The sequence below is a fragment of the Schistocerca nitens genome, chromosome 1 (genome assembly GCF_023898315.1).
Source record: "Schistocerca nitens isolate TAMUIC-IGC-003100 chromosome 1, iqSchNite1.1, whole genome shotgun sequence".
Lineage (NCBI taxonomy): Eukaryota > Metazoa > Arthropoda > Insecta > Orthoptera > Acrididae > Schistocerca > Schistocerca nitens.
In genome coordinates this window covers 1198209107-1198281195 of record NC_064614.1, presented here as the reverse complement: position 1 = coordinate 1198281195, position 72089 = coordinate 1198209107, and positions in this window count along the sequence as shown.

Here is a 72089-nt window from a genome sequence, read left to right as displayed (position 1 = left end):
GTCTACCGAGACACGAGAGAAAATGCGCCTAATAACTCTTAGGAGAGACGCCCTTTATAAGAGTTTAAAAAAATCAAACATACGTATTCCAGTACACTGTAGTAATGTAGTATAGGGTGTCTATGTCCTTCCCAAGAACTCTCATTCTATTTTCGCATACAGTGTGATAATGTGAAAAGTTTCTTACTAGCTGTAAACACTTTTCCGTCTGCCCAGGTCAGCTTCGAGGCAAAGAACCTGTGAAAATCCTGTGTCCTGAAAAGTGAGCTGCCCACATATTTCGGATAGCATCGTGAGTTACTCCACTGTGCTGCTCTTTCGACGCCTGCCCTCTCGATACGGAGGCAGCGCCATAATGGCGGGAAAGCGAGCGTAGAAGCGTCGCAGGACGCCTCGCACGGCGTCGCGTCGCTTAATGGACACTTAGAGACGCCGTGCAGGCGTCGCCGTGTCGCGCCATATGGAAATCAGGTTACACCGCGCGAAAACAATTACCAAGTTTATGAAACTGTAACGTCGTTTGCCTGACGTCGCTCCCCGTGTGGACGCCGAGTTGTTCCGTCAGCATTTCCAACTTCCAGGTGCGGTTTAAATGCCTCTTTGTTCTACACGGTGTCTACATATTCGAAATTATGAAACACCTGCTGAGTTTGACTGAACGACTTTCGTACATTCCTTTAACACGAGTGCAGTGCATGGTGTATTTCTAATTTATCAATTACCGTACTAGTTAACCCCTTATGTTATTTGATTTTCAAACGGCTGTGCAAAACTGAACGTACTCAGACATTTCTCTCTTTACTTGTTCTGATCCTCACTAAACTGACACACAATATTTTTTAGCGCAACGCAAACTGACGTTTAATAATCCCTGAAAAAGGATGGCCCTGACTAACAATAACCTATACGTTTCATGAATCACTTACCTCACAAAAATCTTCGTTACTCGAACTACTGCAATACAGTGAGCGGCAATACTGCCAGCTAAATAAAGGATTCTAACTACTGAAGCAAATGAAAGATTTTAATAGAGAACAAACAATGTATTTACCTTAATAATGTTCAAAAGTCATCATATATATATATATATATATATATATATATATATATATATATATATATGGTGTTTCAAAAATGACCGGTATATTTGAAACGGCAATAAAAACTAAACGAGCAGCGATAGAAATACACCGTTTGTTGCAATATGCTTGGGACAACAGTACATTTTCAGGCGGACAAACTTTCGAAATTACAGTAGTTACAATTTTCAACAACAGATGGCGCTGCAGGTGATGTGAAAGATATAGACGACAACGCAGTCTGTGGGTGCACCATTCTGTACGTCGTCTTGGTGCTGTAAGCGTGTGCTGTTCACAACGTGCAAGTGTGCTGTAGACAACATGGTTTATTCCTTAGAACAGAGGATTTTTCTGGTGTTGGAATTCCACCGCCTAGAACACAGTGTTGTTACAACAAGACGAAGTTTTCAACGGAGGTTTAATGTAACCAAAGGACCAAAAAGCGATACAATAAAGGATCTGTTTGACAAATTTCAACGGACTGGGAACGTGACGGATGAACGTGCTGGGAAGGTAGGGCGACCGCGTACGGCAACCACAGAGGGCAACGCTCAGCTAGCGCAGCAGGTGATCCAACAGCGGCCTCGGGTTTCCGTTCGCCGTGTTGCAGCTGAGGTCCAAATGACGCCAACGTCCACGTATCGTCTCATGCGCCAGAGTTTACACCTCTGTCCATACAAAATTCAAACGCGGCAACCCCTCAGCGCCGCTACCATTGCTGCACGAGAGACATTCGCTAACGATATAGTGCACAGGATTGATGACGGCGATATGCATGTGGACAACATTTGGTTTACTGACGAAGCTTATTTTTACCTGGACGGCTTCGTCAATAAACAGAATTGGCGCATATGGGGAACCGAAAAGCCCCATGTTGCAGTCCCATCGTCCCTGCATCCTCAAAAAGTACTGGTCTGGGCCGCCATTTCTTCCAAAGGAATCATTGGCCCATTTTTCAGATCCGAAACGATTACTGCATCACGCTATCTGGACATTCTTCGTGAATTTGTGGCGGTACAAACCGCCTTAGACGACACTGCGAACACCTCGTGGTTTATGCAAGGTGGTGCCCGGCCACATCGCACGGCCGACGTCTTTAATTTCCTGAATGAATATTTCGATGATCGTGTGATTGCTTTGGGCTATCCGAAACATACAGGAGGCGGCGTGGATTGGCCTCCCTATTCGCCAGACATGAACCCCTGTGCCGGCCGCTGGTGGCCGAGCGGTTCTGGCGCTACAGTCTGGAACCGCGCGACCGCTACGGTCGCAGGTTCGAATGCTGCCTCGGGCATGGATGTGTGTGATGTCCTTAGGTTAGTTAGGTTGAAGTAGTTCTAAGTTCTAGGGGACTAATGACTTCAGCAGTTGAGTCCCATAGTGCTCAGAGCCATTTGAACCATGAACCCCTGTGACTTCTTTCTGTGGGGACACTTGAAAGACCAGGTGTACCGCCAGAATCCAGAAACAATTGAACAGCTGAAGCAGTACATCTCATCTGCATGTGAAGCCATTCCGCCAGACACGTTGTCAAAGTTTTCGGGTAATTTCATTCAGAGACTACGCCATATTATTGCTACGCATGGTGGATTTGTGGAAAATATCGTACTATAGAGTTTCCCAGACCGCAGCGCCATCTGTTGTTGACAATTGTAACTACTGTAATTTCGAAAGTTTGTCTGCCTGTTGTCCCAAGCATATTGCAACAAACGGTGTATTGGTGTATTTCTATCGGTGCTCGTTTAGTTTGTATTGCCGTTTCAAATATACCGGTCATTTTTGAAACACCCTATATATATATCAGTTCATGATATACAATATTACAAATTTACTCTTTATGATGGACACACGTCTGTTCACATACAGGTGCCCAACGCTACAATAGCAAAATATTCCAACAATGCAAACCAGCCACAGATTGCACACTGCACAGTCAGTGATTTTCATTTAGAGCGCTACGTGGCGTTACCAAAATGAAAACCTAAACAGCCTACTTACAGTACGTCTACTTAAATAGTAAGCAACACATCGTACGGTGCGTGGCGGAAGCTACCCTGTACCAGTTATAGTCATTTCCTTTTCTGTTACACTCGCAAACAGAGCGAGGGAAAAACAACCGCCTGCTTCTTCTTTTGAGTCATCAGTTTTCTGGCAGGTTTTATGCGGCCCGCCACGAATTCCTCACCTGTTGCGCCAACCTCTTAACCTCAGAGTAGCACCTGCAACCTTTATCCTCAATTGTTTGTTATTTGCTGGATGTTTTCCGACCTCTATCGTCCTTCACAGTTTTTATCCTCTACAAATCCCTGTACTACTATGGAAGTCATACCGTGATGTCTTAACAGATGTCCTACCATCTTGCCCTGTCTTGTCGGTGTTTTCTATATATTGAAATCTTCTCCGACGAAACGTCGTGAGCCTCATCATTCCTTAATTTAACACTCCACGTAACTTTCGACATTCTTTTGCAGCAAAACATCTCAAATGCTTCTATTCTCTTCTTTTCTACTTTTCCCAGAGTCCCCATTTCACTACCATACAATGCTGTGCCCCAAACGTATAATCTGAGAATTTTCTTTCTTAAATTAAGGCCTGTGTTTCATATTAGTAGACTTCACTTGGCCAGGAAGGCCCTCTTTTGCCAGTGCTAGTCTGCTTTTGATGTTCTCCCTGCTCCGTCCGTTTCAGCAGATCACTTTCACTGAGCGTTAGCAACGTCATCGGTGAATCTTATCATTGATATTCTTTCACCTTGAATTTTAATTCCACTCTTGAACCATTGTTCCGTTTCTGTCATTGGTTCTTCGGTATAAATTGGACAGTAGGGGTGGAAAATTACATGCCTACCCTGTTTAATCTGACCACTGCTATCTTGGTGTCGCATAGATTATATATTACTCGTCTTTACCTACAGCTTAGCCCTGTTTTCTTAGAATTTCGAAAAAGTTGCAAAATTTGATAGTGCCGAACGCTTTTTCCAATCGACAAATACTATGGACGTGTCTCGATTTTTCTTTAATCTCGCTTCCCTTCTCAACCGCAACATCGAAACTGCCGCTCTGGTGGCTTTACCTTTCCTAAAGCCAAATTGATGGTCATCTAACACATCTTTTCCATTCGTCTGTATATTATTCTTGGCAGATCATTACGAGCGCTAATTTCTCTAATCTTATCTTTGTGATCCTCACGCGAAGTGTACTTTGGCGGCATTAGAATCGTTCTGCTGTCAGCTTTAAATGCCACTTTTCTAAATTTTCTCAATAATCTTCCTGGAAAAGAATGTCTTCTTCGGTCAAGGGCCTCTGACTCCAGTTAACGAACTGTGTCCGTAATAATCGCATGTTGATCGAACCTTCCGGTAACAAATCTAGGAGCCAGCCTCTGAATTTCTTCGTTGTCTTCCTTTAGTCCGGCCAGGTATGGATCCCAATTACGCGAGCATGACTAAAAATGGACCGTACTAGTGTTCTGTACGGTGTGTCCTTTAGAGACTAACCAGACTTTCCTAAAATCCTCCCAATAAAGCGATGTCGACCCCTACTACCGACAATACGAGCTCGTTCCACTTCATGCGTTACGGCCAGATATTTAATGAACGTAAATGTATCTAACAATACACTACCAATGACGTATCCGATTAATAATGGACCGGTTTTTCCTACTCATTTGTATTTACTTACTCTTTTTTACATTTAGACCACGCTGTCATCAATCATAGGGAATAGAAATTTTGTCTAAATTTTCTTGTATTCTCCTGCAGTCACCCAACGAGGATGCCTTCCGTACACCACAGTATCACTAGCAAACAGCCGTAGATTGTTTCTCACCTGTTGTTCAGGTCATTTACGTACTAGGTATCCATAATTAAAGGTCCAGTTTCAAAATGCTTTAGAAAGAGAACCACAGTTCAGAATGACCTCTAATATTAACAGAATATTACTGACGCAGGCGGAAACGTCATGGCCAAAAAAGAAAAAAAAAAAGAAAAATTTTACTACCAGGTGCCTTAAGGTAAATGAGGTCGACAACAAATGACAGATGAATAGCAGTACAACGGCTATGGTTAGAGTTGTACAATACACCGTCCGTACTGTTCAATGTGCATGGCTGCATAAGTTCGGTAGTCAATAGTTGTGTCACTGTTATTTAGGTAAGCCCATCCCCCACGGCAAGGTCGTACCACGGCGGATGGGAAAAATTGATTTTTAATCATCCTGAGGCCATAAACCACATAAAAAAGTGAAATGACGTCGGTTTTTAATTTTCCTGAGGCCAAAATCCGCATAAAAAGCCAAATGACATCGATTTATTCCTTCCGTGAGAAAGGTGCAAGAATTCTTCAGTACGCTGTCCACCGTTTTCTACCACAAACTGAAATCGAGAAACAACATGTTTATGCAACATATCGACTGTCTTCGGGGTCACGTTCAGAATGAGTTGCGCAATGCGTATCTTCAATTCAGCTACCTTCCCAAGAAGACAAAGTAAATTGATGTGTCGGCAGCGGGGCCAACACCTTGTAGATCGAAGTGGCTGAAAGTGCACGCTAAACTAACGCAGACGGGCGTGAAGTACTGGAACATGAGACTTATTAATGAATAAGAAGAAAAGTACGTAGCTGGAATAATATACTTAACTTTATTCTCTTGTTGGAATACATCTCTTGAATAGTAGTAAGCTATAAGCACTGATACACATGGCGCCTTGCTAGGTAGTAGCTATGGAATAAGCTGAAGGCTATTCTATCAGTCTCTCGGCAAATGAGAGGAAGACTTGGTAGGTCTGGTCGCAAGCTATGTCGTCCGTACAACTGGGGCGAGGTCATGTCCGTGTCTTGTGACCTGCCATGTGGTGGCGCTAGGATTGCGATTACACAGTGGCGACACGCGGGTCCGACATGTACTACAGGACCGCGGCCGATTTAAGTTACCACCTAGCAAGTGTGGTGTCTAGCGGTGACACCACATAAATATTCCTGAATTCCAATCAAGAACAACTGTCAAGATGAGAAACATAGAAATAGATATCCTTGGTGTAACAAAGCAGCTTAAATCACTTAATAAAGGCAAGGCCTCCGGTTCAGATTGTATATCAGTCAGGTTCCTCTCAGAGTATGCTGATAAAATAGCTCCATATTTAGCAATTATATACAACCACTCGCTCACAGAAAGATACGTACCTAACGACTGGAAAATTGCTCAAGTCACACCAATACCCAAAAGGGAAGTAGGAGTAATCCGCTGAATTACAGGCGATTTGCAGTAGGGTTTTAGAACATATACTGTATTCGAACATTATGAAGTACCTCGAGGAAAATGATTTATTGACATATAGTCAGCACGGATTCAGAAAATATCGCTCTTGTGAAACACAAATAGCTCTTTATACTCATGAAGTAATAAGTGCTATCGACAGGGGATGTCAAATTGATTCCATATTTTTAGATTTCCAGAAGGCTTTCGACATCGTTCCTCACAAGCGTCTTCTAATCAATCTGCGTGCCTACGGAGTATCGCCTCAATTGTACGACTGGATTCGCACAGCTGTGAGGACGGGTCGTGAGTCGTGCTTGGGTATCTCAGTTGGTAGAGCACTTGGCCGCGAAAGGCAAAGGTCCCGAGTTCGAGTCTCGGTCCGGCACACAGTTTTAATCTGCCAGGAAGTTTCAGAGTAACAAGTGCTGAGTGTCATCGCTTTCCGGGCGATAAATTAGCAGAGCTACTGGAGAACGTTATTCTTCTATGAAGTCAACGACTGTGGAGTGTGCACGACGAGCCACCACTCTATGTTCTACGGATCGTATGAGAGTACCTCTCCGCGACGTTTCATGGTCCACGGATTGACCGAGGAGGCCTGGAAACACGACCTGCCTATTCACTGAACCTAAATCTGATGGGTTTCTGGCTGTGGGGACATTTAAATGCATTGATGTATCCCCAACTCACTGACTATGTGCAGACTTTACAGGAGAGAGTGACCAATGCATCTGATGCAGTCCGAAAGGATTCAGGTGTACTCGTCTTTGAAATAGTGCGTGATTCAGTGCATGATTCAGAAATTAGGGTTTATCCATGGTAATCACGTGCAGCATTGGCTGTAGTCTCTCTCTCTACGTAACAGTCAGATGGGAATGAGCGGACAGATGGGTCCACATCTCAACTGGTACTGGTTTCCGGACGTATCATTATAGGAAATTTCTTTTCGTATTGACCAATTGTATCTCCTGTCGAAATATGAGACACTCTTTGTAAGCACTGTATATGTATTACTTCTTCAGAGCAGACGTAAACTCTTTTCCTTAGATTACCTTTCTCGACTTCTCTGAGCAATCAGACCATCACTGAAAATGAAACAAATGAGCCCTCGGTCACACTTTTTTAGTCTTACTGACCAGGTTTCAACACTTCTAAGAGTGCCTTCATCAGAATTTAGATATACAAAATGGTTTATAACATAATTACAAATTTATGGAAGAAAATTTTTTGTATACAAAAAAGTGTAAGTACTGACTAACAATACTAGACGGAGACGGTACTCACATGTCAAGTATAACATAAATAACAAGCCAGAAGGGCTTTAGTCACAAAAATTCAAAAAGAATGTGTGAAGGCGAGGCTCTAAGGGCTGCTCATACCATACCGAGGGCTCATTTGTTTCATTTTCAGGTTATAAACGGTCACTGAACCAGGCAGCCATGTTTAAAACTTTGCGTTCATTACTGAAGTTTATTCCATAAAGACGGATAGTGGAACTACTTCTCTTCTATCTAATGGGAAGATATTTCCAGTAAGAGGGGCTGATTGCCAACTCATTCTGAATACAAACAGGAATTCTCAGTGACCGGAATCTGAAGTCATTAACTTCGATCTAACTGCTTTTCAAAGGAATTCAAATATTAAAATATGTATCGGAGACATTTATTCTGAACGTATGACTAGAATCAGCATTCCCATCTCGTATTCGAAGTTCAGTATAAGTTGTAGTCTCGTTGATACAGAGAGGCTTCCCTTAAACCACTCAACACTTTCTCTCTAGCTTGCGTGCGAATTGTTTCATTTACAGAATGAATCGTATGCAATCTTCAATGGTTATGTGCACTACTCTTGTGTGCCACGTGCTTTGTCTCTGGAAATAATCTACTTTTTACGATGGGAGTACTGGCACCTAATTACGTCAGTATCGAATGGGTACTATGAAACAGTCCTTTTGCCATTAGCTTTAGAGAAATTGCTTATTTGAGGGCATTCAGTTCTGCCTTTGAGTAGGATACCCGCGTCTGCGTTAAAGTTCCCTCGGCAGTTTTGGCACTTTCTGTTTTCTCATTGACTACTGTTTCATCTCACTTATCGGGACAGTAGAGCCAGGGTGACTGCCTGTGAAGATGAGGTGTAGTATCTCTTCGATAGAAAGATCCTCTTTTGGCTCATTCATTATCATCGGAATATTGTCGTGAAGGAAGAGCAACGTTAGTAAGTACAGCCTGCATGAGTCAATGATCCTTCCGAAATCATACAACAAATTTTGTTGCTCGTCTAGATTCACACATTTCTGCATTTAAGACATTTATTCATATCTGTAGAGGAGAGGCAAGAAAAATAACTAATCGTCCTATAACCTAGGATACACAACGTTGCAACTGCACTACAATTAGAACCTCATGTACGAGGACCCAACCATTTCGACTACAAGAGTAAAGAGTCAAAATTCTATCAGCAATATGCTTGCTAGGTCGTAGAACGGTACAGTAGGGTGTTAGCATCCGAAATGCTGATTTAACAGTGGAAGGTAACTTCCAGTAACTCGCGTCATTGCTTCAAACCGAACTGTGTTCGCACGATGGAAATAGTGCATGTTGCGGTAAACTCAGAGTAAAGCGGAATAATATGCGAGTGAGACCATTTGAGAGTTATTTGAATCCAGTCAGTGGTCTAACTGTATACACTATGATTCAGACCACAAGGAAAGTTTGTTCATGCCTCAAGGACAAGAACAGCCTTTCCTGGAAACTTTCTGCTTGCTGTTTACCGAAGCAAGTGGTGCAATGGGCAAACACTGGACTCGTGTTCGGGAGGAAGACGGTTCAGTTTACGTGAAACTGTGGTGTCACCGCCAGACACCACACTTGCTAGGTGGTAGCCTTTAAATCGGCCGCGGTCCGTTAGTATACGTCGGACCCGCGTGTCGCCACTGTCAGTGATAGCAGACCGAGCGCCACCACACGGCAGGTCTAGAGAGACGTCCTGGCACTCGCCCCAGTTGTACAGCCGACGTTGATAGCAATGGTTCACTGACAAATACGCTCTCATTTGCCGAGACGATTGTTAGCATAGCCTTCAGCTACATTTGCTACGACCTAGCAAGGCGCCATATTCAATTGATATTGACATTCTATTAATGTATCATCAAGAGCGATGTTCTACAAATGTGGATTAAAGTTAAGTATTCCAGAAGCTACGTACTTTTCTTTATAGCATTCATTACGTATCCTGTTTCAGACCTCACGCCAGCCTGCGTGAGTTTAAGCGCGTGCCTTTCGGCTTCCTCTCATTGTGTCTAGGCTGTCTTGTCTAGACACAACAGAAACCATCCTGATGTTATGTATATGAAGATAGTAACTGTTCTCGAAAGAAATACCATTGATGACCGCACAGCGTCTCTAGAATAGATAAATAACAGAAACCCTCAGCTGCCGACAGGTGTTATTCATATACCTTGAGGGGGACAGCTGAAAATGTGTGCCGCAACCGGGACTCGAACCCGGCATCTCCTCCCTACATGGCAGATACTCTATCCATCTGAGCCACCAAGTACACAGAAGAATAGCGCGAGTGCAAGGACTTATCCCTTGAGACCCACATTCCCAACTGTCCACAATCTACATACGTAATGTACCTAATAGGTATTTGCCCATTCACTCATAACTCGCGCACACTAAGGTGACGATTCCGGTAAGAGTGTGCTCGAGTAATGAGTGGATGGGCAAATACCTATTAGGTACATTACGTATGTAGATTGTGGACAGTTGGGAATGTGGATCTCAAGGGATAAGCCCCTGCAGTCGCACTGTTCATGTGTGTCCTCGGTGGCTCAGATGGATAGAGCGTCTCCCATACAAGGAGGAGATCCCGGGTTCGAGTCCCGGTTGTGGCACGCATTTTCTTCTGTTCCCATCGAGGTATATCAACAACACCTGTCGACAGCTGAGGGTTTCAATTAATTATCATTTATCCTGATATTATGTCGACATGATTCAACGTAAGGTGAACACTGGAATGATTCCTTCGAACGGGTTGTAACACCTCACGCTATTGCAGCCGTGATTTCTTTATAGTCGTCCAAAACATCTTGTAACGTGTTATAGCAGGCAGTTAACACTACACAAAAGTATTGAACGGCGCTTAAGGTAAATATACTTGCAAAAATGGTTCAAATGGCTCTGAGCACTATGCGACTTAACTTCTGCGGTCATGAGTCGCCTAGAACTTAGAACTAATTAAACCTAACTAACCTAAGGACATCACACACATCCATGCCCGAGGCAGGATTCGAACCTGCGACCGTAGCGGCCGCGCGGTTCCACACTGTAGCGCCTTTAACCGCTTGGCCAAATATACTTGCCACGTGTAGGTTTGCACATAATACAGGGTTATTACAAATGATTGAAGCGATTTCACAGCTATACAATAACTTTATTATTTGAGATATTTCCACAATGCTTTGCACACACATACAAAAACTCAAAAAGTTTTTTTAGGCAGTCACAAATGTTCGATATGTGCCCCTTTAGTGATTCGGCAGACATCAAGCCGATAATCAAGTTCCTCCCACACTCGGCGCAGGATGTACCCATCAATGAGTTCGAAAGCATCGTTGATGCGAGCTCGCAGTTCTGGCACGTTTCTTGGTAGAGGAGGTTTAAACACTGAAGCTTTCACTTAACCCCACAGAAAGAAATCGCATAGGGTTAAGTCGGGAGAGCGTGGAGGCCATGACATGAATTGCTGATCATGATCTCCACCACGACCGATCCATCGGTTTTCCAATATCCTGTTTAAGAAATGCCGAACATCATGATGGAAGTGCGATGGGGCACCATCCTGTCGAAAGTCGGCGCTGTCGGTCTCCAGTTGTGGCATGAGCCAATTTTCCAGTATGTCCAGATACATGTGTCCTGTAACGTTTTTTTCGCAGAAGAAAAAGAGGCCATAAACTTTAAACCGTGAGATTGCACAAAACACGTTAACTTTTGGTGAATTGCGAATTTGCTGCACGAATGCGTGAGGATTCTCTACCGCCCAGATTCGCAAATTGTGTCTGTTCACTTCACCATTAAGAAAAAAATGTTGCTTCATCACTGAAAACAAGTTTCGCACTGAACGCATCCTCTTCCATGAGCTGTTGCTGCCGGCCGCGGTGGTCTAGCGCTTCTAGTCGCTCAGTCCGGAACCGCGCGACTGCTACGGTCGCAGGTTCGAATCCTGCCTCGGGCATGGATGTGTGTGATGTCCTTAGGTTAGTTAGGTTTAAGTAGTTCTAAGTTCTAGGGGACTGATGACCACAGATGTTAAGTCCCATAGTGCTCAGAGCCGTTTGAGCTGTTGCAACCGCGCCGAAAATTCAAAGCGTTTGACTTTGTCATCGGGTGTCAGGGCTTGTAGCAATTGTAAACGGTAAGGCTTCTGCTTTAGCCTTTTCCGTAAGATTTTCCAAACCGTCGGCTGTGGTATGTTTAGCTCCCTACTTGCTTTATTCGTCGACTTCCGCGGGCTACGCGTGAAACTTGCCCCCACGCGTTCAACCGTTTCTTCGCTCACTGCAGGCCGACCCGTTGATTTCCCCTTACAGAGGCATCCAGAAGCTTTAAACTGCGCATACCATAGCCGAATGGAGTTAGCAGTTGGTGGATCTTTGTTGAAATTCGTCCTGAAGTGTCGTTGCACTGTTATGACTGACTGATGTGAGTGCATTTCAAGCACGACATACGCTTTCTCGGCTCCTGTCGCCATTTTTTCTCACTGCGCTCTCGAGCGCTCTGGCGGCAGAAACATGAAGTGCGGCTTCAGACGAACAAAACTTTATGAGTTTTTCTACGTATCTGTAGTGTGTCGTAACCATATGTCAATGAATGGAGCTACAGTGAATTTATGAAATCGCTTCAATCATTTGTAATAGCCCTGTACTACAGTTCAGTGAGTTGCTACTTTTAGTTGACGCGGAACCGGAGGAGCATGGAATTCTCTAATTTGTTTCTGGAGTACGGATTGCACGCCAAAATCTAAAAATTCAAGACGAATTATTAGTCAAACAAAACGACAAATAAAAAATAACAAAACTGTAAAGAGTTTCTCTTCAATAAACTCTCTGGCATGTACTTTTTAAAATAATCTGAGTATAACTTTTCTAAAACCAGGGTAGATATCAACAGCACGAATCACTTCATGGATTATGGGGTTGTCAAAGATACTGACCCACGAGGTGATCGACGGTGGCAGTTGGTGAGGTGGCCGCCTTGGCGGCAGCAGTGTGCTTGCGTGTTGGTGAGAGTCTGTAAGCAATGCCGACTAATTACTTAATAGGAAAGTCATGTATCTCTCTTTGTGCATGAGAGGTATTATTGTGACATTTGTGGACTATCTCACGTGTGAACTGTAGATTGTTGACTGTTGTATGCTAAAGAGGTTATGACACAGATTTTGTTGAACAACGCCAGTGTCGTGAATACAGTAGCTCGCGTACCGCGTGAAATTTCGACTACGTCACTTAATAGTCTGTCCGAGTCTGAATATCTAACTCACGTGTAGCAGGAATCCCTTTCAGACTACACATGATCAAGAACCTCGCATATCACTACGCTGGGACAAGTCACTTGGAACAAAATTCTGTATATTTCTCGATGCATTAAGAGGCAATACAGTGACAACATTTGTAGGGGTTTTTCTAAATATGGGTTGTACCGTCATATGGGAAGGCCGACTTCCTTAATCATTTTCCGTACTCTCAGCTTGCGCACCATTTGTAACGACGTCGTCGTCAACGAGAATTTCTTTCCCAATAGATGTTAGTCGGCGGCACACCTCTCTGAGCTCTGGACCACGTACTTGGAAGCAAGAACATGGGAAATGATTGCACCATAGCAGAACAACAATATAATAGGTGAAACTGGAAAGTAGCGAATGAAAGACAGCCTTGCCACTGTAGAACGAACTTTCTCGTCACCATAAGCATGCGCCAGCCAGGTATGAACATTCCGATCGCGTAGTGTTTATGGAGGATTTTATTTGTAAAAGATCAAACTGCAGCTCAGAAACCTAACGCAAGCTACGGATTTTTGATGCTACGACCTGGTGGCTGAAGAACATACGATTGTTTGAGATTAAGAAATGAGAAAAGAAGAGCAAGGACAGCTGAATACTTCGTGGATGATTCAGTATGGCTGAAGCCATGGGAAAGGAAGTTTCAGAAGTCCTCTCCAGTTGGGACATTTCAGGATTGAAGATGCCTCAATAGCCACTGCTCTGCCATGGGCTGTCACTGCCACCCACTCACACACAGCCGCTGATGTCACCGCTGGACACAGTAAGGGGATCTCAAATGTCATTTCACAGTTTTATTGGCGCACAGCGGATTAACATTCCTTACAGGTAAATGAATATCTACATTTGCACCAGAAGTCAGTGTTCTCTGATGTAGCTGTTTGACTATGAAAATATTGCAAGGAAAAGAAATTGTCCAGAAGAGTCTTACACTACTCCAATGATCACACAAAAGCAGCATATTTTTTTGCTGCCAAACCCTGCAGGCTGTGCACGCGATAACGGCATATGACTTACGGTGATACTCACAAGGGAAACGACGCCAGCTCATTAATGGTCGGACACTAGCAGCTGCGAGAGTGAATAACATGGGAGTTTGGGCAAAAACACTGACATACACTGAAGAGCCAAGGAAACGGGTACACCTGTCTAATATCATGTAGGGCCCCCGCATCACGACGTGGCATGCACTCAACTAACATCGGGGAAGTAGTTCTGGGGGGAACTGACACAAGGAATCCTGCAGGGCTGTTCATAAATCCGTAAGAGTGCGAGGGGGTGGATACCTTTTCTGAACAGCACGTTGCAAAGCAACCAAAACAAACTCAATAATGTTCATGTGTCGGGAGTTTGGTTGCCAGCGGAAGTGTTTAAACTGAGGAGAGTGTTCCTGGAGCTACTCTGTAGCAATTCTGGACGTATGGGGTGTCTCATTGTCCTGCTGGAATTGCCCAAGTCAGTCGGAAAGCACACTGGGCACGAATGGATGCTGGTAATTAGACTGGTTGCTTACGTATGTGTCACCTGTCATAGTCGTATCTAGAGGCATCAGGGGTCCAGTATCACTCCAACTGCACACGCCCCACACCAGGACAGAATCACCACCAGCTTGAACCATCCCCTGCTGAGATTCAGGGTCCATGGATTCATGAGGTTGTCTCCATACCCGTACACATTCATCCACTCGATACAATTTGAAACGAGACTCGTCCGACCAGCCAATATGTTCCCAGTCATCAGCAGTCCAATGTTGGTGTTGACAGGCCCAAGTGAGACCAAAAGCTGCAGTCATCAAGGGTACCCGAGTGGGACTTCGGCACCGTAAGCCCATATCAGTAATAATTCGTTGAGTGATTCGCAAGCTAACGTTTGTGGATGGCCCAGCATTAAAATCTGCACCAATTTGCAGAGGGGTTGCACTTCTGTCACGTTGAACGAATATCTTCTGTCGTCATTGGTCCCGATCTTACAGGATCTTTTCACGGCCGCATCGATGTTCGAGATTTGATGTTTTACCGGATTCCTGATATTCACGGTACACTCGAGAAGTGGTCGTACGGGAAAATCCAACTTCATCGCTACCTCAGAGATACTGTGTCCCATCGCTCGTGCGCCGACTATAACACCACTTTGAAACTCACTTAAATGTTGACGACCTGCCATCGCAGCAGCAGAACACATCTAACAACTGCGCCAGACACTTGTTGTCTTATGTAGGAGTTGTCGACCGCAGTGCCGTATTCTGCCTCTTTACATATCTCTGTATTAGAATACGTATGCCTATACCAGGCTCTTTGGCCGGCGTAGCTTCGTCGACGTTCGCCTTAATGGTTTTAATTTTGACAGACATAATCTTATGATTATGCGTCTTTATTGTTTTAATTTTTAATCTGTGACATGGCCAGTGTTTGTCTCTCAAAATAATTTAATTTTTTGTAAGTATCACGATTTCTTTATTATTCAATCATTAGACTGATGGTGCATTTCAGTGAGTAATATATGTCCGTATGTGGTTTAATTTATAGGTTCTGAAGAAGATTCCATTACTGGAATCGAAACCTAGGTAAACGAGTAAAAATTTTCTATACATATACGGTTGCTGAAGCGCTGCATTATGTTAAAGATTTGTTTATTTTCTTTGGTCACGTCGTATAATACCGTGTTTCGGGTGACTCGATAGGGCCTGTTACACAAACACTAGGGATGTTCTTCATAGCTTTAGCAAACTTGGAGGATGAGGCGAAAGGTAGGGGGGGGGGGGGGGGTTGGGGCTGTAGATGGGTGCCCGGCCATTCGGCTAGTGGTGCAGCCCTCCCGCTCATGGCTGCTAATTTCCGACGTCCGTCAGGCGCCCATCGCCTTCATTTGTCAGTCTGTTGCTGCTAACGCCGGCAGACGGCGTCCTGCAACTCGCTGGCAACTGCCTGCAGTCTCCAGCCGAGCTGTCCGCCAATACTCCCCAATAGTTGGGCACCGGCTCCCCAAGGCCGGCTCTCCGCGTTGTGGTCCAGCTGGTTCATTATTCTTCTGGGCGCTCCTCAGACATCCGCAACCGTTCTACAAGTTATTGAAACTGGAATGGCCAGCGCAGCACAACTCTGGCGAATTCTACTCCCGCGTGGAATGCCGACGCGGAGTTCCAATGTTTGCCCGACGATCATTTCCACTCCCCTCCTGTAAGTTCCGATCAACATATTTTTCGGTTCACCCTATACACCGAATCCATGCAAGTGCTTTGCTCAAATACCAAGTAATATAATAAAGAAGCTAAGTGTAATACATATTCAGGAAGGATTAAAACTGTGCCATTGTCGAAATACTTGCGCCTGAATCAGCCAAAGATATATCAGAATTCTGCAGCAGGCATTACCATATGAGAGTTTGGCAGCTTCCTTAAGAAAAACAGCTCATAATTCAGAACGCTAGACACGGAGCTCTGGTTTCGTATTACCGGAAGGAAAAAATTGGTTCAAATGGCTCTGAGCGCTATAGGACTTAACATCTGAGGTCATCAGTCCCCTAGACTTAGAACTACTTAAATCTAACTAACCTAAGGACACCACACACATCCATGCCCGAGGCAGGATTCGAACCTGCGACCGTAGCAGCAGCGCGGTTCTGGACTGAAGCGCCTAGAACCGCTGGGCCGCAGAGGCCGGTGAAAAATAATTATATGAGATAAATGTGAACTATGTAAAGCGTTTAGGTGCACATATTTCATCATCATCATCATCATCATCATTACCGTTATAATCGTACTCAGTTCTGGATTAGGCATCCTTGCCTGTTCCAGTTTCAAGAAGAAAGCAGCTAATTCTTCTGTCTCTTCTTAGGACGTCCAGCACTCTTTTCCCTTGAGGTGTACTGGTAAATTTGTATATTAACTCAATCATTCGTTGTTCTGACATTCTTCGAATCTGTTCATGCTATTTCTTTCTGTACATCTCTATTTCTCGAAGTATGCTTTTGACACCCAGTTCATTCCTTATTTAACTATTCCTTATCCGATCTATGAGTCTGTAACCAGTTAGAGGACTTAAGTCTCATCGCAGATGCCTAAATCCTCCTCCTTTGACTGATGGGTAACCTCCAAGTCTCTGACCCATATATTAGAACTGCCACTGCCATCACGTTAACACTGTCTTCTAAATTTTTTGAGGATAGTGCGATTTGTAGTACTAATTAACATCTTGAATTTTTGCAGTATGTGCTCTTGATCATTGTGGGTGATATAAGAGAGCTGCACGTCTTTAGGAGTATTATACTAAAGAAATGTTATCACTAGAATCTATAAACTACCTTCAGGCTAAAATGTATGTACCCTAATAGGCCTAGCTTGTACAGACTAAAGGGAAAACCTGTTCAATCCTGCTGGTGCCTAAAACCACGGGCAAAGAGCACAGAAAGCACACACAGTATGAGAGCAATCGCCTTGAGATACAGTACTGCACAGATTATCAGCAGATCGTCAGAATTACTCTGTTCTAGTGTCAATACACAGATGCCCCTGAGATGCGCTTCCTGTTAGCGTAATACAGTCAAAGAACTGAATGGGACAAGAAATGCATTATGTTGTTTACTACCAAAAATATTTTACCACAGTTTTTCAGAACACCGTTTTCTTACACTTTTATTCTACTGAAGTGACTGGAGCATGAGAAACGTTTTGTACTGCTAGATAAAATTAATATTCTAACATGCGGTCCCTATTGTATTTGGGTGCCTTTGAAAAATAGTTGGGAAGCGTAGTAACCCTCGTTTCTTATCTATACAAATGTGTGTAACTACTGGTTATCACAGTGTCATCTAGCCTTCAAGTGGTGGCAGCTTGATATACCATTATTTGCAGAGGATGACAAACGTTTTGTACTGCAAATAAAGTTAATACCGTAGGCTAAGAGTCAGTATAATGATATAACGAATTTTTATGATTGTGATAAATTTAATGAAATGGCTCGAAGATCTAATTAGCCACGTCGACTAACGTATTATTTATTTCGGTAGTGCTAATAAGTTAGCCTTATGTATTTTAATAAGTGATAGAGATAATTTTTATGTGAATATATTTAATTCGAGAGCACTCTGAGCCTTGGAAAGTGTTGTGTAATAACCTTTTATCATCACCAGCGCAGCGTAATCTGTAAGTTTTATCAGTAGCGCCCATATGAGAGTCAAATGTATTATTTATAATATTACAGAACATCTAAGTTATCACGACAATGCCATTTGTGTCGGGTACTCTAAATCTAATGTATTTTGAAAAATAATTTTATTTTGGTCGAAAGGTCGAAATTTCGTTCATCATCAGAGATGTGTGGTGCCAAGAGATATCGAAGTTTTATCTGTATGTGAGGAATCTTGTTCCACCATTTGTTACAATCGTACTGTAATGGGTGGCAAATAGTTACTATTTTTGTTGTAACAGTAGCTAATTTGCTACTATTTCACTGTAATATAGGGCAGTTTGTTACAACTTTTTATGTAAAAATGGGAATGTTTTTATTCTTCTGTTACCTCATGAATCAATTTCTTACAGTTTTTATTGTAACATCAGTGGAAGGGGGTTGGTGTAAATTGTTATAGTATTGATATAACTTGGGAACCTTGTTTCAGTATTGTATGCCCAGACCAAAGGTAATAAAAAGAAATATTAGCCTCTCTGGTGTACATTTCAAATGCGAAAATAATGTCTAACACTTAAAACATACATTGTGTGTGTTGTTATCTTCTCCCACCCTAAAGTGGCTCTTGTTGAAGTTTGATTTTGCTCAACTCTCATTTAGATCGAAGATCACACTGACAGCATTTTTCTGGAAGGTCACAATAATTCAAACTACCTACTTGTTTGTTTGTTTGATTGCTTACAAGGGAACCTCCCCATCGCACCTCCCTCAGATTTCGTTATAAGTTGGCACAGTGGATAGGCCTTGAAAAACTGAACACAGATCAATCGAGAAAACAGGAAGAAGTTGTGTGGAACTATGAAAAAATAAGCAAAATATACAAACTGAGTAGTCCATGCGAAGACAGCCAACATCAAGCGTAACCTGATTGCCGGAGCGCCGTGGTCCCGTGGTTAGCGTGAGCAACTGCGGAACGAGGGGTCCTTGGTTCAAGTCTCCCTCAAGCGAAAAATTTTTCTTTATTTTCGCAAAGTTATGATCTGTCCATTCGTTCACTGACGTCTCTGTTCACTGTAATAAGTTTAGTGTCTGTGTTTTTCGACCGCACCGCAAAACCGTGTGATTAGTAGACGAAAGGACGTGACTCTTCAATAGGAACCGAAAACATTTGATCGCAAGGTCATAGGTCAACCGATTCCTCCACAGGAAAACACGTCTGATATATTCTATACGACACTGGTGACGGCATGTGCGTCACATGACAGGAATATGTTGTCGACCCACGTAACTTGTAGCCTTGGTGAATGTGTAAAAACATTCTTCTACGTTGCCCGATTTAGGTTTTCTTGTGGATGTGATAATTACTCTCAAAAAAGTGATGAAAACATAAGAGTTTGTCACATAAATTGCAACAAATGAATCCAACAGTTTCCCAGTCGCTCACTTTTCCTTGTGCTCTGTCAAAACATATGTATTTAACGTTTTCAAATTTTTCCGTGTGTAGACCGTCAAATCCTGCATATGCCCAAGCAAATCTGAAAATGTCCTGGAATTTTGGAGAGCGAAGTTGATTATGTGTGAGTGCCTGAACTTTGATAATTGTCTGAAAATAAAAAATTAAAATTTTCGTTCGAAGGAAGACTTGAGTCAAGGACCTCTCGTTCCGCAGCTGCTAACGCTAACCACAGGACCACGGCGCTCCTGAGTTGAGTCTATCCCAGATGTTGCTTATCATTCGCATGGATTACTCAGTTTGTATATTTTGCTTAATTTTTCAGAGTTCCACACAACTTCTTCCTGTTTTCTCGATTGATCTGTGTTTAGTTTTTCAAGGCCTATCCACTGTGCCAACATAACTAAATCCAAGGGAGGGGGGGGGGGGTGCGATGAGGAGGTTCCCTTGTTAGCATCCTACTTTAGCCAACATGTGTTTGCGCAGTTATAGGCTTAGTTGGGTTCTACTTGGTTCATCGCCTCATTTAGGCTTATAAATGGAACGTCAACTACCCGCTAGTATGTAATGTGGTGCCCATTTATGTTTTTTATCGAATTATATGTGGATACGGGATGGAGGGTACTTATTGTGAGGGTCCACAGTTATGTTTTAAGTATCAGTTTTGACAGATATGTACATGTATGAGCAAATAACATTGAGCTTCAAAGAACAATGCCGAAATGTTTAAACTGAAGGTTCATTGTGCCTTGCACCAAGTATGGCATAAATCTCGAACTATTGATTTCACAAGTGCCGCTTAACTTCATGTTCATAACACAAACATTGTATGTACATACGTTTGTATGCCTGAAAGAGAGAATATATATATATATATATATATATATATATATATCTCTGTGTGTGTGTGTGTTTTGTGTTTGGCTGATGACAAAGCTTTCTTATTTTAGATGTGCAAATACTGCAAGTTACATTGTTTATCTCTTTCTTTTTTTTATATGAATGACTTTGAACACGAGGCAGAATTAAGATCGTCTGCATGCTTTTGATCACAGCGAAGACGTCGTATATCGGGCTACATTGTGACTGGCTGTTTTGTAAACTATTGGGATGTGATTGTTTCGTTTGTATGGCCGCCAACATTACACTATATGACTTGGTGTTTTTTGGGTTACAAATGCCTCCATAGGCTAGGGAGCCATTGCTTCTCACATGATAGATTAGTGGACGTGGCTTGTGGCGTTACTGCCTCTGCATGTAGGTAACCAACGTGGCTCCTTTCGGGTGCTTCACATGTGGATTTGTCCCAAAATCAACACTACTAATAGTCAGAAGCATCTCATCTATAGCATTTGACACACATTGCCCATTTCTCGCTGTACTATCCGACAGTGTGTTAAATAGCTCAGTCTGGAAATCATGTTACCCCTATGGAAATACGATTCCTGCAATTCGCAGCGTATTTCATTGTACGTTTGCTACTACTTCTCAGGCCATGGCGTCTCGGTTTCTTAAACTATTAAGTCTAGTCATTTGTCGGAGAAACTCCTGTTTCTCACTTTTTCACCAATGCTATAAGAATCATCCAATTTCTTAATGAAAAAGTAAATAGCAGGCTTGTAATTTGTACTCTTTTCTGAAAGTGCTATTTGACGAAATACGTAAACGTATATGCTGGAAGCGTGTGCTCCAATTTACATCCGTCCAATCCTCATAGGGAGGGATCGCAGTTTTAGGCCAAGAGACTGTTTCTGAATTATCTCAATCATTTCACAATTTAGTCTTCATTATTGAAAATTTGTACTATTAGCCGACATTTATTCTCTGCACGTTCGTTCATGCGATTCTGTCTATATGGAGTGAGAAATGCATTGGAATAAATTCAGAGATGAAGTGGAGTTATATTGTTACAGTTCATCCCTGGAAATGACTGACAGCAAATACAGTGCTGCAAATGTGGAAGTAGTTTAGTCTTGATTTGATCAGCTACTGGACATGTATATAGAGGCAATTAGTTGCACACAGAAAAATCAGCTCATCTCTTTTATGATTATTCCTCTGTGTAGGGCCATTTTTCGATAGTTGTTTGCTCTCTGAAATTACAAACGAGTCTGACGCACAATGTTGTTGAGAATGTACTAGCTGGGTTTCACTGTTTGGAGACGCATGATGAAAGAACAGTAAGAGAAAAGCATGTTCGATTTAACAGGTCCGCGTCACTTCCGTTGAGAAAGAACGAAGTTCCACTCACAGTTTCAGCGATTTGGCATCATCTTTGCATCGAGAGATGGTGCAATTTATAGTTTTCATCATAATGCTTAATTTCAACTGTTCAATATCTAGTCAGTCTTCATTACTGAATTTCGTTGACAACGATATTCCGTAATCTGGTTCGGAGTTCCAGACCTAAAGCTCCCTCCGTCCCTCCCCGACGGCTTGCAGGGCGCTGAATGTCGTTAGTTTCGGGGCTGAATGCACGTAACAAGATTATTTACGGCAGGTAACCAACCAAGCCTCCGTAGCATTGCTACAACATTCAGCGATTCGAAGTTCAGATAGACTTCGTGATCTATGTGCGAACGTCGATAGCTACAGAAGTATTATCTCGGCAAAGTCCACTTTAAAACCTCTGAGCCTCAATGCAAACTTCATTTCTGATATCAAGTGGTTCACAAGGCTCTAATTACTATGGGACTTAACATCTGAGGTCATCAGTCCCCTAGGCTTAGACCTACTTAAACCTAACTAACCTAAGGACATCACACACTTCCATTCCGGAGGCAGGATTCGAACCTGTGACCGTAGCAGCAGCGCCGTTCTGGACTGAAGCGTATAGAACCGCTCGGCCACAGCGGCTGGCATTTCTGATATCACCAACACCCATTACCACTTAGATTTTGCACAATTCTTTTACAAGCTATTTCCGAGGACTCCTTAGCATAGAAAACACAATAACTTATGCACGAAAGTGGAAAATTCATGATATCTGCAACAGCTAATTCAGCGGCTCGTTTAAGCTACGTTATTTTCATACGGCACAAGATTCTCATTCCTCAAACGTGTAACAATGCCACCCACAAGTAGTTTGAGGGACCAACGCTAAATCATTTCCTCCCCGTGGGGTATAATACCAAGAAATTCTGAGCTTTACTGAAACTGAAGTATGCACGAAATGTGTTAGAAAAGTATGAGACTGGTAAAAGTGTACACTACACGGCAACGACGTTGCCTTACCCCCTTCATGCAGCAGTTCCGTTCAATCGCGCTTGACCGAGGACCTGTCTAAATTTGTTGCATTTTCTACACAATTGAGGAGGTCATTTCAAATGAAGTTGAGTTTATCGAGTGCGTTGTGACGGTGGACCGGTTAAGTGTGAGAAAGCTGCGCCATCTTATTTCGTGTGTGGAGCTCAGCAAAATCTCTTAGTGATACATGAATAATTACCAGGGATTCCACCTGCGTAGCTGTGTGATAACGTGTTTGCGTACCGTGCAGCGAGCCTGGGTTAGATTCCGGGCTGCGTTTGAGTTTTTCTCCCCTTATGGAATGGGTGCTGTGTTTTCCTCATTCTCATCTCATCATCACCGGCGTGCAAATCGTCCAATGTGGCGCCACCTGCAATAAGACTTGCAACCCGGCGGCCGAACTTCCCTCAAAAGGGCCTCTCGGCGAACAGTGCCATACGATCATTTGATTTCAGTTAACAGGGGCTTATGGGGAACATAGGCTATTCACGAGACAAGTGTTCTAATGATAATTCTTTTTTAATAGATCGGAACGATGTGAATGACAAATCCGTCGGGGAAGATGTCATCTGAAGAACGGATAATGATACTGAAAGAGTGATGTGTATTTTGAGGTCTGATCGCCGATCTATGGTGTGAATTATCTGAGGTGAGTTAAATTTGGAAGAATTTAGTGTCCACCTAATTTTAATCGGAAATTCATCAAACGAAGAACGTGCGCAAAAATGGTTCCAAAGAATCCTATGACTGAATAGAGGAACAATCAGAACGACGTATATCTTAATTTTACGGAGAGTCTTCAGAAGAGTCACATCATCACAGTCGAAAAATCATAGATTTTTACATACTATTAGTCGGGAGTAGGACACTTGAAACCATGCCAGTCTCGAGAAGGCGAGAGTGAGGAAATCGAAGACCGACTCGATAATCCACAAAGCAATTGTGAAACCACGAGAAACTATTGGTCAAACTTTGTGGGAGGTTTCTGCAAGCCTCAGGAAAATGCTATCACGTTTTCGACCAGATACTGCACGCAGCGCAAAAATGCACACTATCAGGTGGCAATCTGCTTTAATGAAACCGTGACAAGAAATATCATTCCCGTGATTCCTCAACCATTCTATTCGTAAGATCTCATTCCCTGCGATTTATTTCTATCTTTTAGCTAAAAAGCACGTGAAAGAATTTGCGGTTATACTTTTTTTTGAGGCGTTCGTCTTCTCATCAGTTTTATGCCACTTGCCGCGAATTCATATCGTGTGCTAACATCGTCATCGCAGAGTAGCATTCGCCGTACTTTCTCAACTGTTTGCTCAACATATTCCAGTCTCTGTCTCCTCCTACAATTCTTATTTCTATTGCTCTAGTACCTTGGAAATTATACCCTGAACTCTTCTTATGTACCTTCTTTTTGTCAGTGTTTTCCATATGTTCCTTCTGCTGAAAATCTTCTCATTTCTTGTCTAATCAGTCCACCAAATTTTCTACATCCTTCTATATCACTCAAACGCTTCGATTTGCTTTTTATCCAGATTTTCCGCCATCCATGATTAACTACCACTAAATGCTGTCTCCAAACGTACATTCTCAGAAACTGCTTCGTCAAATTCAGATCTATGATTGAACCCGAAGGCTTCTTTTGGTCAGGAATGCCCTATTTGCCTGTACTTTTTCTGTCCTTTCATTGTCCGTGTTATGTTACTTGGTTTCCAAGATATCAGAATTCCGTAGCTTCGTCTGCTTCGTGGTCTCCAGTTTTGATGTTAAGTTTATTATTAATGTTTCTGACACTCCTCATTACTTGCGTCTTACATCAGTTAACCTTTAATCCAAATTCTGCACTCATTCTATTCAACAAGGCCTATGAATTTTCCTCATTTTCACTGAGAACGGCAATATCCTATCATTGATATCCTTTCAGATCGAATTTTAATTCGGCTGTTGAACCGTCCTTTTATTTCAGTTGCAGTATTCACCAAGTACACTTAGCGTCAAACCTAAAAATATGGCAGGAAGGGAACCCACTACCACTGAAAGTTATTGCTTTTACGAGGTGGTTTGCTTGCACACAGCAATTACAGAGCCTCGTCAGTACACTAAATACGGTCTGGCAACAAATTTGGCAAAATGAGAACAACACAGATTAGCAACAACTTACAGTAATTTATTTACAGAGACGAACGTGGTGAATGGCTGTACTTCAATTTGCACTGATTTGTCTTTTAATCTTCGCGACCACTATGCCTCGGTGCTGTTGATGTCTTGTGGTGTATTGTGTATTGAACCAGGGACCTAGAAACCACGTAGATGCTTCGTCCCTGCCGTGACCCTCAGTGGTTCACAATCCCACAACAGGCTACAGCAGATTTGATGTATTACTTGCTTATGCTGCCTTTGGAATTGTGTGGATAGTGTTTTTACGTCTGATGATTTATTTCCTGTCCCATAGATTCCACAGTAACTTCAATAGTCCTTTAATTTCCGCATCCATCAAAGGTTTTAGAAATTTCGAAAAAATATATTATCTTCCTTCTGCCTTATTTTATACTTTTAATTAATCTATTTCTCTAAGTCGTCATATGACTGGTCTGATATGGCCTGCCAAAGTTTTTCTCCCCCGTGGCAAACTCATCTCAAAATAGTACATGCACTCTACGTCCTCAAATAATTATTGGATATATTCAAATCTCTGACTTCCTCTACAGTTTTCACCTTCTGCTTTATTTGATCTCAAGTCTCCAAAGAGCTGTGAGAATCTAACACTGGATCCCGTATGTCTTCCATATCGACTTCCAGTCTTCTTCTGTCACGCACTCGGGTAACACTCAGGCTGGGCAGCATGTGAAGGTTGCTGAGTGCGGACGGGTTACTCCTGTAAGCGAAATTAAAGATCTGAAGACGGTTCTATAGGAACCGAAACCGGTCATGTCAATAAATAATTCGCAATCAAGACGGATTATAAGGAACATTACATCAAAAAGTGATTGCGTTATCCCTGCAGACATTATGTCTGTTTCTGCAAACTCCAAAGTATCATAGTGCAATGCAGTGCCAGACTTATGTGACAAACTATTATGTTTTCATCATTTTCTTGGGACTGACCACATTCACATTCATACGAATACCTACATCGGGCAAGGAGGCATATCTCGCTCATTTACCAGTCGGACAAATTATGTACGTCGCCAAAAGATTTTTAACATATGATACACGTACTGCCACTAACGCCGTGTCATGTATGACGACACCAGACGTGTTTGCCTGTGGAGGGTTCGGTTGACTTGTCGCCTTGTCGTCAAACGTTTCCTTTCGGCTGCTAACAGAGAAGTTGTGCAGAATCAACTGTCATCATAGGTCCGTATCTTACACCTCGCTGCTGCATCGGACGTTACACGGCACCACACGCACACACACACACACACACACACACACACACACACACACACACAAATTTGGATAAAGCGAACAGCGAAAAAAAGAAAAATATTGTCGCTAGGAAGGTCTGAACACGGCTGGCCCGCCGGGCAGTCCTACACCATAACCACTCCACCAAGTCACCTTCTTCCTCCTCACTGGTCTGTATTGCGCGTATTATTCTTGGACATGCACTAATTCTATTTTGCTTTCTTTCACAGTCCAGTGCACCTTTTACCTTGCAAGTAGGCACAAAGCGTAGGTTTGAAGCTTAACCCACCCAGACAGCAAGCAACTTCATTCGCTAAATAAAATAATAATAATAATAATAATAATAATAATAATAATAATAAAATAAAACAATAAAGGCACAGAACTAATCCTTTCCTCTTCTGCAAGGAACTTAGGGTTAATTCTGGACCATTACTTAGATTGAACTGAAAATCCAACTGTAATCTGTAAGAAAGTGTCGGTAAAGTCTTTGCCTTTAGCCTAAAAATAAACTTTTAGAATCACTAATAGTCCCGATATTTGACTGTGGGAATACTGTTCTCATAGGACTTTCGTTCCAAAGCTCACGCAGGCTATAACTTTCCATTATTGTTTGTGTGCGATACATGTGTGGCCTATACTGTGTTGACCACACGACTCCTGCCTACGAACAATTATCGTTGCTGCCCTGCCGACAAGCGTAAGGACTATAATACTCAATGTCCGCTCAATTGTCTTCTCAATCATTGCACTCCCTCTTATTTAACTTCCACTCTTACACTCCTGTCTGAGCAGCACAGTGGAAATAATCGCTCTCAACAAAGTGAAATCCTCCATCACATAACAGTGGCGTGTTCTCTACATCATTTTCTGTGTCAGGATCCCGAAACTGAAACATTCTTCTCGAAAATCGGAGAAGTTAAATTCCTTCCAAACTTCAAAAGATAACGGCCCACAGTCTGTCACAATAGCAATCTGTCCCATATACTACCCTGCAGCTCACTCTAGTCAATCCCCCTCAGCCTTAACTTTTCCCACCCCTATGTTGAAAGGATTCTTTATTTAAAATCAGTTGTTTCCTCGCACCCATCATCACTGTCTCTTCACTCTTCTACTACTTCTTACCACTTCGGCTTTTATGATCCTAAACAACTATTCACATGTACTAAACTTATCTTTATCATTCTTAATGCCTTTTATTACTATTAACATTATTACTATAAGTGTCAACTATTATTTTCATTATTATTATTTTATTATGGCCAAGTATTATGATAATTATTAGTGTAATTATTATTAGTAATTTATTATTATTATTTCTTTTATTGTTATTCCTGTAAATGAATTTGTAATATCTTTGGTCTGCATTGTTCCTGGTCAAATGTAAGAGAGAGCCCTAAGATGCTAATCTTACGAGGCTAAATGAGCAATAAATAAATCCATACTTACTAGAAAAATTAATCTATGTATGTATGATATGTATGTGTGTCTGTATGTACGTTCAACATCTCTTCCAAAACCACTGATCCGAATTCAACCAAAACTGGTGCACATATATCACAGTGTCACTCAGCAATCGCTGTGGGGGTTAAGAAGCACCTTCCTATCAAAAGGGGACGGACTGGTGTAAAAAAGAAGCATAGCCTGCGCTGAGAGAATTCTTAGAATTTATTCATCCAGTATTTGAGAGTGAGACAACTTAGCGACTTGCAACAAACTTTACACATAATTTCAAACCTTAACGAAAATTGTTTTTGTAAGAACCCGTTTAAAATGATGAAATCAGAAATGTTCACCGCTTACTACACTTCCTCTTTTCATACAGTAAAAGTACCGCATCAGACATGACGTTGTAATTTATTACTTCCTTACTACTTACTGCATTAACGTCACATATTGCAGACAGTATGCACATATGCCATTGAATGCAGGAACAAAATTATGTTATTGTACCACACATAATTGAGGAGATAAAACGTCGTAAACATCAAGATGCGTGAAAAACTAACTCATCACGCATGATGTTTAAATTTATTACTTTTTTGCTCCTAACTCCATTCAAAATAAATTTCGCAGACAGTATCCACATATGACGTTGAATGTAATTACGATATTATGTCATTGTACGACACATAGTTCAGGAGATTTAACGTCATAAACAATTAAATGAGTGGAAAACTGCACCATCCTGTATGAGCTTCGAATTTATTACTTCGTAGTTATAAACTCCATTCTCAACACATTTTGCAGACAATGTCTATATATGCATCTGAATGTATCTACTATATTATATCATTGTACGACACATGGTTCAGCACATATGACTTCATAAACACGTAGCACAATGCTAGACGCTGTGTGGTACGGGGTGGACGCACAGCTAGTGAATAAATAATCTTGGGGGCAGTGAGAGGTCATATTTTAAGATTAATAGTGATGATTTTATTACATTTCCGTAGAGAATACAAAATCTTGCATCTGTTCGTTCACCTGGAAAATGTGATTATAGAATTATCCAGGATAACCTTCCACGTTCCACTGTTAAGAAATAATTCGATGTTTTATGTACTTAACAGACTACAGTACAATTGAATTAAATTGAAAACTTTTCTAATATCTAGGAACACCACCTTCCACTGGTTTTGTTTATCTACAGAACTGAAATTACGTGTGTGATGCTCTTGTGTTGATATCCCCATGTTGTGATCGATGTTTTTCGTATTAATATGTAACGGTACGCTTTGAGACTCTCCCATGGGTGTCATGAGGAGAAATGTATTGAAATGTGGTCCTCTGTAGCGAGCTCATATAACACATCGCACGCAGGCGCGTCATGTGTAAATCACTTTTCGACTCACGGACTGTCACTTACTGTACTAGCAGACCCTGTCCGCATGAGTGGCACATCTTTGCCAAACACGAAAGGAGAGGCATCTCTCGTAGTGACACTAGAACTTTGACCAGTGATGGCCAATCAGAGCGTTAGGCGCACATAGACCGGTTGGTCCACTCACGCAGTTTGGAACAGAATGGCTTTTTCCCTCGTCTCTACATCCTGCACAGCACATCGAAGGATAAGTGTTTCAGACTGTTATTTATTTGACGTGGGTGCATTCGAGCAGCAACTTTTAACACAATGGTGAGATCGCAGCAAGCATTAGGGCTGTATTCATATGACTTGAAACCAGTAAGGGTACTGAAGTCTTGTAAGATTGTGTCCTTTTCGCTTTGCATGTTGCATTTCGATATCATCGTTGATAAATTCGTGCCTTTGTTCAAACACATTGTGATCAAAGATAGTCTGTGAAATAAGCAACTCTATATTCAAGAATCTCTCACTCGCAAGTTTATTACTAGCAACAAATGGGAATTTATTTTTATTTACTGTTGTGCCACGAGGTTTGAGGGGCTGTTGAACTTTCTAATTCGGAGTTTGTCCTTAACCCTAACGGTTGCCTTTGCGTAACAGATTTCTTCACTCATTATACTGGATTTTTTTAGGTATTTCGGCTTTGCGGAATCTTTATTTACACCTTTCCTTTGTTCACAAATATTATCACGTGAATCTTACCTCCAGGTCTGAATACTTAACATTTGTTTCATACAAAACGTGTTCCACTCACTTATATTGCAATGTGTGCGGGGCTCAACTACTCCGCCTCATTGAAATTGCATTTAACTTCCGTAAGAAATTTTCAGCAATCCATTTAAGGCACCTCTAACGAAGTTCTTAGAGTTATACCGTGGCGGAGACGGCGACATCGCAGATTATTGCGTTGACCACACAAACTTTCTGTTTTATGTTATTACGTGATGTAGGCCACATGTGACAAAATCATTTGTCCTGTATAAACCTAGCTGCTACGACACGATTTTACTACACATTGAGGCAGCATCGTACGAAGCATGTAGTTAATATTCTAGTTCAGTACCGCAGTTGGGTAATTTCCGGGAAACAGAATCTCCGAAACGTTAATCTGGAGTCAGATACCGTTATTAATGTGTCATATTGAGTGTCTTGGCACGTATTTCAGGGCAGGACCCAGGTTCCTAATCTTATATGAGAACTCAGGAGCACTTACAGAAGGAGAGGCAGCTTACAATTAGCTTACCTTCATGGCATTTTCTGACTTCACTAGTAATAGTGACTATATTTATGTAAAGAAGTCACAGCAGTTCGATTACAGTATATAGTACGTAACTTTCAGATTATTTTTAAAACGCAATATGTCTTTATAATTTCTTACTTTCTGTATGTGTCCTTAGCAAGTAAACTCATTTTCCAGTGTAATAGAATACGAGACGTCATTCTGGGTAAGAGAATTAATATTTAAGAATACAACAAGTGAGACAACTTTTAGTAGCAGTTTTCGGAGGGCTACTGCTTACCTAGGACCCAGGTTTTCCTTCGCCATGTTACTGTTGGTAGTAGTACCGGTGAGATTTCGTTACGATACTCTTCGAGGGAATATAACAGATCTAGACTTCTTGCGTAGGGCGTAGGTCATTTCTGATGCTAAGCAAGACGCAGAACTCGTAAATCGCGTACTGTGCCATCTTACCTCACCCCATGGCCAAGTAGTCTCTCCACCAGTGGAAGTTCAGTTCATTTTGTCAGTGCGAACTTGCTATCCTTTTCCAGTGTTACCTTTAAGCCTATTTTAATCCTTCCCAGTAATTTTATAATTTTTGTTTTCCCTTGGTCAACGTCAGAGTACTGTGACAGAAATGTATTATTTTTATTTTTCTCTTTTTTACTTTAATATTCATTGCTTTTTGGTCACTGTAGTCGACAATTTCATATGTATCATAATTTTGGCGATGCCGTATAACTGTTCAATGGGGTTTTCTTTTGAATTTAATCACTTTTATTGAGCCTGATGGCTCTATGTCGGTTTATTTTTTCTATTGATGCGATTAACGACGAGTCTGATACTCTTCCTTGACAGCAGACAGGTTACCATTGTTTCGCAAGTAAGCCACGGTGCCTAGTTGACAGTGTTACTTAAGCTGGTTTCTAAAGCAAATATAATTTTTTCACGTTATATACAATTCGCCAACCATGACTTTTAACACAAAATTTTGTGGATGTCAAACACCTAACGTGTAACAAAGTAGAAACAAAAATCCCTTATCCGCAAATTTCTACGTTTCTGCAAATGGAATGGTAATGACAATGAAATCTAGGGTAACAGGTAATAAAACGTCCAACCTCAGTCACTGAGCTATTCTGTCCTTCACACTACATGTTTATGAAGATACCTATCACCTTCAGGAGGGTTTAGGTGATTTGGTAAGACTGCTCTCATAAATTAATTACTGTGTTAAAATCTTGTCAGTGGTGACATATTGTGGCAGTACATTCAAGGAGGAATGCGGGAGGGTGTTCTCTGTTGGAGTTTGGGGGGGGGGGGGGGCGGAATGAGTCAAAAACAGCTCATTGTGGGTAATAACCTTTTGTTTCCAAACAGTGTTTGTGGTGTCACCGCCGGACACCACAGTTGCTAAGTGGTAGCTTTAAATCGGCCGCGGTCCATTAGTACATGTCGGAGCCGCGTGTCGCCACTGTCAGTGATCGCAGACCGAGCGCCACCACACGGCAGGTCTCGAGAGACGGACTAGCACTCGCCCCAGTTGTACGACGACTTTGCTAGCGACTACACTGACGAAGCCTTTCTCTCATTTGCCGAGAGACAGTTAGAATAGCCTTCAACTAAGTCCATGGCTACGACCTAGCAAGGCGCCATTAGTTACTTCATGAATCTAAAGAGTCTCACTTGTATCATCAAGAATGCTGTATACAAATGATGGATTAAAGTATTATAGGAGCTACGTACTTTTCTTTATAGCATTCATTACGTATCCTGTTTCAGACCTCACGCCATCCTTCGTGCGCTTATAGCGTGCATTTCGGCCCCCTCAAACACACTGTGTCGGCACCTCTGTCGACACATCAGTGTTCACTGTAGTCTTGTGTCGCTGTCAGGTAGGCACTGGAAACAAGTGTCGCACTCTGAGAATGGCGTGCATGAAGCTTTTTCCTGACGCACCTAGCTGTCGCACAGTGGCGTTAGTACTTCGTGACATATGTGTCCCCAGGCTGCTGCAGGGGCTTGGGGATGGGAAAAACCGACCAACTGAAACCGATATGGACACTTTAGTTTTGAATAACGGCTGATTTTCGATATCTGTTTGTTCTCAGTTATAATAAGTACTTTTTTTTATTTTTACTAATAACCAGGTAAAAATACTAGCATCCCAGTTTGCGCTAGCAGCAGTGCTAAATTTTTCCTTTTTTAAATAAAACTTCTTTAAAGAGAACGAGTATTGTGTGTTCATAAATTTCCATTGATTTGAAATGCTCGGAAAAACTATCAGTGCTGGTTTAATAAACATGACAGAAACTAGAAACAAAGATTGGATTATAAGAATAGGATAACACTGCAGAGACAGTGCTGCGATGTGGGGTGGCGTATTAGATGGTCCGTGTGTACGCGAATTGTGCAGGACTTGGCCCTATCTGGTCTATGAGGTAGTTTGTCACTGTGGTCTTTGGACGTCCATTGTGTTGAACAATGGCACCCACCCCTAGTTTGGAAATATTTTACGAAGTGTGGTAGCAGTTAAGTACAATGTTCTGTATTCTTCAAAATGTAGGTAACGGGAGGGTACACAACCAACTTCCGACTTCACATAAGGAGAAAACATTCACAATTCTCTTTGGAAGAAAACTAAAATTTTATTGAAATGCTATAACTTGGAATAGTGATTGACTCCTTAATTTGTGGTTTCTTCAGCGCAGAAAACTGATACCATACCTTGCAAAGGTAATGACAATGGGAAAGTCATTGACTTGTTTTCTTATGCTCCAGCCATCACCGCACCCATCTCCTTCACCAACACTTTGCTGGAGACAATGAGGACAATTTGTGCCACAGTCTCAATCTTATAGCGATTGAGATCTCTTACTGCTTCACCTTCGTTCAAATGTTTCAAATGGCTCTAAGCACTATGGGGCTTTACATATGAGGTCATCAGTCCCCTACACTTAGAATTACGTAAACCTAACTAACCTAAGGACATCACACAAGTCCATGCCCGAGGCAGGATTCAAACCTGCGACCGTAGCAGCCGCGTGGTTCCGGACTGAAGCGCCTAAAGCCGCTCGGGCACAGCGGCGTGTTTCACCCTCGTATTTTTCAGCTTTGTTCAAAGGTTGGAGATAATAACAATACAAAACCGAAAATCTATTATTTGAGAATCCAGTTATTTTGAGCGGCTTTGACAGATTAAACTAGAGGCGATAACTGGTTGTTCCAGCGATAATCACCAACCCTGTCGTTGCAGCCTCAGTTGCGGTACGAGGAAGCTCTATGGGCTCAGCTGGCATTCATTTCGGTGTGACGCAGTGAAGACATCCACGTGAAAACGTCAGACCTTCGTCTGGCTGGCGGAATCTGCCACCGGCAGATTCCCAGGAGCTTGGAGGGCCTCAGTTCGGCCTTTGGCCCATCAGTGCTGCAGACGGACTCCTTTGGTATAAAACGTCCTATCAGGATGATGGTACAGCGGTAGCGGCCTTACAGCTGAAGCTAACAATACAGCAGTCCACGACTCGATGACCTGCCAAATGGATGACCAGGGTGGTCGAACGGCCAGTATTTATTCGTGCACGCCGCATACTAAAGTGTCCCTCGTTTAGGAAACCTGCCGGATTCTGACTGACAGTCAGAATTTGCACCAGTATACACAGTGCGTGCCAGTTCCTTTAGAACTGCTTATGTGAAATTACAAATGTGACTTAGCAAGACAGCCAAGTCACAACGAGAGGAAGCCGAAAGGCACGCGTTCAGCTCACGTAGATTGGCGTGAGGTCTGGAACAGGACGATGTCTTGAGAATTGCAATAAAGTACGAAAATCTTGTAATACTTAACTTTAATCCACATTTGTAGAACATCTCTCGTTACGGTACATGCTTCATAATATTAATTATCAATTGAATACGGCGCCTTCCTAGGTCGTAGCAAATGTAGCTGAAGGCTATGCTAACTATCGTCTCGGCAAATGAGAGCGTATTTGTCAGTGAACCTTTCCTTGCAAAGTTGGCTGTACAACTGGGGCGAGTGGTGGCGCTCGGTCTGCAATTACTGACAGTGGCGACACGCGGGTCCGACGTATACTAATGGACCGCGGCCGATTTAAAAGGCTACCACCTAGCAAGTGTGGTGTCTGGCGGTGACACCACAACAAACTGCAGTGCTACAGAGAGGTCAAGCGAAGACAACTCTACATGAAGTCAGAATAGCAGATGGGTAACTGTGGAGCGTGAGGGAGTAAAACAATGTCGGAGTGCAATTATTCGATAACAATTTTTACATTCGTCTTATTCCACACGGGCCTTGCAGCCGATGCCTCATTCAGCTGTGTTTTTGATTTCTGCTCACAGCTGCCAAGTCATCTGCTCGTCTGCAGGCCCAGACGAAGAGTGAGTAGCCTCGCGCCGCAGGGCTCTGCCGTCGTGGCTATGATCCAGCACAAGTTCAAAATGGCTCTGAGCACTATGCGACTTAACTTCCGAGGTCATCAGTCGCCTAGAACTTAGAACTAATTAAACCTAACTAACCTAAGGACATCACACACATCCATGCCCGAGGCAGGATTCGAACCTGCGACAGTAGCGGTCGCTCGGCTCCAGACTGTAGCGCCCAGAACCGCACGGCCACTACGGCCGGCCCAGCACAAGTGGTCGCGTACTAGCTGCTGGAGTGTGCTCGATCCCACTCCGAAATCTATGTTGTCCTTTGACGACCCATCTGCGACTTGCCGGAGTTACGTGGACAGACGATCTTCGTACGAGTCATGTAGGTCTCCGCACCCAAATGCGCCTCTGTGTTGAACACGAACGTGGAACTCAGGAGGCCCAGCTGCCGGTTTCCACGCTGAAGTTCGGTGCTGTCAGCACTCCAAGACCTGGTGTTGTCGGGAGACAGCTTCCACCACAGCTGTGGTAGGCGGCAAAGAGCATGAAGTTCATTAGGCGAAAACCCTCATCTCAGGTACATCTTCGGTCTGTTCGTAAACCGTTCTGGAATATTTCGGAATCGAGTGCTATTACTGTGAATGCCATCGATCCCTTATGGCCATCTCCTTGAGAGCTAGAGACCTCAAGTATTTAAAGGGAGCTAACGTGAGGCTATGACGTGATGCTCGGTTACTAATGACCACATGTGTGCTTTTTCTGCTATATTCGCTTAACAGGCTCTTAATTGCTTAGCACGTTCTCCGATATTACTCGTTATGAAACATGTACAGTTACCTTAAACATCTCTTACGAGCCAACAAATATGTCTGTCACGTTTTCTTCGGTTGTCTATCCTGTGTTGCTCTCTTCTGAGCTCGTCCTCTCTCTTTCAGAGCGGTGTTGTAGCGTGCCAAGGCCTGATCCACATGCGACATACCATTTATATCCTGGTTCTGTGCCTGCCTCTGGCGTGACCGCAGTTTGCACGTAGCAAGGTGTATGAGTTTTTTGGAAATTTTCTATTTTTCAATCCCCTGTGCCGTAACAATGCCATCTCGTGGCGATCTGCAGCGTTACGATGCTTGAAGTTTCAAAAACAGCTGTGTAGAAAATCAAAGCTCTAGCATTGGTGCAGTGGGCTTCATGGCCGCGAATGTGACAGTACGTGTCTGACACTCGTTGGAAAATAGCAGTGGAGCAGAGAGACAGCATCAAATTTATATCATTCCTCAGCGATTGTGGGCAAGAATTGGACCCCTCAGCTCACATAGCGAAGACTGCACACGAGTTCTTGGCCATTAAATGGGTCGCAGTTCTGGGTCACCCATTGTATTTGCCAGATTTGGCACAATCTGACTTCTAATTGTTCCCTAAATTGAGGCTGCCAATGAAAAGACACCGTTGTGAGGCAGTTAAGGACATCCAGGAAAACTGTGCTGCAATACTAATTTGACTTCAAAAAAGGGCAACATTTTTCAAACGATTTCAGCTGTGTTTTGATTCGGGGGGAGACTGTTTTGAATAAATTCAATGATTTTCTGGACATAATATATGTTTTATTCTTCATAGCCACTGGAAAATATTATGTGGCTGCCTGGGGCAACAAGCCCTCTTGCATTAGGCTTGCGCCCTTTCGAACGGATTGATGTTAATATTCTGTCCAAAAACGCCTGGGTTCAGCAATAAGGACACAGAGGAATTGACTGTGAGCCGGCTTTAATTGAAATCAGTGCGGAAAACTGAAAACCTTTGCTCGAGTGACATTCCAACCTGGGTCTGCTGCTTACTAGACAAATGTTCAGACCATTAAGTCATCGAGACACAGTGGTCATTGCAACTGCAGGGACTACCCTATCACGCCTCCCGTCAGAGCCAATTTCTCGACTTATTCACACACTACGAATTTAGTGCTTGATAGATGCGGACAGGTATCCAACTTGGTACCACGCGTCCAAATAACCAAAGGAAGGACTGGGCTCCTTTTTGTTCATTTGCATATAGTTGATGAGTAGGTAACACAGACTTTACTTAACTTTATGTTAGCCTTGACAGTAAAGGCTGTTGTTGTGGTCTTCAGTTCAGAGACTGGTTTGATGCAGCTCTCCATGCTACTCTATCCTGTGCAAGCTTCTTCATCTCCGAGTACCTCCTCCAACATACATCCTCCTGGAGCTTAGTATATTCATCTCATGGTCTCCCTATTCGACTTTTACCCTTCACGTTTCCCTCCAATAGTAAATTGTTGATCCTTTGATGCCTTAGAACATGTCCTACCAACCGATCCTTCTTCTAGTCATTTTGTGCCACAAATTCCTCTTCTCCCCAATTCTGTTCAGCACCTCCTCATTGGTTACGTGATCTTCAGCATTCTTCTGTAGCATCACATTTCTAAACTATTTATCGTCCATGTTTCACTTCCATACATGGCTACACTCCATACAAATACTTTGAGAAAAGACTTCCTGACACTTAAATCTATACTCCATGTTAACAAACTTCTATTTTCTACAGAAACGCTTTCCTTGCCATTGCAGTCTACATTTTATATTTTCTCTACTTGAACCATCATCAGTTATTTTTCTCCGCAAATAGCAAAACTCATCTACTACTTTAAGTGGCTCATTTCCTAACCTAATTCCCTAAGCATCACCTGATTTAATTCGACTATATTAGTGATTACCAATTTATGACTTGTTTTCACAAAACTGGTAACAACCTAGCCATAAAAAATTTTTCAAGATACAGCCTGAAGGGCTAATATAAAAAAAGACGCCTAAGACGGAAATATAACAAATTAAAAAAAAATGGTTCAAATACCTCTGAGCACTATGAGATTTAACATCGGAGGTCATCAGTCCCGTAGAACATAGAACTACCTAAACCTAACTAACCTAAGGACATACACACACATCCATGCCGGAGGCAAGATTCGAACCTGCCGACCATAGCACTTACGAGGTTCCTGACTGTAGCGCCTATAACCGCTCGGTCACCGCGGCCGGCAACAAATTCCCAAAGCAAAAGCCAGAACGGCTGATTTTAAGGAACAGCAAACAACAACCAATAACGTCAGAAGGTTGATTAAAAAAAATTCACTAACAACCAATAATGCCTGAAGGGCTATTTGAAGAAATGCAATTAAAACTCAATAATTAACTAGTACTTGAAAGGTTAATTTTGAAATAGCCTGAAGGGCAGTCTTGATACATGCTATTTGACAATATATTTGACTGAATAATTAATAAGACACCTTAAACAGTAGCAAAACGGCTTAACCAAAGAATTACAGTAATGTACTATATGTTCAAATGTATCCGGACACCCCCAAAAACATATATTTTTCATATTAGGTGTATTGTGCTGCCACCTACTGCCAGACAGTCCGTATCAGCGACCTCAGTAGTCTTTAGACATAGTGAGAGAGCAGAAGCGGGCACTCCTCGGAACTCACGGACTTCGAACATGGTCATGTGACTGGGTGTCACTTGTGTCACACGTCTCTACGCGAGATTTCCAAACTCCTATACATCCCAAGTCAACTGTTGCCGATGTGATAGTGAAGCGGAAATGTGAAGGGACACGTACAGCACAAAAGCGTACAGGCCGACCTCGCCTGTTGAGTGACAGTGACAGCCGACTGTTGAAGAGGGTCGTAATGCGAAACAGACAGTCATCTATGCACACCATCACACAGGAATTCCAGACTGCATCAGGATCCACTGCAAATACCATGACAGTTAGGTTGGAGGTGAGAAAACTTGCATTTCATGGTCGCGCGGCTGCTTACAAGCCACACATCACGCTGGCAAATGCCAAACGACGCCTCACTTTGTGTAAGGAGCATAAACATAGGACGATTGAACAGTGGAAAAACGTTGTGTGGAGTGACGAATCACGGTACACAATGTTGCGATCCGATGGCAGGTTGTGGGAACGGCGAATGCCCGGTGAACATCATCTGCCAGGGTGTGTAGTGCCAACAGTAAAATTCGGAGGCGGTGGTTTTATGATGTGGTCATATTTTTCATGGAGTGGGTTTGCAAGCCTTGCTGTCTCGCGTGGCGCTATCACAGGCCTACACTGATCTTTTAAGCACCTTCTTGCTTCCCACTGTCAAAGAGCAATTCAGGAATGGTAATTGCATGTTTCAACACAATCGAGCACCAAATGCACGGCCTGTAGCGGAGTGGTTACACGATAATAACATCCCTGTAATGGACTGGCCTGCACAGAGTCCTGATCTGAGTTCTACAGAATATCTTTGGGATGTTTTGGAAAGCCGAATTCGAGCCAGACCTCACCAATCGCCCCGATACCTCTCCTCAGTGCAGCACTCCGTGAAGAATGGGCTGCCATTCCCCAAGAAACTGATTGAACGTCTGCCTGGGAGAGTGGAAGCTGTTATCACGGCTAAGGATGGGCCAACACCAAAGTCAAAAAAATGTGTGTGTGAAATCGTATGGGACATCTGTCCCTAAGCTTACACACTACTTAACCTAAATTATCCTAAGGACAAACACACACACCCATGCCTGAGGGAGGACTCGAACCTCCACCGGGACCAGCCGCAGAGTCCATGACTGCAGGGCCGAGACCGCTCGGCTAATCCCGCGCGGCACCAAAGTCAATTCCAACATTACAGATGCAGGGCGCCACGACGGGCGAGCGAAGTCATTTTCAGCAAGGTGTCTGGATACTTCCGATCACATAGTGTAGACAGATTTCAAAATTTTCACAGATGATAATTACAATCGGCAATAAAATAACTGAAGATTTGGTTCTCAACTCTAAATTAATGCGAGCTGATTCATAATTCGCTCATACGTGATCTGGCTTGTACACTACAGCCGGCTCGCAAACCACCAGTTTAGCGTGGGAGTGTCCACAAGTCTGCAACAAACATTCAGTTACTAGCCGGTACTGACAGTTAAAGATAATAATGACCGAAATGTGAGCGTAAACTTTATTATTCTGGCCCCACGCTAATAAACAAATAGACGTGAGATATCAACATGCCACAGAAATCGTACACAGCAAACGCTCTCTCCGCGGTGTTGTTAAAGAAACAGAGCATAAAATATCTTAATATAGGGAGGGTTAGATTGAGTCGTCAGAGAGATCAGATAAATAAGTACGGCCAGGCAATTCAAATTACGTAACGACTAACTAGAACGGCTGGCGATAGCGGAAGAATCTTGAGTAGGTGGCACACACCTTCGTAGTAGTTTGCAGACGCAAATGATAATTATGCTCAGCGTAGCTGTAGGCTGCTGATTTCAATGCTGATCTAGGGAAACCGGAATGAACCGCCTCTCACGAATCCCGCCTGTGCATCTCACACAAACACCGAGGCCGTCATTCCATAATTGCTTACGGGTTGCAACTAACACCTTGCGACGTGCCAGCAGCCCGTACTGAAATCTCCACAAGCAGCGGCGTACGGTGTTCCTCTCCGGCAAGACCGGGTGTGTTTACTTCCTCATACAGATCACTTCTCTCCTCTAGCAGCACCGCAGTGGAACGTACACGCTATCACGTGACAAGCCAATCCAGAATACCCTGCATGGCCGTTCGCATTGGCAGTCAATGCGCGACTCTCTACTGCACACCCCTCCACTCTCCCCCTGTTTTCACTAACGTCTCTAACAAACATCACTATCCGTAAATAGGAAAGATAAACTAGCCAGTCGCTGATGCCGATCAGCGTTCGGGCTCAGTGCCCCTTGCCCATTGCCCTCATTACTCGCAGTATTTCGCCGATTTCAGTAAGAGTGCGAGCCTGATGTGCACACGAAGTGAAGACATTGGCCGTCCTCGCCTTAGTTACATACATGTGGTGTGTGTCTTTCGGAAATGTCCGAAAGAAGAGGCACCGCACATATATATTGTGAGTAACAGTTCAGAGTCAAAGGACGAACACTTTATTACCGAGCTCAGTTCGTTTCGTCTGGCGCAGCACGGCGCGCATTTCGCAGCCACCCTGTCGCCCGCATTTGCAGTTCGTCATAGTGGGAGCCGGAGCCGCGGAACGAGGGAGGCCACTAACGGCGAAGATCCCGGCACAAAGTGATGCGATTAGAAGTCTCCCGTGTGTGGTCTGGTCTGCGGCAGAACGCCCTCCCGTTAAAAGACTGCCGCGGAGTGGGGATTCATCAGCGGCGCGGCGCAGCGCGCGATGCGACAATGCAGAGAGAACCATCCAGCCATCCCGCCGCTGCCCTGGTAACGAGGGCGGCGCCTTTGTGGCCGGTCCCGCCCACCGCTGATTAAAACTTGCGGCTGCAGTTGTCGCCGCTGCCAGAGTTGCCTGTGCCCCCCCTCCCCCCCCACCCTCACTCGTTCCCCCTGCCACCCACCTAGCACCGTCCTCCACCCCGGGGAGACTCTTCCCACGCGTTCAACTTTGGCCGCCTCCAATGTCGGCTGAGGAAAGAACTCAGATAAATCACTCCGCTCCTCGCTGTTACACGGCGGCGTGGAATTTCTTACCACAGCCTCTAGATACTTCATCTCGCCATTCTCAGTTGCGACGTTACCTGCAACTCACTTGAAAAGATACCTGCAATATTATATTGTCCAACCTAGTATGTCGCGTCCCGTCACACTTGTCATAAGCCAAGCTTTTTTTCTCTCGGCTTCGGTGTTATTTTGCATGGTGCTGTCAGGACGTTCTACATCTACGTCGATACTCCGTACAACTAAAACGAGTCATTTCCCGTCCTCTTCCACTTGCACATAAAACTAGGGAAAAATTACTATGTACATGGCTCTGCATGAGCCCTAATTTTTCGTATCTTTTCTTCGTGGCCATTACGCGCAATGTACATTGTAAGCAGCTGAATCATTTGGCATTTAACTTCAAATGCCGGCTCTCTAAGTTTTGTCAATAGTGCTTCGGTGTGTTCCTTTAATCCGACCTGATACGTATCCAAGACAATCGAACAGCACTCAAAAAGAGGTGAACTGAAGTCCTATATGAGGTCTTCCTTACAGATGAACCACACTGCTAGAGTTCTCCCAATGAACCGAAGTCGACCATTCTCCTTTCCTACCACAGTCTTCGCATGCTCGTTACATTTCAGATCGCTTTGCAATACTAGACCACATATTTAAACGACATGGCTATCATACTGGAGACTACTAATGCAGTTCCCGAACGTTACTGGTTTATTATTCTTTCTCATCTGCAATAACTTACGTTTTTCTACATTTAGATCTAGCTGCCACTCATCACACCAACTAGACGTTTTGTCTAAATCATCTTGTATCCTCCTATAGTTACTGAACTTCGACACCTTGGCTTACAACACAGTATCATCAGCAAATAACCAGAGATTGCTGCCGATTCAGTTTAGCAAATCATTTGTGTTTATCTAAACACGACAACATGGGTTTAGTTAGCTTGTTTGACAACCTTTAGAGCAGACATAGGATGAAAGAAATCTTGTTTGGGACGTTTGTTCGGTTACAACAGATAGCTAATTTTCATAGCATTGACAGCACTGATCAGCTAAAGTTATTAGTTTTAGTCAATTCGTTTATTGTTATGCCAGCACTTCGGTTTATTGCCGTGTTAATCCACAACCGCTTACCATACTGTCACAAGCTTTCAGTAATCACTAAGAAGGACCTTTATCAGAGACGGATGCTTCCACTAAAACTCGGTCTGCTGACTAGTGACCACTTCGCGTAAAAAATAAGTCATCAACACTTTGAAATAATTCGCTATCTCTCAAAGACCACTTGCCATGTTAAAAGAGGCAATTATCAACCAGGAATTTGTTCCTGCTCTTCACTGAAATTCTTCTAGCCTACTTCTTTGAGAAAGAGACAGGATGCCTCTATTCAATAATGTTGCAACTTGAGAGGTGGCATGAGCCCCCACTCATATTTCTATTTTAGTCTGAGTAATTCGATTTTCCTCTCTAATTGCATGCAGTGAAAAGTTGCTGTTCCTTCACACGCGGATTTCCCACGCAGCATCTCTCGTCATCCGGGTGGTCCGGTGACAGGCGAGTTCTGCTAAGCTTGAAAGGGTTAAGCCGACGGGTGTGAGGGAGTCGAGTGGATGCTTTCCCGATGCTGACATTGTCATAAGAGCGGGAGCGACACGCCGAAATGGGCAAGAAGGAGCAGCTGGGCTAGAGATTCCATTACTTTGCAGAAACTTAGTGAAAACACTTTCTGGCGGGCTACTAGCAAGGCGTGGGAATGGCTTTTGTTCCCAGGCAGTCTTGGGGGGGCAAATTCCCTCCTTTTCTGCAAAACCGTAACTGTGATTGACTTGCTCAGGGCATAGCTCCAGCTCCGCGACGTAGCAAAACCGGCGCATAAATTGGCGCCAAGAATCTCGATTGGTGCACTAGTAGTGCTTCGGCAATAGAGTGGAATTTTCCGCCGGTTTTCGGGTTACTGATTGGAACGTTTAACTACGGCCACTGTCGTGGGGGCGGGAATGTTCTGTGTTTGGCTTGTATGGGTGCTCTTGAGAGGGTCGGCTCTTGCCTTTTGGTCGGAGCAGGTTACAAGACTGAGCTCTCGCTGCTCTGGCCAGCCTGCCTTCTGTTGGCTGTCTAATATACTTCCATTTAATTGTAACTGTTTGATGAAGTTGCTGAACTTTCGACTTCAACGTAACTTTCCAAGTACAGTTGGCAATTGAGCGTTCTGTCTACAAGCGGCCTATGTTGTCCGTCTTGAGCAGTTTTGGCTAAAGTTGACTGTATCGGAGTTACTGTGTGACTTCGCTTGTTAAAATCAATCACTGTATCATCAGTGATTGTGTGGCGAGCCTTCTTCGTCTCCCTCAGAGGCGCATTTGTATTGATAGGAAGTCTTTCATCTGGTTATCATCACCATGATGGGACGTCGAAGCAGCCAGCCATCGCTTCCAGTACGCCAGATCGTGTCCAGACAGATTGGTAACGTATGTTCGCAGCACCGGCAGATTATGTAAGTAGGCTGTTTAGGTTTTCTTATTGGTAACGCCACGTATCGCTCTGTATGAAAAAATCACTGGCTGTGCTGTGTGCAGTCTGTGGCTGGTTTGCATTGTTGTCTGCCATTGTAGTGTTGGGTGGCTGGATGTGATCAGCGCATAGCGTTGCGCAGTTGGAGGTGAGCCGCCAGCAGTGGTGGATGTGGGGAGAGAGATAGCGGAGTTTTGTAATTTGTCATGAACTGCTATATATATTATGACTATTAAGGTAAATACATTGTTTGTTCTCTATTAATATCTTTCATTTGCTAACTATGCCTACCAGTAGTTAGTGCCTTCAGTAGTTTGAACCTTTCATTTAGCTGGCAGTAGTGGCGCTCGCTGTATTGCAGTAGTTCGAGTAACGAAGATTTTTGGTGAGGTAAGTGATTTGTGAAAGGTATAGGTTAATGTTAGTCAGGACCATTCTTTTGTAGGGATTTTTGAAAGTCAGATTGCGTTGCACTAAAAATATTGTGTGTCAGTTTAAGCATAGTCTTGTATAATTGTTCAAAGGGGACGTTTTATATATCGACCCTTAGCCGAGGATACGTCACTGGAATCTTCTGATTTTTTTTTGTAGTTTGTGTAATTAGTGTAGCTATTTTTTATTGCTAGCGCGTAATTGTAGAGAGAATCTCCTTTGTAGCTGCAGTCTTTCATTGTTGTACAGTAAAACAGTTGTGGCATGCATGTAGATTTGCACCAATTATTTCGCAGCTGCGCTTGCAATTAACTACATATTATTTTCAGTGCTATGTTAATGTGTTCTCTTATTTTTGCTCTTCAAATTGTGCTTTTCTGTGTTATCGTGTGAAATATTGTGACAATAATGGCGTATGAAAAACGTAACACTAGACTTCAAAGTAAACTGAGAAATAATAGTGACGACGAGCGTAGCTTATCAGAACCACTGTGTAATGAATTAACAGACTTTCGAAGTAGTAATTTGGTATTGTGCATAGGGAAATGGAGCGGGTGGCAAATAATGGTGTAGACAGTGTAACAGGTAGTGAACAGGGAAGCACTATCGATCGATCGGTCGGCAACAGCTCGCCTCAGGAATCCGAAATGACAGGACACAATTTCGCAAATACTGTAGATTCAGGTTTTGGGTCCTCACCGTTTTCTCAAATAAGTCAAGACACATTTTCTGCTTGTCAAAATGTGAATGTTGCCGGTGCAAATTCACTGCCGAAAAGCACTGAGGAACGTGTTTCAGACACCAGTGCACTGTTATTACAGTTAATGCAACAAATGGGACAAAGGCTTCAAAAGTTAGACACAATGGAACAACACCAGAGACAAACACAGCAACAGCTAGACACAATGGAACAAAATCTTCAAAAGTTAGACACAGTGGAGCAAAACTTAAAATGTTAGACACAGTGGAACAAAATCTTAAAAAGTTAGACACAGTGGAACAAAATCTTAAAAAGTTAGACACAGTGGAACAAAATCTTAAAAAGTTAGACACAATGGAACAAAATCTTCAAAAGTTAGACACCACGCTTGAACAAACACGTGAAGATGTAACTACTGAGTTACATAATATCGAATCGAAATGACAAAAAGTCTGTAATGACGTAAAAACATAAATTTGTGAGCATTTCCAACCTATTTTTTCGCGTCATGAACATGCAATACAGAATCACGAAGCATCCATAAAAGAACTGCAAACTATTGTTCATGAAAATCACGACACCTTGCAAGCTAAAACTGACTCAGTTGCATCTACCAATTCGGTTACGCAACTTGCAAAAACTCAAGAAAACTTAAAGGACACAGTAGATACGATTTCAACACAAATGGACACTCTGAAACTTGGTTCAGAAAAACACACTGAGGAAATAAGTACACTATCGGAGAAAGTAGCTGAACTTTCGGATCAATTCACTAACTTATCTGCAAAGGTAGATGATGATCTGAATGACACAAGACCTGTAGCCATCACTGACACAGAGGAGTATGAACAAATTAAGAAATTCAAACAAAATCAGAATCAAATTAATACGCAATACAAAAGAGAAATCCGGGAAGTACAAGATCAGTTGGCACAAGTAATACAAAAATTTCATATTTCAGAGGACACTCGCGCTCCAACACGGGAAGAGGAACTTAGAAATACGGAAAAGCCACAAAATAATAACACAGGGCATTTCGGAAATTATGAAAGAAATTGGCAAGGTGCACCGAATTTTGAGATGGAACCGCCGACACGACGTAACAATGACCGATATGCTACTTGCCGACACGATGATTTTGACTATAAGCTGTTCATTACTACACGTAAATTCAAAACGTTTAAGAATTCTGCCAACGACATTCATCCACAAGCGTGGCTCCATCAATTCTCTCTTTGTTTTCCTCCCAACTGGTCATTGGAGCACAGGTTAGAATTTATGTGTGGCTACTTGGAGAATGAACCAGCTGTAAGAATGCGATCGGTCATTCACGATTGTCACAGTGAAGGAGATTTTTATCATGCCTTCCTCTCAGCATATTGGTCTCAAGCTACACAAGACTGAGTAAAACATAGCATCATAATGATGAAACATTTCGAAGAATCTGAATTTTCCAGTCTTGTCAAATATTTTGAAGACATGTTGCATAAGAATCAATATCTTTCAAACCCATACAGCCCTTCAGAACTCATCCGCATTTGCTTAATGAAATTGCCTGAACATTTAAGAAATATTATTTTGGCAGGACGTTGCAAAGACGACAATGAAGCTTTCCAGGGACTCTTACAAGAATTAGAAATTGACACAGACAGTCGTGGGATGCGAAAACAGGAAAACAATCACTACAGGTTACATCCGTCACAATTCCGTGACGACAGAAACAATAACTGGACGCGACAAGTCTATTCTTACAACGCAAATCGTGACCAAAACAGACACAACCCATATGACAACCACTGGCAGAGTAATAATAGTTACAGAGAAAGATCGCATTTCCGTAGTAATGAATATGACAGAGATTATCATAGAAACAGACAATATGGGAACAAAAACAATTATTATCAAGGGAGACAGAATAACTTCAGACGCAACAGTTCAGCGTGCAGTTACGATTCCGGGAGAAATTCTCCACCACATGAACGACAAACAAGAAACTATGTAAACTACCGACAAAACGACAGACCTGAATTCCATCAGAACTGGCGGGATTCAAACAGAACAGGACACTCTCGACAAGGTGAATTTGTAGAAGTTAGGTCTCCTAATCCCAATAACGACGCGCGCCAACAAAGAGACAGACAATGACTCGCACTGCAGGCAGCCACGTGCGCCGGCTGTCTCAGAGAAAAATAACATGGACGCTAACCGTGAAAAATTCCAGTATTCTTTACCGACGTATACCGCACGATAATTGCATTCAAATCAAACTGTGAGTACTATGAAGAGTAAAGGATTGCACTACATTTCACATGTTAACCGTTTATTGAAAGAGAATCTGCTTTTTAACTTTGTCTTTGCCATAAAACTTTTCTCTTCACATTTCTAGTATGCTTTGTCAGACTTAAGAAACTGTTAACATGCAACAATGTTTGAAGTTAAATATCCAGTCTAGAACCTAGGGAACATTTTTAAACAGAAATTACGAATGCATTGTTATAGTGAACAGACGACACAGTATTGTGTGTGTACATTCTTGCTTGTTAGTTGCACGATTACGTAACTACTATAAGGCTCACATACTTAGAACATTTACCAGTACTGCTAATGAGATTTTAATGCAACATTTTGGTTTACTTGAAAATACATTCTGGATTTAAAGTACTTTCTGTGAAATACCAGATGACACAGTGGTTAGTTTATGTGACAGTTACTCGATTTTATCACGACGCTACTAATGAGTGACAATTTACAATGTTGCTTGTGCGGTGTATCTGTTTTATATCTGCACAGTTTTTCTGAATTATTCTGGAAAGTAAAACATGTTTTAGTAGTAACTTTTGTGGTATAGCTACAATGAGACAGCCTTTTCCGTAGCGCAACAATACGTTACAGCACAGTACTTTCTTCATCACGGCAATAAGCGTAATAAGTAAGATATCTATACGCAAAGCATTTCACTTTAGTTTATCGTGAGGTAAGTACATTGACTTCTGCAGAACTTAGCTTTCGGAGGACGATAACTACGACACTTCCACAGAGATTATGTTGCAACAAGACGCACATTTAGCGCTACATGACACGTATTTGAGTGATTAATTTTGCACTTAAATCATTTATTTTGAAAGATATTTGAAGTACAATGATACAAAGGTTTTCCGTGATACATTTCATTCCACTGCTGTAATCTGGAACACCTGAGGGTATAATTACATTAATCCTCAGGGGGGTACACGCCTACTTTGTGTACCATGTGTCTGGCAAGCACAAGGAGCCCTAGCTAATATGGTATTTGCTTATACAACTTTACACATCGGTACCTTATTTATCTAACACAGAATTACACAGCTATCTGATCATTTAACTGGGAGAGACAAACTTTTTTACTACGGCAGTGACAGGTGTTTACGTAATTACACCGTTGGATAACTTCACACTTACGAAATTGTATTTCGTCTGTACTTCGTGAACTGTTCATACTTTTTCGGAACCATTGTGATACTATGAGAGCTTTGAATGATGTATTTGGTAAGGGAGCATGATTTTAAAGTATGTTTGAGGTAGATGACACTATTGAAACGTGCAAAGAATTTTTTTTAGGTTTTTAAATTATTGGAGGAAGCTACGACGATTTTGAGAGTTGACTGAGGTGTTATGATGTTATTATTACGATGACTACGTGTATTATGATGTTGCGGTATGTTTATGATCAATAAGCTGATGCTATATGAGTTATTTGAGTATGCTACGTATCTGTTATGATGAAATATTGAAGAAGTGTCGACGAATAAGGTAAGGAATAATGAGTAGTGGTTAGGGACTCTGGTTTGTGAAAAAGGTTGTTGGAAACCAAGAATCGTATTTTAAGAGTTATGAAATGTGTGTACATGTGTGAATGTATCACAATGCCACTGAAATATTTTTGGACACTGTTATATTCATAGGATTTTGTTTCTACACATTTGCAACGCAAATTCTCGACCTGTGAAATTTTTTATATGAGACTGCCACTGTAGCGGAAACTGCTGTTGTAAATATTTCCGTAAGAAAGTTAAGTGACCACCTGCACTTAATGCGTCGTGGGCACCCAGCTGTGTCAGACGCCTAGAGAAAAAGCCATTAGTGTGTGCCTTTTCAGAGGCACAGGTAGAAAAAAAAGGGAGGCCATTATCCTCGCTATTGACATTCCTTTGTAGAAAGCATCTCAAATACGACACGCTCAAACTTGAAAACATATGATTATACTGTGGAGCTCTTAATTTATGATATTTACTAAAATGCCTAATGAAACGATGAGAAACATTTCACGGCCATTGTCTTGCTAGTTGAGAGAAATGCCATATGGCTTGCTTTATGTATTTATTTACTCAATTTGTTTAATATCTAGTTTCTAGCTGCACATAGCATTGGTTAAAATAAAATTTATAGATGTACTAATATAAATATTTTCTGTCTACAGATCGAGTAAATAATAATTTTTTCAAAAAAATGAGGGAGCACAAAAAGACATTTACCTTCACAGGAACTGCATTCATAATTTTCTTTTAAAGTACTTGGTAATTTCTTTTGTAGAATAAGTTGTGGTGCACCACTTTAATTACATAGACATTAAGATGTGAATAGACATTTCCCTTAACTGCATTGTTGTCTTTAGTGTACTAGTTTTTCTGCCTGTGGGTTTTCCATGTTTAGATATAAGTTATTACATTTACTGCTGCTAGCTTTGCCAATTTGAATTTTTTTGTCATTGCTGTTTGTATTAATTGTTTTGTGCTGCTGCAATGCCTCGTCCCTTAGTTTAGCATCTGAGCTCAGTAGATTTAAGTTAGCTTAAGAGGGGGTAGACTATATAAGAAACTAACTATGATGAATCGGAAGAAATGCATTGAGAAGCTATAAGAAAATGGTTTGGCCAAAAAAGTAGTGCACAGTGCAGAAAAACTATTTTTGAAAGAGGATGTGAACAGAATACAGAAAGTATGCTTGGATAGGATTTTTTTTTGGCTGGAGCAAATGTTGAAATAAGAGGGACGATATATGGAATGAAGTTTTGGGTTGGACTGCAGTACCAAATGTTACACTGGAAACGAACCCTGTCCTTTCCATTGTGTTATCCCCCTATGTGTTTGTGTACTCTTGTATATTTGTGTTATTCCTGTCTTTATGTGTTTAGCTAATAAGAGTTATGTTGTAGAATTTTTCTGATAATATGTTATTTTCTTTGTAAAGATGTTTAGACATTATGTATTCTGTTCTCTTTTAATGCTCATGTGTGAAGTTGATGTTTCGAAAGCTATTCTGATCTTTTATGTATATACTCATGTCATAATTCCTGTAACACTGATGTATATGTTATTTCGATTCTTTTGTAAAGCCTGTACTGCAAATGTTATCTCTATTTTTATGTTCTTTAATGATGTATCTTGTACCTTTGTTATTGTATTCTTATGTTACAAAATTGTAATTGACAGCAGTTAATCAAATTAAGTAACTTGTAAGTTCCATTTCACTGCACACGTTTCTGTTGGTCATAGCATATGGAAGTAGTGACTGATAGTGTTTGCACGTATATCAAAAAGTCAGCAAGGGACTGGATAACAGCATTGCTGGTTCTAAGGACATTTAAAACAAATTTTTTGTGAGTGGACAAGTGGTGGTTTATGGACTTGCTATATTGTCCACAAGACTCTTCGATGGTGATTGTGCACCTGCACAGTCACAACAGATGGTTGCTGACCGTCTCTACAAGGACTACAGTGGGTCTACACCTTTGATGACTCACCAACACCATTATATCTACAAGGACTGCAGTGGGTCTGCACCTCTGGTGGCCCACCAATACCGTAATCTCTACCAGGACTACAGTGGGTCTACTCTGTGATGACCTACCTACCAATATTCTTCAAATTTTTGACTGACTCTGCTGTGGGTTTGCTCTGTTGTGGACCATTACCTGTCAGCATGTCAAGAGTCAGCACTGTCTTTCCGTTGGAAGGACAACACTACTTCTTCAAGACTGCATGGAAATCCACTACTTCCATGTGCATTGTCTTTTACTGCTCAGACTTTGAGAAAGGAAACGGCAGTTTTACTGTGAAGAATGATCAGGACTGTCTTTATGGACTGTGAGAAAATTTTAGCTTTTGACCAACATTGTATTAATAAGTGTGTGCATTTGATATCTTTGTTATTGTAATTATGAAAAATTTTATCAAATCATTATTGGCCACTGCCCAAAACAATTTGTAAATTTTTTTTTTTTTTTTTTTTTTTTTTTTTTGGGAGCATGGGGGCTATGTAAGGAGGCTGTTTAGGTTTTCTTATTGGTAACGCCACGTAGCGCTCTGTATGAAAAAATTACTGGCTGTGCTGTGTGCAGTCTGTAGCTGGTTTGCATTGTTATCTGCCATTGTAGTGTTGGGCGGCTGGATGTGAATAGCGCGTAGCGTTGCGCAGTTGGAGGTGAGCCGCCAGCAGTGGTGGATGTGGGGAGAGAGATGGCGGAGTTTTGAAATTTGTAATACTGGATATCATGGAGTGCTATATATATTATGACTATTAAGGTAAATACATTGTTTGTTCGCTATCAAAATCTTTCATTTGCTAACCATGCCTATCAGTAGTTAGTGCCTTCAGTAGTTTGAATCTTTCATTTAGCTGGCAGTAGTGGCGCTCGCTGTATTGCAGTAGTTGAGTAACGAAGATTTTTGGTGAGGTAAGTGATTTGTGAAAGGTATAGGTTAATGTTAGTCAGGACCATTCTTTTGTAGGGATTTTTGAAAGTCAGATTGCGTTGCGCTAAAAATATTGTGTGTCAGTTTAAGCATAGTCTTGTATAATTGTTCAAAGGGGACGTTTTAATTAGAGAATTTGCTCTGTGATAAGCAGAGCTCAGCAGAGCGCGCCTGTTCCCGTCTTTTCTTACGTGGTTCTGTCTTGGATGTTCATTGCCTGAGTTCTCGCTACTGTAGCAGCAATTAATGTTGGGTTGGCTGGGTGTTTCTCTTAAGATTTGAGTTGCAAGGAATTGGCTCCACATACCACTTGGTCATAAACGTCACAAGCTAGTTTATGGACAACTTCACCTTCACAGTATTTATTTGAATATCCAATTTGACGTATTGTACACTCCTGGAAATGGAAAAAGGAACACATTGACACCGGTCTGTCAGACCCACCATACTTGCTCCGGACACTGCGAGAGGGCTGTACAAGCAATGATCACACGCACGGCACAGCGGACACACCAGGACCCGCGGTGTTGGCCGTCGAATGGCGCTAGCTGCGCAGCATTTGTGCACCGCCGCCGTCAGTGTCAGCCAGTTTGCCGTGGCATACGGAGCTCCATCGCAGTCTTTAACACTGGTAGCATGCCGCGACAGCGTGGACGTGAACCGTATGTGCAGTTGACGGACTTTGAGCGAGGGCGTATAGTGGGCATGCGGGAGGCCGGGTGGACGTACCGCCGAATTGCTCAACACGTGGGGCGTGAGGTCTCCACAGTACATCGATGTTGTGGCCAGTGGTCGGCGGAAGGTGCACGTGCCCGTCGACCTGGGACCGGACCGCAGCGACGCACGGATGCACGCCAAGACCGTAGGATGCTTCGCAAGGCCGTAGGGGACCGCACCGCCACTTCCCAGCAAATTAGGGACACTGTTGCTCCTGGGGTATCGGCGAGGACCATTCGCAACCGTCTCCATGAAGCTGGGCTACGGTCCCGCACACCGTTAGGCCGTCTTCCGCTCACGCCCCAACATCGTGCAGCCCGCCTCCAGTGGTGTCGCGACAGGCGTGAATGGAGGGACGAATGGAGACGTGTCATCTTCAGCGATGAGAGTCGCTTCTGCCTTGGTGCCAATGATGGTCGTATGCGTGTTTGGCGCCGTGCAGGTGAGCGCCACAATCAGGACTGCATACGACCGAGGCACACAGGGCCAACACCCGGCATCATGGTGTGGGGAGCGATCTCCTACACTGGCCGTACACCACTGGTGATCGTCGAGGGGACACTGAATAGTGCACGGTACATCCAAATCGTCATCGAACCCATCGTTCTACCATTCCTAGACCGGCAAGGGAACTTGCTGTTCCAACAGGACAATGCACGTCCGCATGTATCCCGTGCCACCCAACGTGCTCTAGAAGGTGTAAGTCAACTACCCTGGCCAGCAAGATCTCCGGATCTGTCGCCCATTGAGCATGTTTGGGACTGGATGAAGCGTCGTCTCACGCGGTCTGCACGTCCAGCACGAACGCTGGTCCAACTGAGGCGCCAGGTGGAAATGGCATGGCAAGCCGTTCCACAGGACTACATCCAGCATCTCTACGATCGTCTCCATGGGAGAGTAGCAGGCTGCATTGCTGCGAAAGGTGGATATACACTGTACTAGTGCCGACATTGTGCATGCTCTGTTGCCTGTGTCTATGTGCCTGTGGTTCTGTCAGTGTGATCATGTGATGTATCTGACCCCAGGAATGTGTCAATAAAGTTTCCCCTTCCTGGGACAATGAATTCACGGTGTTCTTATTTCAATTTCCAGGAGTGTATGTGTTTCATGTGTTGTGTTTATTATTTTGAGTTTAGTCATAATAAATCAAATTGTTATTTTGGACAGAACTTTCATTCTGTGGATCGGTAAAGCAACCCTTTCATTTCTCACTACGTTAATGAAACTTTCCTTTATCAAATTAAATTATTGCAGGTGCCAAACTCTTTTCTACTCCACTTGCAGGGTCGATTACAGTCAGTTCGGTTTCTTCTTAATCCATGTGCAACAGCAAAAGTCGGAGTTAGAAAAGGGGGGGCTTAGAGCATCATTTCCATATGAAGATTCTAGAAGAATTTAGTGTTAAATACACTGCTAGCCCCGGCACCTCGCAAACTAATAATGGAAATTGCTACTTAGCTTGCAGTTGGCATGTGTTCACCAGAGTCTATCACCGTTTTTTCGGAGTTGAAGTGTCTATCGCTCCACAAGGTGCCAGTGAGGAGTGTCACTTCAATCTGTCTGCTCTGATTACTCACCGAATCTTCTCTCTGCTACTTTTAGTATTCCTTCTATCACTGCTCTCTGAACTTCTATTTGACGTAGATTCATTCTGGGTGCACGCGGCCCTCTGCGGTATCCGTTGGGAATATTCTATTGAAAGATTTACTCGACATACGCTTATCTTAATGTTTGACTATTGTTCAAAGTTGTACTCGGGATTCTTCCATTACGCGATTGCAAAGTTCGTTATCATGCCGTTGACCTCGAACCTCGGCGCCACTCGCAGGCGTGTTTGACCAGCCCCGACGAAGCAAATAGCGTCCAGCTGTCTTGAGGGCGTTACCTGCCCACGATATCCTACTTAACTTCCCTCTGTCACAAACACTGTCCGTCTTGCGTGCTAAACCAGGATCACTTATGATCTGACATGTAATTAAAATTATTAACATTTTATCATCTGACATATAATCAAAATTTTTAACGCTTTCCTTTCTCATGACAAGTACTGCCATGTGCTCTCTGACATTATCAAGCAGATGACATAGTCCTAGGCGTTTAATACACTATGTGATCAAAAGCATCCGGACACCTGGCTGCAAACGACTTACAGGTGTGTGACGCCCTCCATCTGTAATGCTGGAATCCAGAATGGTGTTAATCGACCCTTAACCTTGATGGCAGCTTCCACTCTCGTAGGCATACATTCAGTCAGGTACTGGAAGGTTTCTCGGAGAATGGCAGCCCATTCTTCACGGAGTGCTGCACTGATGAGATATATCGATGTCGGTCGGTGAGGCCTGGCACAAAGTCGACGTTCCAAAACATCCTAAAGGTGTCCTATAGGACTTAGGTCAGGACTCTGTGCAGACCAGTACATTATGGGGATGTTATTGTCGTGCAAACACTCCGCCACAGCTCGTGCATTATGAATAGGTATTCGATCGTGTAGAAAGATGCAATCGCCATCCCCGAATTTCTCTTCAACAGTGGGAAGCAAGAAGTTGTTTAAAACATCAGTGTAGGCCTGTGCTGTGATGGTGCCACTCAAAACAACAAGGGGTGTAAGCTCCCTCCAGGAAAAACACGACCACACCATAACACCAACGCCTCGGAATTTTACGGCTGGCACAACACACGCTGGCAGATGACGTTTACCGGGCATTCGCCGTACCCACACCCATCCATCGGATCGTCGCATTGTGTACCGTGATTCGTCACTCCACACCATACAACGTTTTTCCGCTGTTCCATCGTCCAATGTTCACGCTCCTTACACCAAGCGAGGCGTCCTTTGGCGATTACTCGACTATGAAATCCTAATTTTCTCACCTCCTGTCTAACTTTGACAGTACTTGCAGTGGATCCTAATACAGTTCGGAATTCCTGTGTGATGGTCTGGATAGATGTCTGCTTATTACACATTACGACCTTCTTCAACTGTCGGCCGTCTCTGTGAGTCAACCGATGAGGTCGGCCTGTACGCTTTTGTGCTGCACGTGTCCCTTCGACGTTTCCACTTCACTGTCACATCGGAAACAGTGGACCTAGGGATGTTTAGGAATGCGGAAATCTCGAGTACAGACGTATGACACAGGTGACACCCAGTCACCTGACCACGTTCGAAGTCCCTGAGTTCCGTGGAGTGCCCGCTTCTGCTCTCCCATAGAAGGAAATGTGTTATATAGACATTTTCCCAGAGGCATTTCATGTTAGAAGTCATATTTTACAACCCTTATCTCTAATTTGTAGAGAAACCAGAGTGAGAAAGGTTTTTCAGTCTTTCCACCACATAATTCAATCCGTACATTGAGCGAGCAGTTAAAGAAACAAAGGAATATTGGAAGTGGGAATGAAATTTCAGGAAGAACAAATAAAGTCTTAGGGAGGTTTCCAATGGCATTGTGATTATGTCAGAGACTGCAAAGTGATCGGAAGGTTAACTGTACGCAATGGATTGTTTGTTGAAAAATGACCGTAAACCGAACGTTAACAAAAGTGAATAAAAAGTCTAATGGAATGTTAAAATTTTAAAAATGTTTGCCCTTCAGCAACGGCGCATGTAGAAACGTGATAAGAGTGGAAAGTAACAGCGAACCAGTTGCAGAATTAAATACTTATTGACCCTTTAAAATCGTTTTGACCAATATAAGTTTCTATTTTCCATGTGAAGAACATAAATTTATATTTGTCCAAACCACTGTAACGGGTTACTAAAGTTTAATTCTGAAACTAGTTGGCTGTTATTGTCTAATCCTACCAAATAATGGAATGTAGCCGAACTTGATTAGTAAATGAGATATTACAGGATTTGTATCAATTAGATTACGATGAGGAATAATCCTATTTATTGCATCAGAGGTACTGTTCTTTGTACCATTCTTCTGAGCCTTCTTTAGAAGAAGACTAGTACCAACAATTGAGCTAGGAGTATTGACTACTCATATTTGGGCCATTAATTAACTGATGATGGCCAAAATATAGAGAATTTGAAACGCAGACCGGCAAGAGCAACAAATGCATTACTGAAAAAGGGAAATTTGTTAACACCCAACACGTTACGATGTGTTTTTGAAGATATTTGTCTGGGCAGCACCTTTGTATGGAAGTGAAAGATGGAGATATAAAGTTCTGATTTAACAAGCTTCTGAAAAGTATTAATGTAGAAAAATGCAGAGTGTTAGATTGTTAGGTCGGGTAAATAATGAAGAGGTATCGAATGAAGTCGGTGAGAGAGGATCTTCATCGCACATCGTGATTTGTGGAAGAGATAAGTTGATAGGAGAAATCTTAAGTTTAGAAAGAATACTTAATTTTATAATTTAGGAAACGGATGGCGCTGGGTGTGATCAACACTGTAGAGGGAGACGAAGGTGTGACAGCAGTAAACAGGATCGAATGGACGTACTTTGCAATGTGTGGAGTATGCGGAGACTTGTAGGGGACAGATGAGCGTGGAGAGCTGTATCAAAATAGTCTCTGAAGATAACGGAAACAGTTGTAGTTTATGAATAATGATAAACACATAGCAACATAATCAGCCGAAGTATGACATGAGAATCTATGTTAAGTGAAACGTGACCTTCTCATTGCTGATTGTCTCTTACGGCCTCATGCTATCAGTGGATTACAATACTTCACAAAGCGTCTCCTAGAAAATGTGGTCTATCAGGGAGGCGAAGAACATGATTAGCGCAAGATGTGCATCCTTCCCATTCTACTATCACACTCTATTATATTGTTGGCTGACTGACCCTTCTGGAAAATGTAATGTCGTGCACTACTGCTTAAACCCAACTGAACAACACGTACTACGTCGTGAAGCGTAGTAATCACGCTCTGGGTGGGTGGGTAAAGCGCGAAAAGGCGGAAAAGATGCGTGGGTGATCACATGAAAGAGCACAGAAACACGCTTTCTCGTCTCCCATTGGTTATTCCTTAAAAGGGAGCGTTTCTTTCTCTGGGCTCTGTCTGGCTGAGATGAGAAGATGTACGCCATGATAGCAGAATAATATGTTCGTGGCGTCACTTCCATTTTGGGCCCTGAATTAAGCACTCCTGTTTTGGCATTTGGCCTCGTGACACGTAAATATTGCGACAGTGCCTTTTCAAATCACTTGTGTTCTTTACATTGTGACTGCGATGGAGTGTGGTGGCTCACAGTGCACCGTGGCAATAAATTACGTAGGCGTTCTTCAAATGTGGAGAATCCCGATTCTCGCTGCAGTCACAACGGGTGTAACCAGCGGACCTACGGCCGTAGAGATCTTCTGCGAGAGGGACACATCCGCTGCAAGAGGCCTGGTGGGTGGACAAAACCTTCGCCGCGTTGTGTCTGAAGTGTACTGAAAGTCGCGAGCTCTTTATCTTCTTATCTCGTGTTTTCTACTGAAAATCTCATGCTTGTACTCTTGTTAACTTTACTATTACAGATATCGCCTGAACTTTACTATTTTTAATTGGTCCTGTGCGCAACAAATAGCTAACTTGGTCTTTCTGCTGCCACTGCTTCATCTGCTGCATTCCACCATTTAACAAAAACATGAAAAAACCTATTATTCATGCTGAGTGCAATGCATGTTCTGTATGGCTGCTACTGCTGTTGCTGCGGCTGCTGCTGCTTACTACAACTACATATAATTCAAGAGAAAGGATTTGGTCAATCTAAACTCGATTTTATTAGAAAACTATATTCTGAAAGCGATTTTTTCTCATTCAATTAACAAAATGCTGGAAGCTCTTTGAACAATCGCTTCGTATGTAAATCTGCCTCCAGTGGCATTAAGGCAATGTTATAAATTAATCAAACTCTTGAGACAGACTGAAAAGCTTCTCAGTTAAATGCATAGTGAAACAATTTCCTGACAATTACAAAATAAATCAATGACAAAAATCAATACTTAATCTAACAATGGTTTCCCTTACCGTCTGCTGCTACGCACATACACAAACCCTTTTCTTTAAATTAATAAGCGCGATGCAAATTATAAAAAATATCAACTCACTACCACATTCTGTGTCGCAGCTCGGCGACGACCCCTCGCCCAACACACGTGCGCACCACAGCAGGCGGGCTCCTACACTGGCTTCCAAACTGCCACTTGTACTCCGTGCACAGCGAAGCGCGACAACAATATCTTAGAATCCAGAGCTTGTGTATGCGCGCTGTAGCCAACCTTTAAATCCAAAGAGAGTATCGCCAACTCTCAGTACGTGTCGACCCGCAAATCCCATGTCAGCTGTGTGGCTGTAACAGCCGGTTCACGTCCTTACGTCTTCAAGAGAAACGAGTGGATTGTTTACACCGTTACAAACGGAGAGAAAGAGATGGACAAGTACTCTCTTGATCTACACCCATTACACGTTTGTTTGTGGCTGCATTAAAAGCCATTTAATGTTGAACCACGGTGCAAGATACAGAGACTTTTCTTGACCATGCTGCGGTAGGCTGCAGAAACGCACCTAAGACTCAAGGAATATATCATCGCATCTGGGATTCATTGCGATGATGGGTTGATGAATCTGTCAGTGCTATGCATCTGTCCGTGATATGTTTAAGAAAATATGAAACAAGTTGTCTCGCACTCGTATCCTCTGCCACAGAATGGATCCTTTTAGTGACGAACTTAAGTTAGGATTTTCTCGTCACCTTTTTAGTTTATTATCTTTGCTTCTGTAATAAATATTTTTTAACAAATTTGTTGACCGGATAGACTGTAGTACGTAGTGTCCCATTGTTAGTACATTAGAAAATACTTGTCCATTTATGTAATTCAAGATCACGCGCTAGCCAAAACTGCCCTATCCCAGAGGCAGTACAAAAACTGTCTGTGTCATCATAACTCTGTCTCTTAGCCCATTCTAGACACTTATCTGCTCAAATTTAGCGTACGAAGTCATTATAAAAGTCTCATATTATATGCGGTTCGTACCTAGACTCTACATGCTTCTCAGTCACAGATCGAAATAGCGTACTAGCCTAGATTCTGACCACCTGAAAGACTTCATCATTTCCTTGATTACAGGAAGCCTGCATGGTTTACGATAAGTCATTGTCAAGTTGTGATTGGTCATCAGTTTCGGTGGTCGTTTTGGTTGAGCTAGAATAACGCAGACAATAGCCAGCGAATTTAACGGTGGTGTACGATTTACTCTTATATTCTCTTAGAATTAAGTCAATCAAGTGTCTTGTATACACGATCTGTTGAGATGTTATGGTCTCTGGATATTTTCAACTTCTCCAGAGTTTGTCACCACAACAATATCTAGATCTGTGCTCAATCGAGAAAGAATTTCCGACATCTTTTCGCTAACTGCAGTGATTTCGAGAGCAAATAAAGTTGCATATCCTTTGAATCCGGATTGACAAATCTGACGGAAGGGTTGATCACATTGACATACGGTGTGATGTGTTGAAGCAAGCATCGATCTGGTTCAGTTGGAACCGCAATTTTACAGAGAATATCACCCGGTAGCAATTTATTCCAATATGGACGCAGCATGACTCTTTGAATTCTTCATATGTGTCTTGCATTGATGGAAAACAAGTTAATCATTTTTAGCGCAAACACAGATTTGGCGAATACAAAATACATTTCAATACTAAATTAGAGTAGCATTTTTTCTCATAGACATCACACCACTTGTCGCAAAGAACGGGTGAATGGAAAGATGACTCACTAGCTACCCACTGAGCACAACCCTTACATTAACATCGTAGTCTTGCTTCACGTTTCTGACTTTTCTCTGTATCTCTTAACTCAGATTGTCGCAATACAATGATTTCGGTCGAGAAATATGCGCTTCGGTAGTATCAGTTGTTCTCTTTTGAACTTACAGCGCTCTTTGACTTTCGAGACGAAAGATAATCTTTCTGGTTCTTTCATTTACTGTTGCTTGAGCACGTCGTTGCACGTCAGTGGCAAGTCTCCATCGATCTAGCCTGAGCCATTCGTTCCCCGGCATTTGCATGTTAGATACAGCGCCACTTTTCGGGAACTTCTTTAGCCCGCTTAGGCCGTTTGGCTTTTCTTACTCATTTATTGGCTTCCGATTTCTGTCTAAGTCTTACTTGTCGTTTTTGCTTCTCCTTCTCTAAGCGGTACTTGTGTTGGGCGGCCTTCTTTGAAACTTTCGCTAATGCTCGAATCACTATTGGCATTTAATAAACACGCTTTATTCAGCAGTCATCCAGTTCTAAGATATTATTATTTTATGGTTACAAATTGTTTACATACTCGCTGCATTCAGCTGTCATCCAACTACGCGATATATTTAAAGTGTCAAACCTTTAGTTTATCGGAAAGTTGGTGTCGAACAGACCTTACTGCTCTTGTTTGTGTGAAACTTTTCAGTCGAGGAGATTACAGCAGACACCCTAAATCAATTGCAAAATCGTACCAAACTGACAAACATACAGAAAAACATAGTACCCTCCGCCACACACGATGGACGAAAGCGAGTTTATATTGCATTCTCATCCAGTTCTAACCTATGTTGAAAGTTTCAGGTCTCTAGCTCATCGGAAAGTTATTTAAAAATTTGTGCCAAACAGACAGACAGACAGAAAAACGAGGTGTCCTCCGTCACACACCAGACACAAGAACAAGTTAATATTACATTGTTATCCAGCTCTAAGGTATGTGGCAAGTTTGTAGTCCCCAGATCATCGGCGAGTTAGTTTAAAATCAATTGCAAAATTAGTATCGGATAGAAAAGCAGACGGGTAAAAAGAGCAACCTTCTCCACTCGACGCACACACTAAACCGAGTTAATACTGCATTGTTATCCAGTTCTGAGCTACTTTGGAAGTTCCAATTTTTTAGTAAATCGGGTAGTCACTTCTAATCAGTTGCAAAATCTGTGCCGAACATAAAAGCAGACAGGAAGAGAAAGTACCCTACGCCACACACCAGACACGAAAGCGAATTAATATTGCAGTCTCATACAGTCATGACCCATGTTGAAAGTTTCAAGGAACTAGATCATCTTGTAGTTAGTTTGAAATCAATTGGGAAATTTCTATGAATCAAACACACAAAGAAGAGACCCAATAAAATTGTCTTAAAAGTATAGACCCTAGCAGGACTCGTAGTTGCATACGTAAGTTTACAAGTAAGTATGAAGAAGACCAGGATTTGGATCTATTTATTGTAAGAGAGCGTTAGTCTTTTTGGGTTGCTTTGTCTTTTTACTTTTCGAAATCTAACACAAAATTAATCTAACGTTATACAAAAGAAATCCTCGTAAGAGGGTATGTATTATGTGCAAAGTAGTACAGCTGCCTTTCAAAAAGAACGAATCTGTTTAGGTGATAGTAATAATACTCTCGCTGATGACCACGTAATTGGGAACTGTGTACCAAGACGCAACCAAAATAATAATACGATTGTATCACTCATGATCTGTCAGTATTTATACCACTAGTCCTAGTCTTATTTAGCTCCGAAATACGGTGAAGGATATCACGACTATTTCGCCTAGAATCAAATGCAGGCTCAACTCATGCTTGTAGACACACTAGCATTCTTATGTGTCATAACGGCACCGGAAACCGGTACGGCCTTCGTGGAATGTGTAATATTCTGGGCTGTGGCACGATGCCAGCACGAACTCTTATAAAAGCGCTTCCGTGGGCCGCTCACGTCGTATGGGTCGCCAAGTCGACAGTCGAGACCAAGAGGCAATTTGTCCGTATTGGAAATGTACTGTAATCGCACCGAAGTAAATCTGCCGAAGATATGCACGTGAGCCTAGAACTGAATTACAGACGCGTATTATTACCACACTCTGTACACTGCAGTTATAAGTATTTAAACAGAAATTAAACATGAGAATAAGCGAATGGGTCTATAATGACGCCTGCAGTAGTCTGCAAGACAAAAATCACAGCTGCTCTCTATAACATCCACGATATATATATATATATATATATATATATATATATATATATATATATATATATATATATATATATATATATATATATATATTATTAGGAGTGGAATATGAACGTCTGGATAATATTCATTCAATTATGTAATTATTTCTTAAAAAGATGATAATTATGTAAAACAGAGACAATATTTGTCTCACATTCTTTGTTAATCTATGTCATTCTTTTCTTTTGTTTTGTACCCTTTTTTCGTCTTCTTCTGATGTACATCGCCGACGCAAGACGCGAATCGATTTGAGGTCTGTTAAATGAAAAACATTTAATGTAAAATTATTGTACTTTTATGTTCATTTGCTGGTAAAAACAAATAGAGCCAAATGCGTTAAAACGATTTATGATTAATTATTGAAAATTCACTTCCTCTTTTAATTATAATTTTGTATTCATTGTTTTATCATAGCCGCAAGAAGCGCAGCCATTGTTAGTTGCGATTATATAGCAACTTCGTCTGTACTTCTAGTTGAAAATAGCATGGGTTAGTGTTAAACTAATTTGCAAAAAAATTTAATAATTTTTTTTATTGGTGGCATCAATTTAAATAACTAACTATCTTTTTGGGAAAGGGAAATCTTAATCAAAAAATAAATCCTCTATCTTTTGTTGGCCGCCATCTTAACTTTTATTACAGCGGCAAATTTAAATTACTTGAAACTGCAAACAATATTACGATGTGTAAGAAATAAATGTGCACCGGTGGTACTGAATTCTATTTTAAAAAAATTAATCGAATCAGAGTGCATTTTCTAAGAACAGTGCTGATGGTATTTATTGTTGAACAAGATTTCATTGCTGATGTATGAGACCAAAATTAAACTACGGACGAATCACGGAGAAAAATATTTTTTGGTAGCATACATCAGTGTTGTGAGCGGATGGTATTCTGTGGTTCCTTTTCATGATCAATTTGCTAAGAATAATTAAATCCATCGAAGACAAAGAAATTATAAAAGCTCTGATGTACGATCTGTAATTTTTGTGATATGAACACAGCTTACAGTCAACATTATTACACTACGTCAGGTGGAATTCTTGTGCAGTTTGAACAAAATAATTATCCGGGAGAAGTTGTAGTGTGTATAATATTGTCAGTATCATTTACTTGTCGATGTTAATGATACACAAAAACCGCCACATCACTTAAAGATGTTTGTCTTTAATGTGGAAGGCCTTCATCGACAGATGTTACCTATGCGATATACGTTACTTTGTTCATTAACGAAGAAAAGTAAGAGCCTGTCGTCGTCTTGAAATTTGATGCTAAAGGTTCAGTTAAAATACAGAAACAAAGTTCACTCTGATTTTCAGCCAAACTTCGGGAACGATTCCCTGATAACCTAATCTGACTAGGAAATTTTAATGACAACGGTAGCACTTTCACAGACGCATGAGGAATTTCATTAAACAGTCTCAGAAGAAAACTTGTCAATAGGGTTTTATACAGGAATACTATTATATTAATAAACAATCGAGTAACGACCCCCAACTTATAGACGATACTTGTAGAAGACAAATACTGTATATTTGCTACGATCTGGCACTAAGTACCCGGGGCAAAAACTTTCAAATTTTAATAAACCGTGACGAAATTTATGTAGTAAAATTGGCATGAAGGCAACGCTGCTCCGGAATGTGTACATCAGCAAACTGCTGCACGTCGACTCACGTGGTAACTGTAAATGAGTAAATGAAGACAGAAGTAGAATGTGAGGCGAAGTACAGCAAGTGCATTTCTTACTGACGCAAAACAGAATGAGGCACCACGAAGAGACGCGTTACTAGTGTAAACATAAATGGTGTCCCAGGAGTAATGCCGGCCGGGGTGGCCGAGCGGTTCTAGGCGCTACAGTCTGGAACTGCGCGACCGCTACGGTCTCAGATTCGAATCATGCCTCGGGCATGGATGTGTATGATGTCCTTAGGTTAGTTAGGTTTAAGTAGTTCTATAGTTAGGTTTAAGTAGTTCTAAGTTCTATGCGGCTAATGACCTCAGAAGTTAAGTCCCATAGTGCTAAGAGCCATTTGTACCATTTTGAACCAGGAGGAAAGGCCAGTGTTCAGGGATATTAATAGAGCGATAATTTTAAGCAAAAGATTTCATATGGACACACGCATCATTCCGAATGGATTCCGACATAGAACACACTTAACATACATTTCTTATTAGACTAGTCCCGCGCACGTGTGTTCCTTACCCTAACGTCTTTGACGTTTGACTTTAACCTCGCTGCTTTCAATCTCCTCGCTCGGGATGACTTTCTCCCATTAAATTAGTCCGTTGAACGCATAGCGTCCATGGTGTGTTGTGAGTGAAGTAATGCTAGCAGTTGAGGTGTATCGGTGAGAAACATCGGTTAAATGTGTTTGTACAAGCGCTCCCTGCAGTGCCATATACAGGGTGTTACAAAAAGGTACGGCCAAACATTCAGGAAAAATTCCTCACACACAAATAAAGAAAAGATGTTATGTGGACATGTGTCCAGAAACACTTAATTTCCATGTTAGAGCTCATTTTAGTTTCGTCAGTATGTACTGTACTTCCTCGATTCACCGCCAGTTGGCCCAATTGAAGGAAGGTAATGTTGATTTCGGTGCTTGTGTTGACATGCGACTCATTGCTCTACAGTACTAGCATCAAGCACATCAGTACGTAGCATCAACAGGTTAGTGTTCATCACGAATGTGGTTTTGCAGTCAGTGCAATGTTTAGAAATGCGGAGTTGGCAGATGCCCATTTGATGTATGGATTAGCACGGGGCAATAGCCGTGGCGCAGTACGTTTGTATCGAGACAGATTTCCTGAACGAAGGTGTCCCGACAGGAAGACGTTCGAAGCAATTGATCGGCGTCTTAGGGAGCACAGAACATTCCAGCCTATGACTAGCGACTGAGGAGGACCTAGAACGCCGAGGACACCTGCAATGGACGAGGCAGTTCTTCGTGCAGTTGACGATAACACTAATGTCAGCGTCAGAGAAGTTGCTGCTGTACAAGGTAACGTTGACCACGTCACTGTATGGAGAGTGTTACGGGAGAACCAGCTATTTCCGTACCATGTACAGCGTGTCCAGGCACTATCAGCAGCTGATTGGCCTCCACGGGTACACTTCTGCGAATGGTTCATCCAACAACGTGTCAATCCTGATTTCAGTGCAAATGTTCTCTTAACGGATGAGGCTTCATTCCAACGTGATCAAATTGTAATAATCAACATGTGTGGGATGACGAGAATCCGCACGCAACTGTGCAATCACGTCATCAACACAGATTTTCTGTGAACGTTTGGGCAGGCATTGTTGGTGATGTCTTGATTGGACCCCATGTTCTTCCACCTACGCTCAATGGAGCACGTTATCGTGATTTCATACGGGATACTCTACCTGTGCTGCTAGAACATGTGCCTTTACAAGTACGACACAACATGTGGTTCATGCACGATGGAGCTCCTGCACATTTAAGTCGAAGCGTTCGTAAGCTTCTCAACAACATATTCGGTGACCGATGGATTGGTAGAGGCGCCAATTCCGTGGCCTCCACGCTCTCCTGACCTCAACCATCTTGAATTTCATTTATGGGGGCATTTGAAAGCTCTTGTCTACGCAACCCCGGTACCAAATGTAGAGACTCTTCGTGCTCGTATTGTGGACGGCTGTGATACAATACTCCATCCTCCAGGGCTGCATCAGCGCATCAGGGATTCCATGCGACGGAGGGTGGTTGCTTGTATCCTCGCTAACGGGGGACATTTTGAACATTTCCAGTAACAAAGTGTTTGAAGTCACGCTGGTATGTTCTGTTGCTGTGTGTTTCCATTCCATGATTAATGTGATTTGAAGAGAAGTAATAAAATGAGCTCTAACATGGAAAGTAAGCGTTTCCGGACACATGTCCACATAACATATTTTCTTTCGATGTGTGTGACGAATGTATCCTGAAAGTTTGGCCGTACCTTTTTGTAACACCCTGTATAAACACTAATGAATACGCAGATATGGTGTACATTTACTGCTTTTGCAATGGTAGTGCTCCTGCTGCTGTCGAAGTGTACCGTCAGGTTTTTCCGACACGTCGAATCCCTTATCGTGTATTTACCACAGTTTCCAGCTCATTCCAGGAAAAAGGTGTTCTTCAAGGTTCCCGTTTTTGATCTGAGCGTATAGTTCAAGAACCTGTGCAGGAACAGCAACACATTGTGGAAATGGTGCAGTGTAGTCCTACCACCAGCTTACGGCGACTTGGTGCGCGAATAAATGTCCAACGAACAAGTATCTGGCGAACATTCCTCGCGGAAAACGTGCAACCATTTCACATTCAGCGTGTCCACAATCTTCAATTCGGAAATAATGCCACACAACGTGAATCGTGTCGCAGGTTAAATGACAATCGTCATTCTCTTCCATTAATAGTATTCTCAAATGCAACCACATTTACAGGGAACGGAATCACCGAGAGCAGGAATATAAATGTTTGCTGGGACATGACAGGTGTGATGACGGATCCAGTCACTGTAGAAGAGCGAAGGCCGGAGAGATTGACTTGTATTTAATGAAAATTCGTTTCTTGAACGCCTCTTGGGCGTTTCATTGGGTACGGGGACTTCAATGTACTTCCAGCGTAACAGAACCGCACCACATTTTACCAGACGTCCGAGGGAACATCACAGCTGCACTTACCCTAATCGTTGCGTTCGTCGTGGTAATATTATTAATTCGCCACCTTACGCCATTTGATTTTTCTTTATGGAAGGTGTAAATCGGAGATGATCTACTTGATCGCATCAGGGACCTCGCTGCCGTTATTACTGAACATGCAAGAGGCAGCCAGAGAAGCAACACAAGATGTTCTCCAAAGAGGGATCCCTAAAGCTGACTGTGGGATGTTCGAACATTTATTGTGAATTATACAAGAGCTGTAATGTGAAGCGTACGATATGTTTAGAGGCGAATGTGTTAACATACGTATTTTTCAGCTTATACTTTCCAAAAAGCATTTTGTAATGTTTACTAACTGTAGTACAGGTATAACACAATGTATTGACTAATATAGAAAATAAGTAATATACATGTATTCTACCTCCTAAACCATTCGGAATAGGGCACATGTCACAAGAAGTTGTAAGGTTTTCATGCTTTTCTGGTGTTGTAGATATTTCACGTTTACTGTACTGGAACAAAGATAAATGACCGCGCTGTAACAGTAGTGAATAACATTCTGGCCTCAGTGTCGTTAGTCAGTCAGGGGTGCGGTGTTGGGTCATTCTTATTATTGAGGTACGGTAGTGAACAGTTGAGATTTTCAGAGAATGTGATCTGTTGTTATTTTCCAGATGGGAATTCATTTAACGCTTCTTGCTCTTTATGCCAGTAGAGAAGTTTGTGGAGGAATTTTAAAGCTGTTGCATCTGCTGATTTGTATTTACTTTGTAGAACGTCAGCAATCCATACACCAAAAGCAGCATGCTGAGCAAGAGGTAAGTCACTTTTATTTCAGGGTTAGACGTGACCTTACGTTCTTGACCGAAGAGTGTATAGACAGGATTGCCAGATGTCGTGTTAGCAAGTGCATAGATTTGCAGTGAACAATGTTGATAATCTGAAACAGCTATTGTCTTCCGAGTGGATCAGTGGTTTATCACGCAACATTCCTAATGCAGTTCGGTACTGAGTTCTATAATTTCCGCTGAGCACACAATTATTTTATTTTGGCAGTTAATTGCATTCATTCTATTTATCTCAAATTTTGCGTTTCATGAAGTTTAAAGTTTTGTTTCACGAAATTGTTCACATGGCCAACATTAGGCCAACCAACAATCAGTTTTGCTCACTAATTGAATACAATACCTAAAGTACACGTTACTTGTGCAGAAAATTTTTGAAAGCAATTTATTAAGTTTTCACACGTACAGACAAAATTCTATAGAAAGTTTACACATAACAACTCTTTTCGCCCAGAATAGTCCTCTGGTTTTTCTGTGATTACTTGGTTAGATTGCGACACGGATTCTCGTAACAAGTCACCACTACTCGTATATGTAATAACATTTGGGTTCAGTTTTTAAATATCGGAATCACACTTTCCGGCACTGTAGCACAACAGATCGAGAAGCAAAGGGCGTCTCTTGGATATATCTTTAATGCGCTGTAGCACTGAAACTGTATATTTGCGGAATAAGTAGGCATAAATACGAAATCCACCAAATACGCCACGATAGTTTCTAAAACTGTGAAATCGAGATTGCGCTGTACGATGTGCTTTGTTACGCAGTCTGAGCACATCACATGTGATTTAGCCAGGCAATTACTGTGAGTACAGCAGACGTGATCTGCCAACAACAACTTTACTATTTCATCGCTTGCACCCACAAACCAAAATACTTACAATATAAAAATAAGCAGAGCTATGGGCTCTTATAAAATTTTTGATCGTCCTTTTTTTTCGTCAGAGATGTTCTCAGGGTGAGATGTAAGACGACATCTGGAATGGATCCGAATGGAGGAATGACATTGCTACTCTTGTACGAGATAAACATTTGGCTATTTTATTCCGAATATGTCGAGGTCATGGTACGGCCTGGACGTAACAATAGTGCTTAATCCTAGAACATTAAAGTGGGGGGGGGGGGGGGGGAGGAAACTGTTACTCCACCATTGTAAATTTTGCTGCTCCGCATTTTATTATTCAAAAGAAGTCGTAATTTATACGGTAGTTATGCAGTAGTTAATTACAAGGTCTCCAATGGTATGTCACATACAAAATAAGACAAAATGTCCTATCTTACACCTTAAGCTTCCAATTTTACTGCCCAAAACGTTGGCAGGAACCACTTATTAATACCAACTGCAATCGTAAGTTCTAGGAGGGCTTAGCGAGCTCAGGTAAAATTGTTGTCACAAATGCTTGGTTGTTGTTCTACGAAAAGGTCGCGATTTCCCGAAGTGTGGTTACGCTGTTTACGGCTGTATTTTCGAATATCTCGCGATTTTCTATGGTGTACCTAGACTGGAACATAAAGGCACAACTTGAATTGGCAGAAAAAAATCTGGTTGTGGTGGAAGACTGACCTGTGAAATCGTAGGAAATTGGGTGTTCGGTGGAATTCAGCGAGGGTTTGAAAAATGCTCCTTGAGCACGTTGGATTTCGGACCAAGGAAGTGCTGTTCAGAATAAGAAAAGAAAACATCCTCCCAGGAAGATATGATTTTCAACACTTTAAAGTGAACCGGAGTCTGAACTTCGTAGATACGAAGGATCTTTCCGTTCACAAAGAACGTGGATAGAATGTGGAGAGACGTCAGAGATGCCATCCCACTATATGGCTAAAGGCCCAAACATTTTGCGGGTTATCTATCGAGCACATAGCCAGAAAGAAATATTACATCATCTTTTTGTTTAAGCGAGTGAACTTCACCGGAACTGTAATGCAATAAATCTTTCGAAGTCTGTTACAAGCACGACTAGCGACTACAATCCCTTGCCATTTCGAGATTACGTGACCGGTCCTCAGACAGCGTAACAAAGGCACATCGTGCAGTGCAATGTCAATTTCACATTTTCCAAAGCTATCGAGCGGTATTTAGTGGACTTCGTAATTATACTTGCTTATTCCGCAAATATGCAGTTTCCCAACGCATTAAATATCTACCCAAGAGATGTCCCATTTTCCTCTGTTTGTTATTCTACAGTGCGAGAAAGTACGATACCGATTTATAAGAGTTCTAGCTAACATTTTGATGTTATCTTTCAGCTACTGTAATTTCATTATCATTTTCGTGTGTGCTTTTAAATGAATTTCTTTTCTTTGCACGAAAATATCGAGTGTGAAGTTCTTTATTGTGTAGACAGACAACAGTTCAAACTGTGTGAATTGTTTCAATGTTACCTGGATTTTTCACACATTTATCTATTGCGTAAAAGAAATTATTACTTTCGGTTATTTGATAACGAAAATAAATTTTGTGTGGTAATTCAGTTTTATATTTCAACATTATGGCTACCAGCTGTTACAATCTGATTTTTCTTGAAACTAAAATTTAATCGAACTGGCCGTGAACAATTCCCATATTTCATATAGAATCATGAATTCCCGTTTTAAAGTAGAGAGTATTACATAAGAGAATACAGTAGTAAGAGCCAGTGAAATGGAGTATTATACGCAAAGTAGCAAGGGGCCTTATTCAAAGAGTTTCTAACGAACGTCATTTTGTTTCACAAGTACGACATAAACGCAATGCACGTATTCTTAACGTCTTTAGCGTCTGGGAGTCTTTATCGTCTGAGAGTCTTTGTGTTAGAGATTTTAGACTCTGAGCTTCTAGCTTTTGAGTTCTGAGTATTCGCATCTCTTAAGTTCACGCGCAACTGTGTGAAATAGTTAACTTCATTGGATGCTGGGCTCATTAAAAGTAAATTTATGTTCGTTTAATTTACTGTCGAAAGTACGGAAACTCACATGACTGACATAACGCAAACATCTCACTAGATAAACGATCGATATCACTAATTACAATTTAAGAACTTCATTCTTGCAGAACATAATATTCAAACATCGCGTCGCAAATTGACCTTCGATTATAAATCCTGTTTGGACATTTATTATTGAGCTAAAGCGTGATCATTCATAATAGTGAATCATATCAAAGAAGCTTTGTTAATAAAATTCGAGTTAAGGGAAAACCGTAGTCTTCTACGATTTCGAACAGAGTATCGCGGGCAGTGAACCATGTTATTCCATTATTATTAATAATGATAATAATAGTAATAATAATAATAATAACGGTTTATGCCACATTAATATTAAAGGAAATGATCTCCAACGGATAAAACATCGTTCTGCGTTGAATGAACCCTGTGTCTTTTGAAGGGATTAATTCAATGTACATGTGATACGCTAATCAAAGATATCAATTCATTTTGAAACGCTAATTGGCCGCCTAGTAACTGGTAATAAGCATCTTTGGTGGCAACAGCTAAACAACGCAGCTCGTCGATAGGATTAATTTGAATCTAAACGTGTTAACGAAAGAAACTTTAAAATATTTGTGTAATAGACTCAAATTAGTACAAAGAGCGGACATAACAAATATTAACTGCAATAACAGGTAGTGTTGCGTGGTCTCGCTTTCGCATATCTCGATGACGTGAAGAATACTGGTTGGGCATAGAAAAAGGACATTACACTTTCGCTGATAGTGGAAATGTCAGTAGGCAGCAAGGGATGCGTCACACAACAAATACTTCGTCGTAATACTAGATCACAAACCAAGTCACGAAGTAATGACGCAATTATTATTGAAACAGAAGAGGCACAACAGTCTTTACACATAAATCGTTTAGCTGAGATTTCAGTGAATGTAAATAACTGCCGATCACATATAAATTCTTTATTAGGAGATGCAACAAAACAGATTTCCAACAGCTAACAAGAAATTGCAGAAGACGAATCGGCGAGTGACAAGTCGCCTCAGCTCTGAAAAATATCGCAACAGCCACGTACTTAGACAATCGATTCGGGATTTGCTTTCATATCTTTTAATCAAACAGTACACGGGGCAACATCAATTACTGACAATACACACTTAGTCGTTGCAAATTCTGTAATCATGGGTGAGGAAATCGACAATTCAACGTTATTAGAGTTGCTACTAAAGAAGAGTAAATCACAAGTAGAAACAAGTGAAGAAATAAAAAGCGTGAAAAATGAACTCACATAACACGTTCAGAGATTTGAGAAAAAAAAAGCAACAAAACTTTTCTGTAGAAATTCGAGAAGAGATTAGGAATGACTTGCAACCTGTTATTACGAAGCTCGATGCCAGCCTTCAAACTGAATAAAATATTTTAAAAACCATACAACCGGACAACGAAGAAGAGCTCCTCGTAAAATTAAATACCATTTTTCCGAGCGCAAT